The sequence below is a fragment of the Lathyrus oleraceus genome, chromosome 2 (assembly GCF_024323335.1).
Source record: "Lathyrus oleraceus cultivar Zhongwan6 chromosome 2, CAAS_Psat_ZW6_1.0, whole genome shotgun sequence".
In the NCBI taxonomy this organism is placed as follows: domain Eukaryota; kingdom Viridiplantae; phylum Streptophyta; class Magnoliopsida; order Fabales; family Fabaceae; genus Lathyrus; species Lathyrus oleraceus.
This window is the reverse complement of record NC_066580.1, coordinates 71834062-71906150: the sequence shown is the minus strand read 5'-3', so window position 1 is coordinate 71906150 and position 72089 is coordinate 71834062. Positions and strand designations below refer to the sequence as shown.

The 72089-nt window shown below is 35.6% G+C and overlaps 3 protein-coding genes, 1 non-coding gene and 2 pseudogenes across 5 annotated transcripts; 3 read left to right on the top strand and 3 right to left on the bottom strand.

Annotated features, from left to right (window-relative positions):
- Window positions 1–2689: 2689 nt before the first annotated feature.
- On the top strand, window positions 2690–2796 carry LOC127125016 (small nucleolar RNA R71). The gene has a single exon (XR_007804482.1). It is a non-coding gene; the product is annotated as a small nucleolar RNA R71 (small nucleolar RNA).
- Window positions 2797–22110: 19314 nt separating this feature from the next.
- On the top strand, window positions 22111–27184 carry LOC127118165 (cytochrome P450 90A1). Of its 2 annotated transcripts, XM_051048320.1 has the most exons (8): window positions 22117–23252; window positions 24032–24181; window positions 24596–24841; window positions 25878–25967; window positions 26062–26140; window positions 26238–26344; window positions 26726–26856; window positions 26959–27184. In XM_051048320.1, exons 1-8 carry the CDS (start codon window positions 22746–22748, stop codon window positions 27065–27067), a joined length of 1419 nt encoding a protein of 472 aa, XP_050904277.1. In that variant the 5' UTR covers window positions 22117–22745; the 3' UTR covers window positions 27068–27184. The 2 variants fall into 2 exon arrangements, with proteins under 2 accessions (XP_050904278.1, XP_050904277.1); XM_051048321.1 differs by lacking the exon at window positions 24596–24841 and having other exon boundaries at window positions 22111–23252.
- A 29-nt stretch (window positions 27185–27213) lies between these two features.
- LOC127118164 (uncharacterized) lies at window positions 27214–31259 on the bottom strand. Its single transcript, XM_051048318.1, has 16 exons — window positions 31074–31259; window positions 30344–30588; window positions 30150–30227; window positions 29798–30018; window positions 29607–29699; window positions 29436–29519; window positions 29031–29247; window positions 28881–28943; window positions 28744–28797; window positions 28604–28661; window positions 28414–28490; window positions 28232–28302; window positions 28094–28154; window positions 27949–28008; window positions 27802–27864; window positions 27214–27589 (listed from the first exon to the last, which is right to left on the bottom strand). The coding sequence occupies exons 2-16, from the start codon at window positions 30557–30559 to the stop codon at window positions 27467–27469; spliced, it is 1539 nt and encodes a 512-aa protein (XP_050904275.1). The 5' UTR covers window positions 30560–30588; window positions 31074–31259; the 3' UTR covers window positions 27214–27466.
- A 4256-nt stretch (window positions 31260–35515) lies between these two features.
- On the top strand, window positions 35516–40029 carry LOC127118163 (kinesin-like protein KIN-14I; annotated as a pseudogene).
- A 4928-nt stretch (window positions 40030–44957) lies between these two features.
- Window positions 44958–45057, bottom strand: LOC127124297 (uncharacterized; annotated as a pseudogene).
- Window positions 45058–63051: 17994 nt separating this feature from the next.
- LOC127118162 (ribonuclease 3-like protein 2) lies at window positions 63052–66233 on the bottom strand. Its single transcript, XM_051048317.1, has 3 exons — window positions 65638–66233; window positions 64486–64862; window positions 63052–63409 (listed from the first exon to the last, which is right to left on the bottom strand). The coding sequence occupies exons 1-3, from the start codon at window positions 66112–66114 to the stop codon at window positions 63235–63237; spliced, it is 1029 nt and encodes a 342-aa protein (XP_050904274.1). The 5' UTR covers window positions 66115–66233; the 3' UTR covers window positions 63052–63234.
- Window positions 66234–72089: the final 5856 nt, after the last annotated feature.

The following is a 72089-nucleotide window of genomic DNA, read 5'->3' as shown; positions in this document are numbered from 1 at the left end:
TAGTTTAAAACGAGGTTTACTTTTACGCATCTTTCGAGTACCATTTCAAGGTTTGATAGACATCCTTCAAAACTCTTCCCATAAATAGAAAAATCGTCCATAAAGATTTCCATGATGTCGTCTATAAAATCGGCGAAGATTGCCATCATGCATCTTTGAAATGTTACGGGAGCGTTGAATAATCCAAATGGCATTCGTCGGTAGGCAAATGTACCATAAGGGCATGTGAAGGTAGTCTTTTCTTGGTCGTCAGGATGGATTAGGATTTGAAAGAACCCTGAATAACCGTCTAGATAGCAGGAGTGAGAATGCTTAGCCAATCGTTCAAGCATTTGATCAATGAAGGGTAGAGGGAAATGATCTTTTTGAGTGGCTTTGTTTAGTTTTCTATAGTCGATGCACATTCTACTTCCGATCACAATTCTTTGTGCTATGGACTCTCCCTTCTCATTCTTAAAGACTATAACACCCCCTTTCTTGGGTACTACATGAACGGGGCTAACCCATTGACTATCAGAGATCGGTTATATGATTCCAGCATCTAGAAGTTTCTTTACTTCATCCTTGACTACCATACTTAGGATTGGGTTGATCCTTCTCTGGTGTTCTCTAGAGGTTTTACAATCTTCCTCCAGCATAATGCGATGCATACAGATAGAAGGACTTATTCCTTTTATATCAGCGATGTTATCTCCTAACGCAGTTGGGTATTTTCTTAGGACATCTAGTAACTTCTCAGTTTCCATCTGTCCCAAGTCAGCGTTGACTATTACTGGTCTTTTCATTTCAGTGTCTAGGAATTCGTATCTTAGGTTCTTTGGTAGTGCTTTTAATTCCAAGTCAGGTTTCTTTGGGCATGGCATGTGGTTGGGTGTAAGTGCTAAGCATTCGCTTAGACTTCCGTTTTGGTATGGTTCATGCAAATTATTGTCTTCAAAGATTGGAGGGATTTGGATTTTCATTATATCCGAATATGTGGTTTCTTGCATCTCCATCTCTCTCACGCACTCGTCTATGACATCAAGTAGATAACAGGTGTCGTCTATAGCTGGCACTTGTAAGAATTAGGTCAAGATGAATTCAACCTTTTCCTCTCCAACTTCGAATGTCAGCTTACCTCTCTTAACGTCTATTATGGCTCCAGCGGTAGCCAAGAATGGCCTTCCTAAAATGATAGGTGTATTGGCATCTTCTTTAATTTCCATGATTATGAAGTCTGTAGGAATGTAAAATTGTCCTACACGTATTGGGACATTCTCTAGTATACCGACAGGATATTTGATTGAGCGGTCATCTAATTGAACAGACATCTTGGTCGGTCTTAATTCTCTCATACTGAGTCTTTTATAGATGGTTAAGGGCATTACACTAATGATGGCTCCTAGATCGCATAGAGCTTTGTCTATGACGAATTTTCCAATGACACAGGGTATGGAAAAACTATCTGGGTCTTTTAGTTTGGGAGGCATGTTATTCTGGATTATTGCGCTACACTCGGTAGTAAGTGTAATTGTCTCGTTATCCTCAATCTTTTTCTTATTGGATAGGATTTCCTTAAGAAATTTGGCATAGGAGGGCATTTGTGTGATGGCTTGTGTAAAGGGTATTGTAATGTTTAGTTGCTTCAGAAGTTCAACAAATTTCCTAAATTGACTCGCAGTTTTGGAACTTTTGAATCTTTAGGGATACAGAATAGGTGGTTTATAAGGAGGCGGAGGCACATAAGGTTTTTCTTTCTCTTCGGCCTCTTGGGGTATCTTCTGTTTCCTTTGGTTCATTCACCTGCTCAATTGAGGTTTTATCTGGTTTTTGGTACATGGCAGGGTTTTGGAGTCTTGGATCTACGGGTCCGTCTACTTCTTTTCCACTCTTCAGTATAACGGCATTTGCATGTCCTATTGGATTAGGTTGCGGCTGTCCAGGAAATGTTCCAGCTGGAGCGGCTGTAGATGCTTGATGTTGAGCCACTTGTGAAATATGTGTTTCAAGCATTTTATTATGGGTGGCTAAGGCGTCTACTTTGCTCGCTAGTTGTTTAAGTTGCTCGCTAGTATGTATGTTTTGGTTCAAGAAGTCTTTGTTTGTTTGAACTTGGGTAGCTATGAATCTTTTCATCATCAATTCGAGATTTGACTTCCTAGGCATGTTAGGAGCATTATTAGCTGGCTTTTGGTATCCAGGCGGAACAAGTGGTGCTTGGTCAGGTGCATACAGGGCATTGTTATTCTTATACGAGAAATTAGGATGGTTTTTCCAACCTGGGTTGTAGGTATTCGAATAGGGATTTCCTTGTGTGTAATTCACTTGATCGGTTGGGACTCCTGCTAATATTTGACATTCTTGTGCAGTGTGTCCAGGATTTCCACATAACTCACAGTTTGGAGTTACAGCAGCCACGGTGGCTGCGGGTGGTATAGTCAAGTTATCTAATTTTTGAACAAGGGCATCTACCTTTGCATGAACATGGTCAAGGCTACTGATTTCGTACATTTCACCCTTAGTCTGGGACTTTTCCATTGGAGTTCTTTCACCTCCCCATTGGCAATGGTTTTGGGCCATGTTTTCAATGAGTTGATAGGCTTCGTTGTATGACTTATCCATAAGTGCACCGCCCGCGGCAGCGTCTATTGTCAGTCTTGTGTTATACAGAAGCCCATTGTAAAATGTGTGAATGATCACCCAGTCTTCGAGACCGTGATGTGGACATATCCTCATCATGTCCTTGTATCTCTCCCACGCTTCGTAGAGAGATTCCACATCTTTTTGCCTGAATCCGTTGATTTGAGCTCTCAGCATAGCAGTTTTGCTTGGCGGAAAATATCGGGATAAGAAAACGTTCTTCAGTGAGAAAGGAAAGAGGCGCAGTCTTATCGCATCTCGAGATACACCATTCTCCTTTACAATATCCGCCTACTGCATAAACTTGCTCAGGTGTTCATTAGGATCGTCTGTAGGATTTCCAGCAAATTGATGTTGTTAGACGACTGATAATAGTGAGGGTTTCAGCTCGAAATCGTTTCGATTGATAGCGGGGGCAACAATGCTGTTGTGAGGTTCTTGTTGAGACGGGGTAGCGTAGAATTTAAGAGGACGATTTTGTGGTCCCTCTTCAGCCATGGTTGATTTTTCTTCTAATTTAGGAGGAGATAAGATATCGGGAATATCGTACTTTTGTTGATATTCGTGTATTCGGCGTCTTACGTATAAGAAACGCTCTAATTCTGGGACTGGTGGTGCTAAGTTATCGCCTTGTGAGCGAGTACTTGGCATAGAATCAGGGAAATAAGGGAGAGTAAATTAGTTTTTATTTTTACCTTAGTCTATACCATGCAACGAAAGAATCACACTATTAGACTAAAACAGGTCCCCGGCAACGGCGCCAAAAACTTGATGCTTGTCTGACTATATACAAAATATAGTCTATCGGGTACTTGACTGCAAGTGCACAGTCCAGTCGCTTTAGTTTTAAAAGATATCGATCCCACATGGACCTATGGTCAAACTAGTGTTACTAACGTCACCAAGTTTAGCTAAGGGAATGATTAGTAAAAGTTTGGGGGCAGAACTAGTAAATCTAAGGGAAATTTGGTTTTAAGAAAGAATTGATGGAAGGAATCAGTATGCAACGCATTAAATGTCAGGGAATCGATAGGTCACCGGTGAATAGTTTAAATGCCAAATATCTCTCAGTAGAAAATATTTATTTAAAAAGCTTTATCTCACACTCTCGTGATTGTTGATTCGGCCTATAGCTTTAAGTCAGAATTTACGCTCTCGCTGTCCCATTTGAAGTTAAAATTACTTTTTGAAAATAAACAAGTTCTAATTGCTTTTAAAGTGCTCTCGCTGTTTTTAAAATCAATGCCTAATTTTTACTATCCAGCTCGAGCCTCACGCTCTCGCGATTGTTGGTTCTCACCTTAGTTAATTTCCCACTCTCGTGGCGAAACCGTATTAAATAGCTCCTCACGCTTTTGTGATAAAGTTAATTAAATTTAAATTAAAAACTTCAGCCTAAAAGATTGTTTGAGAAAAAGAGTTTTCACCGATTATTATTAAATCCCATCTAATTAAATTGCTACATACCGATACCGGTAATTTAGCCGGACATGTTAAATAAGGCAAACACAAAGCGCTCAAACAGATCAACACTGCGGCAAACATAATTATAATAATAACTGGATAGTAATAATAATAATTCAATAAAAACCTAGCAATCGAAGTAACAGAGTATAGCGAATCTCGAAGTACTTGAGCAGTCCTCCACAAGTCGGTAGGCTTCTGCTTCTTCAATACAAATTGCTTACTAAAATTAAATAAAGTGTAGTAGTTCCCCAGTGTAGGAAACTACTACTATGGCTAACTGGAAAACAGAAAGGAAAGGAGAAAAAAGGAATTCTAAAAAGAATGGCGAATGAATTAAGGCAACGGAAACAAAGTTGTTGAAAAGAAAAACACTAAAAAGCTAGAAAGCTGTAAAAATTAATTGCAGAGCGTAAAAATAAATGTAGGCGTTCCCAAATTTTCCCACTTTGGTCCTTTATATAGTGCTCCTTTAGGTCTTGGTGGTTGAGATATTTAAGGAAGACTTTGTTTGAATGAGGAATCCGTGGGAGTCAAGTTGTTGGAGGGAACTTAGGCACGTTTGGGTGCCTGTGATTGACTGTTTCAAAGCGCAAATTTTGGCCGCGTGACGCTCTTCATGGGCCTGTGACGGTCGTCACAGGCTGGGTCGTGACGGTCGTCATGAATCTGTGACGGTCGTCACATCCACAAATTCTGCATTCTGGTTTTCTGCTTTTTCCTGTGCTTTCTCATCTGTTTCTTCTTCTTTTTCTTCCTTTTCTTCATTTTGCTCATTAATGCATAGAGATTTAAATACCTGCCAAAACAACTCGAATACTTGCATAATAATCGGGATATTAATTAAAATGATATGATCTTTGAGTGTAAATCAAGGCAGTTATCTGATGTGTTTTCGCGTTATCACTTCTCTTACAGAATCTACCATCTTTGAACAGAGGAAAGATTATGAGAAATGGGATCGTCAAATGATGTTGAAAGATACATCTATGTTTGTGATGGCAAGTCGGTGGAGGTGGAAGCTATAGGGCATTTTAGATTATTATTGAGTACTGGGTTTTATTTGGATTTAAAAGACACTTTTCTATGTCGTCATTTAGACAGAATTTAATTTCAGTTTTTTATTTGAACAAATCAGGTTATTTCTATTCATTTGGGAATAATATGTTTAAGTTGTCTTTTAATTCAGATATTGTTGGAACTGGTTCACTTATGAGTCATGATAATATATATTTGCATGACATAATAGCTACCTATGATGAATCCTTAAATATGGAAACACATGATACTAAGTGTAAAATTGATAATAATAATTCAGGAGCATTATGGCACAAACGCATTGGTCACATCTCTAAAAATAGAGTTCAGCATTGGTCACATGATACCTTTGATGTTTGTGTTGAATGCGTTAAAGGCAAACATACCAAACCAATGAAATTTGGTGCATATAGAGCTACAAATGTCTTAGAATTGATACATATGGGCATTTGAATACCATTTTCGACACCTTATTAAATGATCAACGATATTTTATATCATTCATAGACGTTTTTTTATTCTAGATATGCATACATATTTCTCATACATGAAAAATATTAATCATTGGATGTGTTCAAATCCTTTAAGGTCAAAGTTGAGAATCAACTCAACAAAAGAATTAAGAAACTCAAATTTGATTGTGGTGGTGAATATTATGGTAGACATAACGGTTCAAGTGAACAATGTCCATAGCCTTTTGCCAAATACCTAAAGGAATATGGAATCGTCCGACATTACACCATGCCTAGATCACCTAGCATGAATGGTTTTGCTGAAAGACGGAACCAGACTCTTAAGGATATGGTAAGGAGTATGATTTTTCATTCTACCTTGCCATTATACTCTGGGGAGAGACACTAAAGACTGCAACTTATATTCTAAATAGAGTACCAACATAAGCAACTTCCAAAACACTTTATGAACTTTGGACTGGGCGAAAGCCTAGTCTGGAACATTTTCATGTGTGGGGATGTCCAATTGAGGGAAGGCCTTATAGGCCAAATAAAAAGGAATTGAACTCCTAAATAGTGAGCACTTACTTTATTGATTATTCTGAAAGATCTAGAGGCTACAAATTTTACGATAAATTCAACTTTTGAGAAGAGAACAACCACATTCTTTGAGGACATTGAGTTTGGGGGAAGATTAAGGTTAGACACTTTGTTTTAGAGTAAGAATCGATAACAATTCCAAAAACTGATTCATATAGTTGCTTTTGATCAAGCAAGTATGGAATATCCACAAGACATTGTTGTCTTTCCTCCTACTCAAGATGATTTTGTAATTCATGAAGAACAAACTCAAAATCCTCAAGAACAAGTGTTACAAGAACCAATACATTTGCGGAGATCCACTAGAGAAAGGAGAAATGCTACTTTGGATGATTGCATAGTATTTCTCCAAGAACATGAGGAAAATAATGTATGATGGAAGCTGATACAATCAACTTCCTTCAAGCCATGCAAGATTCCAACTCGAAAAAATGGATTAAATCATTAAAGGAGGAGTATAATTCCATGCAAGACAATAATGTTTTGGAACTTATTGGTTGCAACTGGATTTTTAAGACCAAGCGGGATTCTAACGGTAATATGGAGAGGTATAAAGCTCATCTTGTGGCTGAAGGTTATACTCAAAAGGAAGGGATTGATTTTAGGTTTCATTGAAATACTATTTTAGGATAATCATGGATCTTGTTGTGTATTATGATCTGGAACTCCATCAAATGGATGTCAACACGGCTTTTCTCAATGGCAACATTGATGAAACAATCTATATGGTGCAACTAGAAAACTTTATGTCTGGAGACTCAAAGAATATGGTTTACAAATTAAGAAAATCCATTTATGTACTAAAACAGGCATCTCGTCAATGGTACCATAAGTTTCATGAAGTAATTTTTTCATTTGGTTTTAAGGTGAATCTTGTTGAAGATTGTCCGTATCACAAATTCAGTGGGAGAAAATACATTTTCCTGGTCCTGTATGTTGATGGCATATTGCTTACCGACAATGATATAGGCATGATGAATAAAACCAAGAAATTTCTATCAAGAACATTCGAGATGGAAGATCTTGGTGACGCCTCCTTTGTATTAGGAATTCAAATAGATTGATATCGATCTCGAGGTATTCTAGGATTATCACAAAGGAGCTATATCAAAAAGGTACTTAAATGGTTTGACATGCAGGAATGTAAATTTGGAGATACTCCAATTGCTAAGGGAGATACGTTCAGTCTCAGTCAGTGTCCAAAAAGAAACTTAGAAATTCAAGAAATGCAAAAGATTCCTTACACGTCATTATAAGGAGTCTTATGTATGCCTAAGTATGTACGCGTCCGAATATTGCGTTCATACTTGGGATGTTAGGTAGATATTTGAGCAATCCAGGAATGGATCATTGGAAAGCAGCCAAAAAGGTTATGAGTTAGTTAAAGAGAACAAAAGACTATTGAAGCTAGCGAAAATATACCCGAACGTATTGCACGCTCAAACATACAACAAAGTCACCATAGAACTTTATTTATTCTAGAAGGGAAGGGAAAACATCGATAAAACCCGGGGGAAATAGATATGTTGGGTAAGGAAGTCGGTTATGCAAAGGGAAGGTATTAGCACCCCAAACATCCATGGTACTCCATGGTACCGTTTTGGTTGTTCTTGCTCAAATAGGTGTAATATCTAAAGATTACTCACAAAAGAATGAATGGAAAAGTTAAGAAATAGATAAAGTGCTCGGTGAGGATTAGGGCCCTCATGTCTACGTATCCTCATAGTGCAATGAGGAATTCAGAGCTTCGTAGTTCAAGGAACTAGAAATGGGAGATGAAAAGAAGAGTGATCAAAGGTATGGTCTGAACCAAAGGATAGTGTTTTTAACTCTAACGAGGGTGAAAAGGTGAACCCAGGAGTAAACTGGCGTTGACCAATATGTGGACTAGTCGGAAGCGTCTGCCACTATACGGTATAGTTGAAAAGACGAATAAATAGGTGTTTGGGCATAATCTCAAACATCTCTTGGTTCACAAGGTGATGCAAGAAGGAGCACAAATAGGTAGTGTATTTGGCTCAAATACCACTGGTATATCACGTGAAGTGAATGAAGGTAGAATATGAGTGCATCGTGGGGATGAACGGAGTGAAGTGACCGAAGTCACATAATTGAATATCTGGTGACAAGTGACTGAGGAAGTATTGTTTGAAACCGAAAGGTGAAAGTGTATTGGAATCCATAAGAGAAATAAGATTTGTACCATAGAGGGAAACAACTTTAACCGATACATGGACTAGCAGGACCGCCACTATAAGGTGATTAGCCAAAAAATAAGGAATTAAGTGTTTGGGCATAGTCCCAAACAACTCTAGGTAGAAATGCAGACTTTACGTTAGGCGTCCTAAAATGGTGTATATGGAATTCCAAAGAAAGTGTATTTCGATGTTAAAGGAATAATATGCCACTGGGTGAATGATTTATGACCGAAGGTAGATAGTGGGTAGTGAAAGACATGAGCGGCGCCCTAATGCGAAGGAGGAATAATTAGAAGTATTCTCGCCAAGGATTCGCATCCTCTTGCCTACGTATTCTTATCGTGCAATGAGAAAGACAGAGAAATCGTAGTTCGGAACCACGAGAAATAGAGAGAGATACACAGTGATGAAGAGTATAACTTGTACCAACAGAATGGTGTCAAAAGGTATTTGTCCCAGCAACGGGGACTCACAAGACAAACCCAATTTCAGAGGTTAACTACCATGAAACAATGAGAGAGAGAGAGAGAGAGAGAGAGAGAGAGAGAGATTTGTCTAAGAAATAGGGACTCATAAGATAAACACCACTTCAAGGAATGATTGCAGTATTGTAGTACAAGAAATAGTGTATCACTGGATGGGGAACAAACAGTTCAAGATCAAAGAAGAATAGTATGTTGGACCCAAGAAGGAGATAAACTCTGAATCGAAGATCGGGGTAGGCATTTACCAGTACGTGGGCTAGTAAGACCACCACTATAGGGTAAAGCCTAAAAAAGAGATTGAATTAAGTGTTAGGCGTAGTCCCAAACAACTCTCGATTGATGAGGTGGACGGTCGTTAGATCGTCCTAAAATGATAGACAATGAATCCAATGAGAAGTATAATTGATCTCAAAAAGATGGTATTGATTGAATGAATGGAGAATGATTGATTGATAAATAGGGTAGCTCGCGAAGAATCTGGATTCTCCTGCCTACGTATCCTTATAATACAATAAGGAAATCATAGCTTTCGAAGGTTAGCCCACTAGGGCTGAAAGCAAGAAGGATTGAAGACAAAAGAATGATCAAATGATTGAATAGAAATGATTAGAATGGAGAGATGAATTAAGAGAATTGATAGTCGATTTATAGGAATCACACTAAAGTCTATGAATAAGGGTGAACGCTTTGAATATTTGGGGCCTACGCCCCATACGCAAAGTCGCTCTAGACAAGGATGGGAGAAACTCCGTCTCATTATTCCCTATTACTTAAGGCTCGTAGCGCATGATTGATCCGCTGTCGCGCGCGGATCAAAAACGAGTATTTTTGACAAAATGTAGTTAACGACAAATTGACTCGGATTATCGTTCTCACAAGGATTCTTGAATGAATTAACCAATGATAGTAACGATTAATGGGGTTTTGGTTGGTTTAGGATTCAATTAAAAAATAGATTAAAATAAGTGATTATTGAAATAAGCTGTAGCAACAATTTACTGATTCGGTCTTTGCCTATCATCGACTATCGTAATTTCAACCGCAGATTAACTATTCCTATTCGATTATAATATCAACTGACAAGCGCAATTGATAGTATAAGTTGTATGTTCCTATTATCCGAATTAAGCAAACGGGATTAAGTTTCATGAATTAAACGGACTCGATAACGAATTAAGCAAACGAAATCGTGACTATAGTTAGGATCACACAATCAATCGGATTAAATCAATATAGCATATGTAAATCGGATTAAGCAAACAAAATACATATATTAATATTGAAAGGAATAAAAAACCTGAATAAGAATTAGTAAAATCTCAAGGTATCGGAACCCGAATACAACAAATTGTTTGGATTGATTAGTTCTTCATCAGAATTCTTGTCAAAGTTTTCAAGTATTTCGTGAATAGTTCATCCTAATGTTATGCGGCTACTAGGTATATGGAAAATAAGGAATTTGGTTTACAACCCCACTGGATCGAAAACATAACCCAAGCCCAAAACTAATGACCCAAAACTTAAATAAAACTAATGTTGCAACTTCAACGAATTTTCTGGCCCTGCTACAGTCTGATTCAGCTCTCTACTTCTGAGCAAAAGTTGTAGATCTTTTTCTTAGCTTTCCATCAACTGGTAGCACGTCTCAATCCGATACTCCTAGCTCAAGATATGATTTTTCTCGCGAAATCTGCTAATGCTGAAAATTAAATACGAAAAACAAATAAGTGTAAAAATAAGATAAATTATAAAAACACGTTAAAAGGGAAAAATCACCAAACTAAAACATGGAAATGCATAAGTATAAATATAGAAGAATGTGCATCAAAATGCACGGATCAAATTCCCCCACACTTGAACTTTTGCACTCTGAGCAAAATTTAAAATAAAACAAACAAAACACAAACACATCATTAGTTACTCATCCTAGACTACAAGTCTTCTTTGGTTAAGTTTGCATCGATAGGTACTAATCTTGCACACTAAGGATATCGTAGGAACATTAATCCACAATTGTGCAGTCATAAACCTCTTGAATACACAAATCAACTCGAATCATGTTATTATGTTAAAGCCTAACTTACTGATCCTTCTTTTTACTCTTTTTCATTCAGGCGCAATCACATTAAACCCGTTATCTCCACACACCCATAGCAAGGCGACCGGTTAGTGGCTCTGATCCTTTTTACACGGGATTCTAGTACCTACATGGCATAGCCCTTTGCTTATCCAGTTGTAGTTGCGGGGGATTGGACCGTAATCCGCCCTACCAAGTTCAGTACCAGAAACCGTTGAACCAACTGACAACTAGTCTTATTTTCAAAAAAAAATTTGAAGGTTCTACATCCGTTGGGTTAAGTGACCGGGTGAGGGTCACTAAACTTAGAAGGTGCATTCCTTGTTTTTTTTTCGGAGCACTCACTTATATTCATCGACTTCCCTGCGTAGAGTGCGTGTGAGATGGTGCTGACTGCTGAAATAAACTACTCAAGAGCTATAAAAATGAGAACTCAAGGCTATGTCATAATAAGTATTCAAAATGATTTTCATATTCAGGAGATTTAAGGTGTTAAAACGATACCGATCTTATGAACTTTTCCCAAGTCTCTACAAACCAACCTCAAATTATTCTATAGCCTAAAACTTTCAACAAAAATGCAATTTTTTTTTAGAAAGAAAACAAAAACAAAAACAAAACAAAGAACAAAAACAAAGAAAATAAAGTATTCCCTCCCCCACACTTAAAATATGCATTGTCCTCAATGGAAGAAACAAACATAAAATAAGAGAGAGGAGAGAGAGGAAAGAACACACCTGAGTAGTCAAGGAGGATAGGTGATCACATAAGCAGCCTTTCCCAAAGAGATATATTCTACATTTTCTTCTTCCAAAGTGGGGTTGTCATGGAATAGCTTTGGGTAATGTCCATTGAACTTGAAATTTTTATTAGTATCTTCGCCTTTTATTCCAGGATCAAAGAATCTTCTAAAAGTAAAAGTGTCAAATGGACACGTGAAGGTGATCTGATCTGGAATGTCAGCCAATGTCCAACCAAATGCCTTTTTATGCTTCCTTAAAACCTGCAAAAGCTTATTTTCTTGATCGAAATCAAGGTTAGAAGAAATTATAGACGGTAGTTTTTCATTCATCTCTAAATAAGCATATTTCATATTTTTAGGAAGTTGCTTCAGCTCGAGGGAAGGTGGCTGCTCAATAGAAGGAGTGTTTGGGGCAGCCGGGATGTCAAGAGCTTTATCTACATGAACAACTTTATTTGCAACCTCATCTGCAGTAAGAATATCAACTTGCAAGGCAACCTCAATTTCAGCACAAACATAGCAAATTTTAGTTTCAGTACAAATATCACAAGAATAAACATCATCAAAACCAGACAATGATGGAAAATCAGATGTAAACAAATCACTACAAGTATCATCAACAATTTCAGAAATCAAATCTATTTGAAAAACAGAATGTTCTTCCAAGGGTTGTTGGTTTGATCCTTGAGCTTGCTGCATGACATTCACCAAAGTGGCAAGCTGCCCAATCTGTGTTTGAAAAGTCTTTAAAGTAGAATCTACTTGTTGTTGAAACTGGAGATTATTTGGAGTCATTTGTTTGACAATATCTTCTAGTGAAAGTCCAGAAGGTGCAGAGCACACAACCTCAACTTCCTTCAGATGCTCATGCGGATCCTCACCTGCAAGACCACTAAACCTTGGAAACAAGTGTATTAAACCAGATTTCAATTCAAAAGGAGTATTTTTGACAAAACATAGTTAGCAACAAATTGACTCGGATTATCGTTCTCACAAGGATTCTTGAATGAATTAACCAATGATAGTAACGATTAATGGGGTTTTGGTTGGTTTAGGATTCAATTAAAAAAATAGATTAAAATAAGTGATTATTGAAATAAGTTGTAGCAACAATTTACTGATTCGGTCTTTGCCTATCATCGACTATCGTAATTCCAACCGCAGATTAACTATTCCTATTCGATTATAATATCAACTGACAAGCGCAATTGATAGTATAAGTTGTATGTTCCTATTATCCGAATTAAGCAAACGGGATTAAGTTTCATGAATTAAGCAAACATGAATTAAACGGACTCGATAACGAATTAAGCAAACGAAATCGCGACTATAGTTAGGATCACACAATCAATCGGATTAAATTAATATAGCATATGTAAATCGGATTAAGCAAACAAAATACATATATTAATATTGAAAGGAATAAAAAACCTGAATAAGAATTACTAAAATCTCAAGGTATCGGAACCCGAATACAGCAAATTGTTTGGATCGATTAGTTCTTCATCAGAATTCTTGCCAAAGTTTTCAAGTATTTCGTGAATAGTTCATCCTAATGTTATGCGGCTACTAGGTATATGGAAAACCAGGAATTTGGTTTACAACCCCACTGGATCGAAAACATAACCCAAGCCCAAAACTAATGACCCAAAACTTAAATAAAACTAATATTGCAACTTCAACGAATTTTCTGGCCCTGCTACAGTCTGATTCAGCTCTCGACTTCTGAACAAAAGTTGTAGATCTTTTTCTTATCTTTCCATCAACTGGTAGTACGTCTCAATCCGATACTCGTAGCTCAAGATATGATTTTTCTCGCGAAAGCTGCTAATGCTGAAAATTAAATACGAAAAACAAATAAGTGTAAAAATAAGATAAATTATAAAAACACGTTAAAAGGGAAAAATAACCAAACTAAAACATAGAAATGTATAAGTATAAATATAGAAGAATGTGCATCAAAATGCACTGATCAATGATACTTCTCTTAACTGACAAGTTGCTAGTGATGAATCTTCATTGTTGATCCTTGTATTGATGTTGCCTTGCATGGAGAAGACTTGGTAGTTTAATTGATTCATATTATACTAAAGTCTATGAATAAGGGAGAACGCTTTGAATATTTGGGGCCTACGCCCCATACGCAAATTCGCTCTAGACGAGGATAGGAGAGACTCCTTCTCATGATTCCTTATTACTTAAGGCTCGTTTCGTATAATTTAAATCGTGTTTACCAAGTGTTGACATTTGATTTATCTTGTATAATTTGCTGCTTGATGTGACTAAGGATATCTTGATTGAAGATCTTGACTTGAGGCTTTGAGCTATACAGCTTAGAATAAAAGTCTTATTAAGTGACCAATGGTCTTTTGGTCACTCAATTTAGACTGTGGGATTATACAAGTTCAAAGGTTTTAATTGATCAAAATTACTTTTGATCAATTTGAATCGGAGGGCTTGAAATGATTTGGAATTTTATGTTAGAACCTAATCTAATGGTTATAGTTAATCAAACTATCCTAAGGGTACATGTTATGGTTGATTAAAAATCTATATTAAAATCCTAGGGGGGCATGTTAATGTTAATCAAACTTTTGGATTAAAATTCTATATTAATTTTATTCCTAAAGGAGTGTACTCATGGTCAAAAAACCAAAATAAATCCTAAAAGGGTAAAATGGTCGAATTGAAAAAATCATTATTTAGCACCAACTAAAATTCTAATTAATGTCTAATAATAGTCTAAATTTGATTAAGTCCTAAAACATGATTTTAATCCAACTATTCAGAAGTTTACTAAGTTCTCAAGGACAATTAAAACCTAATTAATCATAATTTAATCTAATTCTAAATCATTCTAAGATTTTATTAAGGCTAAAATTCAATTAAACCCTAAATTGTGTTTTAATCCTAATTTCCTAATTAAAAGATAATAAAAAACAAAACAAACAAAATGATGAAAAAATCCCAAAAAAAGAGATTTGGGCCAGCAGGGGTGTCAACCAAAATTCAAGCATATGGGCCTAATTCTGGTGGCCCATTCAGAAGCAATGGTGTGTTGGTAATTCGCGTGTGGGCTCAATCACCAATCCCACACGGAATGAGTCTTCCAGGGGGTGCAATTAGGAAATGTGGGGTGTTCCAGTAGCTTTGGCCCATTCAGGCCCAATAGGGGATGAATCCAAATATTTGAACTGAGTAATACCTTCCCTCTTAAAAAACTCACCGAATGCCTCCATGAGCCACCGCACCGGACGTCGCTCCTGTAACAACCCAATTTTAGGATTTATTTCTTATATTATTATTATTATTATTATATTTTATTTTATTTATTTGGAGTGTTAATTAATTAATTGGTTGTTAGGTAGTATAATAATTGATTATATTAATTAACGTGGTGTGTATACTGTGTTGGTTTAATTTATTTGAATTAAATAGAGATATTATAATACTAGGTCTTATTGGGCCTAATAATTAAATTAGAGGTATGATTCTTTAAGCCCAAATATAATACTAGAATAGTAAGAGGTGAGGAGAGTGAGAAGTAGGATTCATTTGATCATTGACGGCAACAGAGAAAGAAAAGAGGAAAAGTAAGGACAAGAGAGAAGCTAAGGTTTCCAGAAAATTGAAGAGGTAATGGGGAGAATCCTTATTATTATGGGTTAGTATGATTGGGTCAATGGGTAGAAGTATGTTTACGTTGAAATCCCTAAATTTCATGGTTTTTGGAATCGTTAGGTTTTGATGAGTATTCTTGATTTGTGGTGATTTAATTGTGTTAAAACTGTAAGTTAACTTTATATACTTAGAGTATTGTATGAGTTATAATTTTCTGAGCGTTTGGCTTTTTTCGGAATCGAAATCGGGGGTCCGAAAGGCCTCCAACGATGAAAAACGCAGTAAATTCTGCATTCTGTTTTGTGTTAACCGGTTAACCAAAAGCGTTAACCAGTTACTTGTTAAAAATTTACTCAGAAATTCCATTATGTTTTGTGTTAACCGATTAACCAAAAGCGTTAACCGGTTACTTACTTAAAAATCTTCCAGGAATTGCATTCCGTTTCGCGTTAACCGGTTATCTAAAAGCGTTAACCGGTTAACACTGTTGAAAAATGACAAATTGAGACTTTAAAAGTTGTATTCATTTTGAAATGAAATATAAGTGTGCGTATTTGATAATTAGCCTATATTTGTGAATGATATATTGTTATGAATGTTTATATGTACCATTGGTGGATAATTCATATAGTGGAATTCTGGTGATATGTGGAATGTTAAGATGGTAGAGATGATCTTAATTGCATATAATGTTGGTATTTGTACATTCATTCATGGCATGGTCGGCTTTATGGTGAAAGCGGTGAAACTGGGGGTTCACATGGTAATAGACGTTGATCCTTGAATGGAAATAGGCGTAGCACACGTTGATCCTTAATTGGAAATAGACGTAGTGGCTTTGATCTTGTCCGGATCGGAAGCGTGGCTTGGATTCTAGATATTGAATCAGAAAGCGGTGAAACGTTGGGTTCACATTGCGGTACCACATGCATAGAGTCACATGTCTTGCATTGAGTCACATTAGAGTTATGTGATAATTGAATGTATGCATTGATGTGATTGTGAGGTGTGTATGAGATATGGTAATTGAATTTGGTGATGTTTGGATACATAACTTGGCAAAATATGTGATTATGTGATAATTGTAGTTACGTGTATATTTGGGAATATAGTATTGGATTTTAATATTGTACTCCTTGAGTTTTGATGGATGTTTGAAACATGTGAAATAAATGTTGGTCAATATTATTGACATGGTTATACAAGGTGTGATGAATTCCGTTAATTGTTGATTTAATCATTGTGCCTTATTATACTTCTTCATAATGATTTGAATTCTCACCCTTCTGTTTGAATGTTGCCTTTACATGGGCATCGTGCAAATATTCAAGAGTAGTATTGCTGAAGTAAGTGGACGGTAGCTCACTCGAGATTAGCCGGAGAGTTTCCGTGTTTTGGTTTTAGAGACTAGGTAGTGAGTCAATGCTCTGGTCATGTAACACGGGGTAGATTGGTAGTATTGAACTCATATCTTATTTGGATATGTATTATGTTATTATTTGTGAACATGTTCGTTTGCAATTGCTGTTTGAGAGGTCATGGTGCCAAGTAGTCTGGATATGGTTTTAGTTTATCTTGAGGAGATTATTGAGAGATGATCATGGTATGGGACATGAATCATTTTATGAAATACATGAGTATTCATTATTTTCCGTTGCGAATGCATATACTTGTATATTCATGATATTTGAAAGGTGTTATTTTAAATGACCAGGTGTATTGTATATTGATGATGAATGATGTTTGGGTTTTGAAAGCTGTTGGTTTTTGAAAACGTCGATGTGACGCCCTTTTGTTTACATGCGTGCTTATTCACTCTGATTAAATGTTAAGTATTTTGGGTAGAGAAAAGGGGTGTTACAGCTCCCGTTGGCGGTGTCCACCAAAACGTCAATTGGAGCTACCGTTAAGATCCACTCCTCACGCTCTATCAGCTCTCCCCTCTAATTCCAGAAATTAGCCACCTAACGCTCTAATCAGAGCTAAGCAAGCCAAGAACCCTAACATGAAAATTCCCAATTAAATCTCAATCTCAATGGTTTAAAGCCCCGAGGATGAGGGCTTTGAACCCTCTCACCACAACCTACATGTTGGTAACGAAAGAAGGAAAGAAGGAAAGAAGATTTCAAAATGCCTTACCGGAGAAGACGATGTCGGCGACGAACTTCCAGGTAAGTGATTCCAAATTTCCTTCTCGTGGCTTTCAAATCCTCCTCCTTCTTCTTCTTCTTCTTCCGGATTTGAGAGTGAGAGAGCTAGTGCAAGTTCATCACAAGCGGGATTGAAGTTCTAATGGTGAGCTTCAATTGCTTCTGAATAGTGTGTGCGATGAAGGTGAGAGAGATTTGAAGATGATTGCAGAGGGTTGAATGTGATAATTTCCAAGGCCTGAAAATGATGAAGGAGACGTGGTTTATAGTGTTTAGGCTTGGATTAAAATAGGTTTGGATTCAGGTCTGGAATTAGTTAGGAGTTGGTTTGGAGTTGGTTAAGATGAACTCAGTGAGTTCAATCTGTTAACTCACTGAGTTGGCAGTTAGTTGATGCAATTAGTTAGTTACTTGGTGAGTGTTAAGTGATTAATGATTGGTTGTGGCAGGTTGTGACTTAAGTGAATTTGGCTTATCCTGAATGGTGATCTGCTGAACAGGTCCATTCCTTTTAATTCCAACATGGTTAATGAATTGAATTTTGTAAATGAGTTTAGTTAACTTGGTTTTGTTGCAATGCCTTGGTGTTAAGCTGTTGTGTAGGTATTATGGTTATGTCATTGCAGGGTTTACATGGTTGGCTGTTGGTGTTGGCAATGTTAGGTTAGTTGATTGGAAGTTGATATAATTGTAATTATTGTAGGCACTAGCTCATGTTTCACTGAAGGTTGCACTGGATGATTTGCTCTGTTTGGCAGGTTTATGTATGTTGATGCAGGATCATCAAGTTTGGATGAATTGGCAGGTGAATCAATTGGTGTTAGATATTGCTATGTCCTTCTGACTAAACTGGCATGTGATGTCAACCTTCCAATGCTACAACTTGGATTCATTATGCAGACTGGTCCTGGCCTGGCTTGTATAATGCAAGGATCCTACAAGCCTGGATTGAGTTTAATACAGGTTTGTGGTGGTGTAGGTAAGCAAGTTCTGGCATTAGAACTCAATTAATTTCCAAATCTTAACCTTGGGTGATTTACTGTATGCCTTAATGCATTGCTGACTTGGTTTTGACATGCCTGTGGAGGCTTGGAATTGTTGTAGAATGTTGCACTAGGAAATTATTTCAAGGTTTTGGAACTTTGGTGATGCTTATTGTGTTGCTGCAAAACCATATTATGATGCAACTGTTACAAGAAGTTTGGAGTGTTGTTTGATTGATGATTGCAGGTTTTGTAGCATGGCATAGCAGGGTTGTATGTTTTTGCTGCAATGGGAATAAAAATGGTTGAGTGTGCTTGCAGACCAGTTCTTGCAACTCTGTTGTGCAGGCTGATGCAAGTTGGTGTAGGATACTTGCAAGGTTAAGTGTGCATTGCTGCTATGGAAGAGTAATGATGTTGACTGAGTGTTGATGAGGATGGTAGGTTTCAAAGGTTGCTTGGTTGGTCTTCTTGCAGGTAAACTGTTTGTTGCTGATTCATGCAATGGTCTTGGTTCACATCATGTATAATGTTGTGCATGGCTAGTTCTACTTATGGTTTGGCATGATTTATGGTGCAGAACTGCCTTGTTTAGCTTGTGGCGAGCTTTTGGATAATTGTTGGTTGTGTCTTTGCATTGTAGGATGATTTTTCAGCTAGGCAGTGTTGGTTGCAAGTTTGCATTAGGTCTTGCTTGCTCATGCTCACAGCAGATTCTGGCTTGGACATTGGCAACAAACTTATGGCTTTAGTTTCATGGTATGTCAGCAACACTTCATGGCTTGTGCATTGATGATGTTTCTTGCTGGTTTTGACTTTGGTTTTGCAGGGAGTTTGGTTCTGGCTGTTGCAGGATCATGATGGCAGGATGCTAATGTAAGGTGTGTCATGGTGAGTTCAAAGCCAAAATCCATGTGCATTGTTTGGTCAAATTAGTCATGTATGTTCAATGTTTGATCATGTGATTAGGGTGTTTGGTTATTGGTGAATGCAGGACCAGTTTAGCAAGGTAAAGTTGTGGTTGACAATGCGAAATGCCCAAGTCATGGCATGGTGGACATGATTTTAAATATGGACCAAGTTACTTGTAAATGAAGAAACAAAGCAAAAGCAAACCAAACATGACTTTTAGATGATGAATCAAGGCAAAGTGGATTATATTAGATCTTAGGTGGCCAAAAAGGATTGAGTTGACTTTGGTCAAAGTTGACCCAAAAGTCAACTATTGACCAAAGTCAACATTTGGTCAAAGTTGCCAAAAATTTGTAATTTTTCATGTAATGATTCATGCAATGGATTATAATGGATTGTAAATGGTTTTCAAATTGGTTTTTGTACATGTATATGCTTGAATTTGGATTGAAATGAACATGGACATTGATTTGTAACATGGAATAATCATATTACATGGCTTATGAATAAATCTAGGACTTGACAACATGGAGCTAAGGTTTTGAATGAAACACCAACCAAAGGACCAATAGGAATGACCTTGTACCAAGATCATGAATGCACCACAATCAATGGACAAAACCACAAGACAATGGGACCAAAGCCCAAATGAAACCATACCAAGATTGGACCATGTACCTTGATGCTAATGAGTTAAGAAAGGATGACATTAGGGTTATGGACATCACTAGATGAAAAGTCAAGCCATCAAGTTCACCAAGGTCGCTCCCTCCTTGGTTAAGGTTTCCATGGGGGCCTACCCCTTAAGCAAATCTTTTTGAATCCAACTAGATACTCCATAAACAAATCCTTCAATGTATGAGCCTTCATTATGGTTCATCACCAAATTAACAGGAATTAGGGTTTTAATAACTCTGGAGGTTGCTTAGATAGCCTTTTGTTGAATCCATACCTCCACCATCAAGAAATTAGGATTTTGACTTCTCATATGCTTCAATGGATGGTCATACCATGCTTTTGAAAATTGATCTTTACCCAAGCCCTAACTTCACAGGCCAAGGTCCCTAAGTTCATGGTGATCCACTAGTGTATGCATGATGCATGTGGATGAGCTGTGAGTGTATGCAAATGATCCTTAAGTCAAGTGGTTGGATGGGAAGATGAAAAAGCGAGGGCCAAATTTTGGGGTACAACAACTAGATGCTCACATATATGAGGCAAGACCAGTTAGAGATCATTGGATACTCTGACTCAGATTTTACTAGATACCAAGACAGTAAAAGATCCACTTCGGGCTATATCAACATCTTGGCTGGTGGTTCCATTTCTTGGCGCAATGCTAAGCAAACTCTTAAGACTTCATCCACCATGGCAACAAAGTTTATAGCATGTTATGAGGCATCCAACCATGGGATTTAATTGAGGAATCTTGTCAATTGGCTACAAATTATGGAAGAAATTGAAAGACCACTTAAGTTATATCGTGACAACAAATCAGTCATCCTGTATTCCAACAATAATAGGAGCTCGACCAAGTCAAAACATATTGACATCAAGTTCGTAGTTGTTAAGAAAAGGGTACAAAGTGTACAAATTTTCATAGAACACTTGAGGACAAACTCAATGATAGCAGATCCTCTTACAAAAGGTCTTCCATCCAAGGTCTTTCATGAGCACACTACTCGCATGAGTGTTTTATCGTTAGAGAAGTCTTTGGTTTAGTGAGAGTTAGTCGATTATGAATTTTATGTGTTGTGTTTAGTATTATGTATGCATACTATGATTTTGGATATTTTCTAATTAATAAAGTTTGATGTTCAGTAGTTTATATTTTGTACAATAAAGCTATTGAAGGATCTCACTAAAGTAAAGTAGGACTAGTTGAAAGTTGACATATATAGACCAACTTCATGTGATTTTCATGTTGTATATTTCATGATGGATCTATGTCATTTAGTTGTGTCACTATGGGTGATCATTGATGGGTTTAATTATGATCGATATAACAAAAATCACATTGATTATGTATATTGACATGACTAATGAACACGATAATTTGGATATGCTTAAGGAATATAATGGCGAATTTTGAGCTCATAAAGTCTAACATATTTGTATGATTACATATGTGACCAGTGAGAGATTGTTAGAATTGTTGGATCACAGTTGTAATATTATATGTGTTAGGGCTATTATGTAATTACCGAAAGTTGTAGTAGTCTACTTAATAATAAATTTGTGGCTAAAAGCATAAGTATCATGAAATGCCAAATTAAAATATTGAAAACTAAGAAATAACCCTAAAGTTATTTATAAGGGTTATGATCCCATATGTAGATAACACAAAACAACTTATAAGAAATTCTCTTTTCATCCCTATCAGAGGAGAATCAAAGAGTCATAGAAGAACTATACAAATCGAAATATCAAATTGTCGGAAACCTTCAGTGATTCTCAATGGCAAGCTAAGGTACGCTTCCATTTTTATTCTCTAATTAAATTCTGATATGAATTTAAGAGATACAAGTTGATGAGTTATCGACTAATAAACACGAGTTTAGAGTTTTGATTTCTATATCGATAAAAATTATAAGATTATTAACAAATTCTAACATTTCAAAGTTCAGAATTTTTTAACTCTATCTTTAAGCTGTTATAGAAATGTTTTGTTGTAACTAACTGCATTCGTATTTTAGAATTCAAATTTAAAAAATATTTTTAAAATTTTGTGAGATTGTGAGTAACTCATAAGGTGCCTTGGGCAAACTCTCGTTTTCTAATCTCATTACATGCCAACTTTCTTACACGTCATTACACTTAATTTCATCAAACTTTTTTTTCCTAATGAAAATCAACTCAATGAGATTTTCAACCTACCTTAGTTGGCCTACCTCATTTTGAAAAAATAATTGTGTAGCTAGGTACAAGAACATACCATTAGAATTCATCTTGTGCACTCACTTTCGGTCGAGATCAAGCCAAGACTCATTAACATGAATTGATGATGACAACACATTACAAAATCTGATTACTTATATCGCATATTTATAAAATGGACTCAAACATTAAGTGTCACTAATACTTTATAGACATTAATTTATATATATATTTTCATAGACATTACAGTAATTTAAAAAAAATAAAGCTAAAATTGGTGTCAGATATATATACGAAAATATCCAACATTAACTTTTTCTGCTAAATCCTTCTTCTCTTTTAGATTCTCCCCCCGTGTGCTCTTTTCACTTCTCCCCCTCCATTAATTCCCCTTCTTTGAAACCATCTCTCTCTCTCTCTCTCTCTAACTTTATATATATATATATATATATATATATATATATATATAAAAATAACATTAACATACAAAACACAAGTTACTGCAACTTTCTCTGCTCATCGTTTCCATGGCAATTATACTCTTCTTTGTTATAATCCTCACCGTCATTTTTTTAATCCACCGGAGCACTTACCGGCGAAGATACAAGCTCCCGCCGGGAAGTCTAGGACTACCCTTTATCGGAGAGACTATACAGCTGATATCAGCTTACAAAACCGACAACCCAGAGCCTTTCATCGACAAGCGAATGAACCGGTACGGTCCAATCTTCACGACCCATGTATTCGGCGAACCGACAGTGTTTTCAGCTGACCCGGAAACGAACCGGTTTATTTTGATGAACGAAGGGAAGCTTTTTGAATGTAGTTACCCCGGTTCAATATCGAACCTTTTGGGAAAACACTCTCTGCTTCTCATGAAAGGTGCTCTTCATAAGAGAATGCATTCACTCACTATGAGTTTCGCTAACTCTTCCATTATTAAAGATCATCTTCTTCTTGATATTGATCGGCTTATTCGGCTCAACTTGGATTCTTGGTCCGACCGGGTTTTACTCATGGAGGAAGCCAAGAAGGTTAGCAACCTATCCATCTCTTAAACTTCATAACCATGTTTTATAAAACATGTTAAAATCTTAATTAGAAGATTTTATTCTCTTTCAATTTAATCAGAGATTTTGAGTTTGATTATTATTTTAAAAATATTTGTATAAAAATATAGATACATGTTCTATAACAATACTCACAAATATTAATTTCTTAAGCTAGATCCTCATGGTTTAAAAATTAAAATACATCTTTTATTTTATTTTTATTTTATATTTATTTTATATTTATTTTATATTTATGCATGTGACAATAAAATAAAACTAATAAATATAACATGAATTTTTTATGAATTTAAAGTATAAAAAAAACATAAAATGTTTTCTCTATATAGAAATATTTTCACTGACCATCATCATATTATATATAGCACAAAATTGGTGGAAGAGGTGATGTACCAATTTTCTGCAGCTCACAAATTTATTTGAATTTTGTTTGCTTTATTTATTTGGTTAAAAGTTCATCCAATTTTTTTTATACATTTTATCTAATTTTGGATTGATTAGTACTGGTAATGTTGATTAGTTAATTTTTGATCTTATTATGTTAGCATGTGACGTTAATGACTCAGATTCCATGTGTGTGACTAATTCTATGTATAAATATGAGGCCCCACATTAGCTAATTTATTAATGCCTAGATAGAATATAATCATTCCCTATAGTTATACATTAATATTATTAATTAAATTAAGTTATGCTAACAAGTGATTTAAGATAAAATATATATTTTTTTGATTAATTTGCAGATAACGTTTGAGTTGACAGTGAAGCAGCTTATGAGTTTTGATCCAGGTGAATGGAGTGAGAGTCTTAGGAAAGAATATGTTCTTGTCATTGAAGGATTTTTCACACTTCCCTTACCAATACTCTCTGGTACCTATAGCAGAGCAATCAAGGTACACACGTGCAACTTCTTTTTTTTTCTTTCCATTATTGATATATTACCTCATAGATCTACAAAAAATTTGGTAAATTTGTCTATATTCAATTATTTTTCTTTGAATTGGGCCCCACTTAATTAGGTGTGGAAATAAAAGAATTAGGTTTTACCTCGAAAGGGCCATTTGGTCAAAGTCGGGGTGAGTTTGATCGGATACATATGCAAGTTATTTATTTTTAAAAATAAATGTATCGAGGTGTCTGATATGCGTTGGTGTACGACATTTGTATGATATTCGTATTTGTTGAAAAAGTCAAACAAATATTAAAAAAAGTTAAACTAATATTCCATAAAATTGAATTATATTATGTTTTACTCTTGTCAATGCCTTATGAAGTAGTAATTGACTAAGGTTATGTTTATTATATAGGCAAGAACAAAGGTGGCTGAGGCATTAACATTGATTGTGAGGCAGAGAAGAAAAGAAAGTGTAATGGTGGAGAAAAAGAATGACATGCTAGGTGCATTGTTGGCCTCCGGCGACCACTTTTCCGACGAACAAATAGTCGATTTTATGTTGGCATTGCTCGTTGCCGGCTACGAAACCACCTCTACTATAATGACTTTCGCCGTCAAGTTTCTCACCGAAAATCCTCTAGCATTGGCCCAACTCAAGGTACACAAAACAAACTTAACTAGTGATTTGGTGATGTTTTACTACTAATTTAACTAGTTAGTTGTGCAAAACAATAATGTCAATACATATGTGGTGCTCTTATAATTATAGTTGTTTTGTTTCTATATTTAGTTAGGGTAGTGGAAGATATAGATATAGGACCATCCTTAGAATTACCCCACCAGTGTCCATGTCCATCCCTATCGTTCATGTGGTGTGTTTTCCTTTGTAAGTTGTAACCTCATTTTCATTACCTGCTTCTCTCCACTTTACCAACCCTAGCTACTAGGTATATTATTGGCCCAATCTTGATTTCTGATTTTTCTCATTTAACTCGCAAGTTAAAAAACCACGAGTCTTAACACCCTCTTTACGTGTAAGTCTGAACATCTGAAGCGTGAAATTAAATGATGGGTGGTCTGATAGCGGAAACCTGATTGAAGATGGTCCACCAAATCTTAAATTGAACTCTTAAACCTGATACCAAGTAATTAATGAGCTTCGTTAAAGACAAATGGTTGGAGAATTCAAATTCAAATTTCTGACTATAATAATTACCGATAGACTTTTACTTTAAAGTAATGTTTACAGTTTTGAATCAGTAATATTGAAACTTGGAGTTAAAGACTGTCTCAAACTTTAGAGTACAGTGAATACAGTTAAAAAACTTGAAACTCATGCTTAGTACTGTGCTCCCTCACAAAGTCAAAACTTGTGGACCTGTCTTAACTACAAGCTTAGTAATTTTGGTGTCAGTAGTAAAAAATTCACAGAACTTGTTCAGGGACTTACGCGTAATTTCATAAAGACAACTTGGTTTGTGTCTGTCTTTTTATGGAGAACTAGCTAGTTCTGTTTTGTTGTAGTGCAGTGCAAATTAATGTATTGGGTCCCTACTCTACTGTTCCATTAGAATTCGTGATTTGCTCATTTCAAGAACCTTTTGTTGACTTAAATCGATGCAAATGCAATCAAAGATTATGAGTATCATTAAGAATTATGATAAGAGATTTGGTCTGTGTTTTGTTTTTGGCAGGAAGAACATGATCAAATCATAGCAAAGAAGAGTTGTCGAGAGGAACCATTGGAGTGGACAGATTATAAGTCAATGGCATTTACTCAATGTGTAAGAACATTTAAACTTTGTTGATTCAAAACTTCCAAAGTAAAACCCATTTTAGATACAAAAAACTCAAACATATGTTGTTTTTTGTTTATAGGTTGTGAATGAGACTTTAAGGATGGCAAACATAATTGGTGGGATATTTAGGAGAGCAATGACAGACATCAATATCAAAGGTATTAATATATCGAATATTATATATTGTCATGGACAAAACATAATTTAAATTAAAACATATATTTAAAATTTTAATTTTTTTTACTTGTGATGTAGGTTACACTATTCCAAAGGGTTGGAAGGTCTTTGCATCGTTTCGTGCGGTACATCTAAATCCTGATCATTTCAAGGATGCACGCACCTTCAATCCATGGAGATGGCAGGTAGCTCGCACTCTCATTTTATCTTGATAGTGTTTCACCATGATAGATCAAGTCTCTGGAGTTGTGCGAAGAGCAGAGATGCTCGGTTTACACGAATATCCTTAAAAACTATAGCTCAATGAGACTTCATAGCTCATAATTGATTATCTCTCCCTTCAAAAACAGAGGTTTTAAATCTCGGCCGTGACCACAATTCCTCACTCTTTTCTAGTACGGAAGATTGTGGTCAAATGCAGTTAATACGAACAATATTAACATCACTGGCAGAGACAAAAACTCATTATGTGGCAGTATATCTTATTTTTTGAACCCTTATCATCATACCCTTAGATTGCTATGTGTCAAGTTGTCAAGTTTCTTACTTAATAATGACAATTGCAGAGAAAACCAGAAGCAACGAGTCCTCCAAATGTATATACACCGTTTGGAGGAGGGCCGCGGCTGTGCCCGGGATACGAGCTAGCCAGAGTTGTGCTCTCGGTCTTTCTTCACCGCTTTGTCACTCGTTACAGGTACAACGCAACCACAACATTTTGCTTATTCTCATGTTTACTAAGATGCGGGAACTTTTCTATTTTTGTACGCTAATGTTTTATTTCATTTGTATGCCTCAGTTGGTTTCCTGCAGAAGAAGATAAGTTGGTGTTTTTTCCAACCACTAGGACTCAGAAGAGGTATCCTATCATAGTGAAGCCTAGAGTGGAACCGAAATCGTGTAATTAAAGCGCGGGGAGAGAACAACACAGAGAAGAAAGATTGTAGATGAGTTTAATCGGTTTTAATTAATGTCGAATATAAGTAATAATACAGTTATATCTACTAGTTTAGCAGTTCATGTTATTTTTTCCTTTTATGGTTATAAAATAAGATGTCTCGTTAAACCAGTCGGGAATAATAATAATAATAATAGTAATAACCAGTGTCTCAGTGTATAAACCGAATAAATTCTGTAAATGCCATTTCTGTCACTGGCATTCAAGTGAAGTATATCCAACAAAACAAAAATCTAATAAGCATCAACATTTTACCCTCGTAATAGAGTTCGAACCCTCGTGCACCGACTTTACGTACAACAGATATCGAGAGTCGAGGGGAAATAAACCAGATAGATAGTTGAAGAGCTCAGCTTTCCAAAATGCCATATTCGTGTTGCATAAAATCTTCACTAGGTCTATAGTATTTGTCCGGAGAAAACATGCCCAAGTTAGATACTTTGCTTGTATAAAGGCAGGCGAATCTCTTAACCTGCATCATGCACATTACACACGGTCATAAACTTAATGACAGTTCATTCCTTGAGATCAGTTTTATTTATTTGTTATGATTTCGACAAAAAAAACCATTCATTTTTACTTTTTAGAAGTTTCTAAATGGAGAAAAAGATATAGTTTGTACAATGACATAATGGAATGGCCATAAAAACGTGAAAATAAACACCGACGACTGTTGATCTTTACCTGTTGAGCAAAGCGAGAGTTCTGGTAACCAGTCCTCATCAGTTGTCCCCATGGCTGGTGAAACTGCAATGGTTTATTTTACATGATTGTTATCTCGTGTACAACGTAAATTGAACACAATGTGTGCACTCTATAGGTAATTTCTACCTGTTGGTGTAACTCTCTTAGGGCTTCTTGATGATCTAATCTCACAGTCTTTCTTTCAACCTGATAAAAAAAAACTATTAGCTACTTGGATTTGACTTCTAAGCATATAATGAAAGAAACAGACAATGGACCTAAGAGACCTAACCTCTAACTGATCAATTTCCGAATTTAACTCCTGCTTGGTATCATCATCTGGATTCTTCAGTCTGAAAAATTGCAGTCTACTGCTAAGAATGTAATCAGAAAATAAGACATGACTAACAAGGTCTGGAGTTATACTTACTTGAGAGACCGATTCAAATGATGTATTTTATCCTCAATGTCAGCGCAACGGCTCCTCAGAGATCTAAGTTCCTACAAACAAGACTACTTATATAAGAAACAAAATCTTATAACCTGAAATGTCTACTTAGCTTTTTAGGGCGGTATTGATTGAGAGATGAACATACGAACGGAGAAACACACCTTGCGATCATCCCTCAATTTCTGGAGGAGTTGAACCTCGGTCTCAAGCTCTGGGATTACCAACATTGTTCTCCAACCTGCTCATGAATATATTGACCATGACGAAGTTCAGATCATTTGAAAAAGAACCAACAAATGTGCATTGTCTTTCAGTAGTTCAGATCATCAACAAATGCAGATTCTAATATACCAAGAGTTTTTTTGCTGCTCAGTATATCTCCATATATATGATCCCCAACATACAGAATCTGCAAGTATTACCAGGTTCACAAAAAGTTTATGTAAACATCGCAACTTATGTATATATTTTCATAAAAGAAAAATTAATACCTGTGAACTCGATCCTATATCGAGTAGAGGATACAGATGACTGACATTGCCTCCCTAAAATGGAATCACTATGTATTATGATAAAATACAGAGGTATAAATTTTAATCCGATGAGCTACAAGTAAATATTAATATACCTGGAAAACCTTATGACCACTGTTCTTATCTTCGGTTGATACCCTTGCTGCGAAACTACCCACCTTTAACAAGACGCGCAAAAAAAAAGAGGAATTTCAGAGAAATATCACTTGAGAAATTAATACAACGAATTGAAGTGTTGATGTGACCTGAGGCAGAGGAGAGCCGTTGTTTGTATTAAGGAGCACTCCACTCTCAGGCTCAACTTCAAACAGGTTAGCATGATTATCTTCCTGAAAATAATTCGGCTTTGCGCTGCCAGTGATGACAACATCAAAGTATTGAAGCCAGTCGAATTTGGAACCGTCATTCATCTCATTGGATCCACAGATAAAATTCATGACAACACATGTATAGTCCCATAAACTGTAAGAGATAGAGAAGAGTCTTTAAAATATCAGATAATTTCTTGTAGAGAAAGAAACCTTAGTACAAGTATCTATATATTTCTTTATAAGAACAATGTATATTTTCTTATCATGAAATGACTTTTCCAAAAGCTTAAACTGTAGGGCGGAGGCGCATGAATGATCTGTAACATTAATCGTCATTACCTGTTTGTCACCAAAAATGTAACTCGTCCGGACTCTTTAAGCATTTCAAGCATGGGGACTATAGACTTGTCGTCATTGATATACCTAATAATGTTTTAAATTTCAGAAAGAAAAACGACAAGTCAGATAATTTCATCGCGAACTCATACACTAGCGATTTTACATCTATACCTCTCGGGATTCTCTGCAACCTTTTGCTTCAACGTTCCATCTCGGTGGCACATATCTACAGCATTTCGAACATCTTTGTAGAGACAGGCATAACTGGAATGACAACTCATAAACAAGATGCAGTTGATCTTAAGAATTCAGGCATATAAACTCGATAAAAGAAGACTCGCGCAAACAATTACAAGACTTACTCAACAGACTGTGGAATCTTCTCAGGATTGCAGTCCTTAAAATCAACCAGTTGCGCAAACAAGTAGGCTTCGGCTAGCGAAAAGAGTGTGTCTACTAGAGCGTATTCCGGCTCATCAAAAGAATTAGACACAAAAAACTTTCCATAGGCCTGAACTTTGTCTTCTTTCGACAACTCTTCAAATCCATGATAAGCTACTTTCACATATTTGTGGCAATCCATCTAAATACATGAAGTTGTAAAACAACCGGTACAAAGACAAAAAAGGATATTAGAAAAAATCCATGCAATTCTCTTATATCGTTTTTCTGTGGTAAATATCGACAGGTATAAAACATTTGTTTGATCTTGACCTTCAAAATGTTGCCTCTCTTTTTGTCAAGAACCAAACCTCTAACCATGTAGTTTGAATTAAAAGACAGATTCAGTATCTGCAGGGAAAAAAGCGAGAAAATCAACCCTAAAGAAAATATAACTCCGCTTCTATCATCACTGACACGAAAAAAATTTAATACTGTAGAATTAGTTCAAGACAAACTGGACAAACCTCACTAGGATATTTAAAGTTATCTACGAGCTTTCGGACTGTGTGTTCATAAGCAAGGGATTCGAAAGTTTCAGCCTTGTATTGCGCCAAGGTATAATCCATGTCAAATCCCACAGCATTAACGTTCTTCATATTCAAGGGCCGGTTACAGAAGATCTGCTTTCTTGTATTAGTTTCAGTTCCATTATCAAGAGATTCCATTGAGCTTTTCTCCATTCAAAGTTCTTAATGCGACTAGTTAGGTCCTGTTAAATTTCATCGTCAACAAAACAAAAACCATAAAAGAATTATATTTCAGAAATAATTAACTACATAGCAGAGACACCTCTGAAAAAAGGCGTGTCTGTGTCTGTGTTCGTGTTAGACACCTACATTGATATTTGTATATCATAAGATGGTTATGGTTAGAGGTTTGGTTGTTGACAAAAAGAGAGGCAACATCTTGAAGGTCTGCAAGATATACAAGATGGAAGAGTTGTGATTCTAATGGTAATAAAAACAGCATCTTGTATATCATGCAGGCCTATACATTTATTCAGGAATTAAGAGGCAAGATAACTGTTCCATCGAGAGAGGTTACAACATGAAAACATACACAATCACAAGGTCTTGATTAATCATGAAGGCACAAATTTCACGTTAAAAGAAACCAGATATTAGATGAGCGCATAAAAAACAGGAAATCACAAAAGAAAAAAATATATATCTAACAAGATTTTTGAAACCTTACCTTGAGCGTGAAGGAATTATTATAAGGCAGAAACAGAAACGCAACATATTAATTTTGAAACAAACACGTGAGCTGAAATATCAAGTTCTCAATTGAATAAGTATATACTATATCTAAAGCCATGATTTAAATTGCAGATCCGGTTGCACTTGTGGCCATTGTGCTTGCGGTGGTGATTGCAGTTGTTGCCATATGTACATAAATTATTTTTATTAACATAAAATATTATACTATTATTTATTTTATACTATTTATTATTATTTATTATTATTATTATTATTATTTTGTTGAATGTAAAACTATTATTATTTGGTTGAATTTAGTATAAAGAAAAAATAAAATAAATGTGATTTATTTTTGTTATTATGGTTTAAAATTAAGAATCAAATGTTCGATCGAGAGAACCGAATTCAAATTATGAACCTACTTTAACTTGGGATTATGCCCCTTCCCCGAAAATTAGAAGAGTTAACTCAAAATAAAAACCCATAAAAACCAATGCTTGTTTGGGCTGGGTAATTTGATTTGGGTTTCGGGGAATGTGAAACGTTAGTGGGAAAATGAAAGTAAAGAAGCAAAAGAGTGATGGAAGGAACACAGTGACACGTAGACGAGAATCAGCTACACGTATTGAGTCTATTCACACACTTTTTGCCTTTTGAATATTTTTTAAATAACCCTTTTTAAAATTCCATTTCAAACCATTTTCTAAAATATACTGTTTTTAACAATACGCTTTCTAAATACAATGTGAAACACAATGTAGCTACTCTCTATCACCGACAAACTAGTAGACATGTTGAAGCATCCAACGGACAATTGAAGCAGATCCTAGAAATGAATGTTAACATATTTAGAAAAGATTGGTCAAAGAACTAGAATGACACATCATGGGAATATCATATAATATATAGGACATGTCTCGGATTGTAACATAATCAACTGTCATAGGGAAAAGTTTGGCATCTTCCAGGTGAACTAGGGTGTAAAGCATTTTGAAAATAAAATTTTCAAATACTGATATGACATTAGTTGGAAAGAAAAGATTATTACAATTAAACGAGCAGGAAGAAATGAAATTACAAGAATATGAGAATGCATTTATTTACTAAATGAAGAACAAGAATATCATGATAAGAAGTTGGTAAAGAGAGATTTCTACGACAACATGTCTTGTTGTTCAACTCTAAACTAAGGATGTTTTTTTGGGAAACTCACATCAAAGTAGTTCGGTCCGTTTGTTGTGATTGAGGTATCACCATATGGGGAAGCTGGATTACAAGATCTAAGAAACAATATCACCTTCAAAGGAAGTGTCTAGAGGTTAAAGCCTAACCACAAAGACGGAATTGTAGATAAAAACTAGATTTTATACCTAAGTGCTTGTTAATGGTCAACCAGATGTTAAGTTAATGATGTTAAATAAGTGATTATTAGGAGACAACCCAAAAAGAAAGTTTTTGACATAAATGAATTTACTTTGACCCCTCTTTCATTTAACTTTTGTTTTATGTTATTTATTTTTTTAATTTTTGAGAAATTTCATGATATTCCTGTACTAGTTAAGTCGATAGCATTAGTTCAGCGAGTAGTACTCACAATATTATTTTTTTTCATTTTTATTTGTTTTTTAATGAGCTTGTTTATTTTATGAGTTTATACAATTGAATATCACTATTTCCTTATTGTTGATAATCAAAAGTTTCATTGTGAATGTTATGAGATGCACTCATGTGATTGTCCAAGTGTTTATGGAAGTTCAAAATCAGTGAATGAATGATAAGAACATAGATGAATTTCATCTCAAGATTTGTCCAACTTCCAAATATCTTTGCTAGTGATATTTTAGTCAAATTTTTCACTTTTTTACTAATTCGTTGTATAAGAGGGTATACATACATTTATCAATTTTTTAAAGTATACTTTACAAAAAATTTAAGAACTTTTACTTATAATAGTTTATATTTTTGTAACTTTATAATAAGATTTCATAGAATTATAGAAAATATTGATCGGTGTCGGAATCATCCTAATTAGACAAATTCTACAATATTTTTAATGTAGAAGTTACGATGATTAAAATGGAGAAGACTCGGACATAAGAATTGGAAGAAAAGAATAAGTATGAACAAATTAGTAACTCACAGGAAAAAAGGTGTTGTATACTATAAGGAAGTGCAAAGTGTTATATTGAAATATTAATGGGCACATCAATACTTTTAATGTAAAAGTTATGATGATAAAAATGGAGAAGACTCGGACACAAGAATTGGAAGAAAAGAATAAGTATGAACAAATTAGTAACTCACAGGAAAAAAGGTGTTGTATACTATAAGGGAGTGCAAAGTGTTATATTGAAATATTAATGAGCACGTCAATATAACTTTCCAAACTCGACATATTGTTAGGGTACCGCAACATGTTTTCATTAGATCCAAAAGTTGTTTATAAATACGAAGACTTATGTTGCAAGGTTCAAAAGCTTATAACCAAGAAGGCCAATTTCAAGAGTTTGGAGTAAGGAGTTGAAGATCATTCAGCAAGACTTGGCATTGTAAGCTTGATTAATGTTTTGCATAAGTCAAATCAATATGCTTGCAAGTATTGTCAAAGTATTCCAATGCGCCAGAGTTTGTTGATAGCAAAGTTGCAACCAATTGACTATTAGCTTTTGATGATGATAACACCTGATATCAAACGATATTTAGTGAAATCATTATCTATTGAAGATAACTCAAGCGATCAAAAATGCTTAAGATGTGTTCATCAAGCTATTCTTTGGAAAATGTCATTGAAGATAAAATCATCTCTTTGTTTTCTCAGCTTGAATAAATAACATATATGACTCTTATTCCACTGACTCATGCAATTGATTAAAAGCATCATGATCAAGTTCAAACCTAACTAATGATTTATGCATGCTAAAAAGGCATTTAACCTTCCATGAGGGACTTCCACCAAGCCCTCTTGCAAGATTTGACACCAAGTCTCCGGGGTTTGATATTTGTTGTGCCCCTTTGACGTGATCTTTGGAAGCAATCTCGTCCGAGGAGATACTGAGTCCCTCAGGTGAGAGCTTTATCAATTCTGGAGATTCTAAGTCCTGCAGATGTTATATCATGTAGCCTGGTTAGGGAGATGTTGAGTCCTTCATGTTGGGCATTTACCATTCAGGTGAGACTTTTGTCGAGCCTTCTAAAAAGACTTGACACCAAATCTCAGGGACTTGATATAGGTCGTTCCCCTTAGGCATGAATTTTTGAAGTTATCCCACCCGAGGAGATACTAAGTCTTCTAGATAGGAGTTTGTCTTGGCTAACTTTGGCATAACCCGGGAGGGTGACAAGGATCCTCCAACGAGGGTCTAGTGTTATAGTTGCCTCGAGAGGCGGCAAGGATCTTTCAGTGAAGATCCAACATGTAATTACCTCGAGGGACGGCGAAGATCCTCCCGTGGAAGTCTAGAATGTGTTCAACTCCCATTGAGTACAACATTTTGAATTATTCATCTTTTAAAGTTCTAAAATAAATTTAAAAAATTGTAAAAAAATTGAAAATCTAACTTGGCACATGAAGATTGTTTTAGACCTTATAGATAACTGGCCCAGCAAAACCGCATGTGTGACATGCTAACCGAGCTTTTTTTATATTTAATTTTTATTTTTATTAATGATAATATGATGATATGGATTTATTGTTATTATTTTTCATTTTTTTAGTTTCATGTGACTTTTTTTTTTGTTTTTTCAAACTTTATAACTATAAAAGATGAAAATTTCGATAAAATATAATTAATGAGTTGAAGCCACAACCTTTTCCCATAATGGGGGCATTTTACCAATATATATATATATATATATATATATATATATATATATATATATATATATATATATATATATATATATATATATATATATATATATATAAAAGTATTATTTTAAAATAAGTTATTTTAAAGTTAATTAATTTAATAATAATTTATAAAAAATGTATATATTATGTTTTCAAAAATTAAAAAGTTTCAGTCTATTATTAAAAAAATTATTTTAGTTTTTTATTAAAAGTTTATTATTAAATAAAAATATGTTTAATAAATTATTTATTTTTGAATTTAAATGCAACATTATTTAAACGTATAAATTTTTTCTAATGTTAATAAAAGATAATATTAATTTGTTATTAATTTTGTTTAAACATGAATTTATGTTATTCAAAAAAATGAAAATGAAAGTTATTAAATATGAATATGAATTTAAATATGTTCTAAAACCATTTCTAATTAATGTGTTTAAAATAAAACATATTAATGTTACATGTTTTAATAGACAGGAACAGGTTGGTTGGTTTGTTAATATCACTGTAATTTGCATGAGAAACATTCCAAGTTTTCCAATTTTTATGGTATACTTAAGGCTGGACAAACACCCGCAACCCAATCCAACCCGCAAAAACCGAAAGAAAAAAAAGGAATTGGGCGGGTTCAAACGGTCCAACGGGTTCATCGGGTGATGAAACCGGGTTCAGTCGGATTTAAATGGGCGGGCCCGGGTGGTAAAGATCGGACCGCAGGTACCCTGACCCGCCCAAATGACACACATGCTAAACAATACTTGGATTTTGTACTTGGGTTACTACTCCCTCAACCCTCCTCTCTCATTCACTCTCGCTCAGTATTTCTCTCACCACAACTTGGAGAAACCCTAGCAGCTCCTCTCCACTCACCGCTCATCGTCACTCATCGCCACCACAACTCCACCCAAAAGAACATCGGCCCACCACCATTAAGTCCACCTCGGCGAACACCACCACCACCACTCTCATCTCTTTTTTTCACTGACTTTCACGACGAGCAACAACATATGAACTTGTGGTCTGATCTTCTTTCTTCTATTGTTTGACTTTCGGTTGCAAGGTTTGTGAATTTTATTCAATTTCAGAGTTTTTTACTTTTAGGTTTTTCTATTTAGGTTTTATCTACTATTGTTCTACTTTCAAATTTCAAATAATCTATGGTGACTCTATTTTCTTTTTGTCTACAAGGTAAAGATTAAGGTTATTTGGACAAATGGTTATTTCAACAAAAGTAAATGGTTATTTGTGACACTGATGTGTTTATTTGGGTATATGGAGCATGGAAACAGTAGCAGTCAAAGAACTCAAAGAACCATAGAGCAAGATCCACTAAACTGTAAGTGTATTCAACTTGTTTTATATTGTGTTTGAAATTTATAAGTTGTCCTAAAAACCATGTACTTATCTCATTGATGGCAACAATATGTATTACCTAATGATGTTATTGATGTTTGATTTGGATAGATGGATCAACGTCAAAGTAGCATGGAAAGAGTCTTAGAGCAAGAGCAATGGAATTGTAAGTGTATTTGACTTCGTGTCTTTGAAATGTATGCTAATTGGGACTGTATGTGTTGTATGCATATGAATTTTGACTTCATCTTCACCTCGTCACTCACCCAGATCTCTCTTTTAGTCTCTGGAACAATACATAATTGGTTTTCCAATTACTGCTGCAAAGGTTTTTTATTTCATTTCCTTCATGTTTTCTTGTTTTAGATTCTCATTCTGTAGTTCCTTGGTTTTTGTTTGTCTTTTTCCTTCATAGTTTGTGTTTTTATGCTAAATTTCATGACTAGGTTAAGTTTTGGTTTTTTGGTTTCTGTTTTGTTTATTGATATGGTTTTTGAATTTAGACTAGACTTGTTTTTTATGCTGCAATTCAGATACTGGCATTTTTATTTAAGTCAACATAGCTCAAATTGTGTACTATGTGTGTATTGTTTTTACTTATGTTTATGTTTTTTTTTTGTTGGTTGTATGCAGTTGAGGAGATTGAAGAAGAACAAGCTTTGTTGCTTTGATTAGTTTCATTTTTGTTTGGTTTGCTAACAAAATGATCTTTGATACGCCTCTGTCCGGCGCCCAAAGTGTGAGAACAAACAGATTTTCATTTGGTTCTAGCATTGCCAATGAGGGTACTCCTCTACACATCTATGGTTCTATTACAAATGGCGATGGCTATGACAGCGATGGCTCCAATTTCGCACCACTGTGAGCATTATCTTTTCTTTTGAATATATTTTAGAATTTGCTGGAATGAATTTTGTGTCTTCATATATGCATTCTTCTTTAGTTTGTAACTGTATTTTATTTGTGTGTTGCAGCACACCGTCAACTCTACCTATGGCTATTCCAGCAGAACTCGCTGGAGCTGCACCCTTGATTGAAAGATTCCAGGTGAGGAACTATATATGTTAGTGTTGCTATCGATATAATTTTCTTCGAAAAATTCTGCACTCACTCAATGGTTTTTGTCAAAGATCCTGCATGAAAATTAGTTTCGTACTTAGTTCTATATTGATATGTCTATGATGCCATTATCTTTTGTTTCCCCTAGTTTTCTCAATTGTTGTTTGTTATATAGGTGGAAGTTTTTTTTAAATTGATGCAAAAACAAATTCAATCTGCGGGGAAGCGGGGATTTTTTTCTAAGCGATCCGTGGGCCCCCAAGTTCGAGAGAAACTTACAATTGAAGACATGTTTTGCTTCCAAAAGGTAATCAAATACTACTAAATTTTCCATAAAATTGTTTTTTTTGTCTCCGAGCACATGAAAATCTAACTCAAGTATTCGTGCAGGATTCGAACCAACGTCATTGCTTAAGCTGAATGGCGATTCGACAAGCAGAGCAATAAAGTTGTTCCAGATGGTTTTGAAATATATGGGCATTGATTCGTCTTCAATAAACTTAGAGGATCGAGTTGAGCTTGTAGGTAAACTATACAAGCAAAGTTTGAAGCACTCTGAACTGAGACGAACTTTTTATCCAGATATCAAAACAAACAAGAAACAATCCTGAGAGGTATGTAAATTTTCTAATATGGAGTAGCATGCTTCATGTTTTCTTAGCCTTTGCGTTCTATTGATTAATGGTTAATTTAATACATTTCTTGTATCAAAATCAGGGAATACTTGATCAAAGTGTGGCAGTTAATGTATTTATGCGCGTCGTGCATGCCTCCTAGCAAAGACATTGGAGGATATCTGTCAGAATATATTCACAATGTATCTGTTTGTTTTATGTTTGAAGTAGCTTGATGTAGTTTTGATTTGTAGTTATAACATATATTTTCTTTTGAAATGAAGCTTTTCTTTTTATGAGATGAAACCCTAAATTTTAGGAATCAACTGAAAATGTGCCTGATAGTATGCTTTTATGGTGAGAATGGCATGCTTCGCTTCGGTTTGTCTTCGATGCAGGGTTGGCGTGCTTCTATGGAAGATGCTGTAACTATTCTTTTCTTATAAGCACCTAATAAACTTATAAGATATTTTCTATATGCTAGGTATTAAATACACATCTCAATATAACTGCTCTCATAAGTTATAAACTAATCTAAACAAAACTGGGTTTCTATTTTGTTAGATTAATTTAGAATGGGATAGAAATGTCGTTTTGATCTTCTTCACATATAGAATGCTGTTTTATCCCATTAATTTTTTGTTTGCAATATCTGTATTTTGTTCTGCTGGCCTTGTTAAAGGAAAATGGGTAAAATATTTTCCGTTTTGGTCTGTGTACTTTGACTGTATTTTGCATCTGTACTATGGCCCTTTCAAGACTTGGTATTGATTCCAATTTTCCAGAGGACTTTGAATTTGAAATTTCAAAAAACTTATATTATTTCAAAATATAGTTATGGGGCTGACATATATAGCATATTTAGCATCTAGTTCTATAATTCTCAATACGGCTTCACTGATTTGTAGGTAAAGCTGTTTCAAAATTCTGTGCCAAGTTTCTACACCAGCAGGTGCTTAGGCATGAAGTTTACTTAGCTGGAGATATAGCCACATCTTTACAGAAATCTTTCCTCAGGTAATTTTCTTTCTTTCCAGCAGGTGCTTAGGCATGAAGCTTATCTAATAAAAAATGATTTAAAAAATTGTATTTCAGAGATTCTTATTTTAGACCCCCAATACCAGACCTATTTCCAGGAGTATTCTTCCTTGATTTAGAAATGGAAATCATGTTGTACCCCAAGACCAGGACCCTCTAGTTTCACTGATCAATATTGCGGACAAACGAGAATATTGCAAGTTCAGAACTGGTGACCAGAGGTGTGTAGGAACTAATGGCTGATGATGAAGTAAACTAGCAAGTCTGGCCTAGATTGTACTAGTCTACTCAAGTCTATCTAAATTTTAGGAATCAACTGAAAATGTGGTATTCTGTATTGTAGGAATCAATACCATTGAAGAGTAGCGAATCTGATGTTCTCAGGTGAAGGAAGCTCTGGAGAGTAGCGAATCTGATGTTGTTGTGAAGCTGAACCCTGACAAGGTTTGTTTATATTTTGTTTAGTTTGCTCACTTAGCTGCAGTTTATTATGTCTTCTTTTTCAATGTGTTTATAAGGGGTTTTATTGTTTATTCTGCCATTGATTAGGGTAGACCGTTACATCATGTGAAAATGTATCTGAATGAAAAGATTAGTCAATCATGTAAGGTTTGCTTAAGATCTTCATCAACAATTTTCACAAGTTATGTTGAATAGTTGTAAGTAAGTCAACGGCAGTTACTGCATATGCTAAAATAATTTCTTTCAGTCGTTTTCTACTATCACTTGTCAATGGTAATTATTGTTAGTCATGGTCATTTAGTGACTTCATAATTATTGAATTCATATGATGTTATCTATGTTTTTATTTACTGTTCTATTCTATTGGTTTCATTTGTGTTCAGGATGAATCTTTGAAGACAAAGCATTGAATCATTCAAAGTAAAGCTCATTAATTAGTTATAGTTAGACTATTAGTGGATATTACTTTGAATTTGTCATAGTTGTAGTAATTTGTATATCGTAAGTTTTGAATATGTCATAGTTGTACTATATATTGTATTATCTTTAAAATGTATGATCTGAGTTTTGGCCTATTATTAATTTTAATATGATAAGAATAATTTTAGTTTCTGAACAAATACTCAAAATGTGTCATTGGGCTTAAAATGAATCAACCTAATAACCCGAATAAACCGCTTAAACTAACCCGCAATCCGCACAAACCGAGCCCGTCCAAACCGTGTTGATATTGGACGGAAATGGGCCTTCATATATGAACCGTGGGTTGGACTGGGTGAGGGTTTTGGGCCCGAAACCGCCCGGCCCGGCCCGTTGTCCAGCCCTAGGTATACCTATTACAATCATAAAGTAACTTAGCTAATACAAGTATATTTTGTTTTATTGTTTTGTGAGATTCCAAGTTTAAAGGGAATTCATGTTCTTGTTTGTTTAGTTAGTCTTAAATTTTAGAACCTTTCTAAGGCGAGTGTCCACAATATAGCGATTCATGGTGATATGTGTGTGTCTTTCTTCTCAAGGTGAGGATTGAAATTCTAGAGTCACATGCTCACTCCTTCTTACGGTGTTTAACTTTAGTAATAGACTCTTTTGGAGTTGGGAAGTCATCTTGCGAGAGATCATCATTGCATATATGAAATTAACATTTGCAAGTGTAGTTTACAAGAGAAAAAGTAGAAATTCTAACCCCTGATGACAGTTCATCATGGCATATATTTAATCGAAGAATTAGAGCAAAACAAGTGAAATTCGAGCAAAAATGAAGAAATGGCCAAAGAATGAAAGAAAAATAGCTAAGGTCTGAATTATGGACTTAACGAAAAAGGAGAAAAAATGATGCAGCTTCGGAAATAATCACATGCACCAATGCGTAGGATCGCGGGTGATAGGGTCATTAAAGCCGCATCACGCGCGATGCAAGGTATCACGCACGCAATGGTCACTTTTTTGGGCTTTTTCTGACACTTTCTAGTCTATTCTGACGCCTTTAAAAGAGGATTTTTTGCACTTTCACAAGGGTTACGATTTTGGGAGATTGAAGCATGAATTTAAGAGTATAAGTGGAGATTTTTAAAGCATTTGAAGCCATTGGAGGTCATCACTTCAAGGGACTTCTTATGTTATTTTCATCTATCAATTGTGGTATTTTTAATTGCACAATGAATAGCTAAACTCCTCTAGGTTAGGCTGTGTTATGATGAACTTATTTTTAATTGAACCATTGTATGAACCTATTGATCTATAATCTTATTCAATTGCTTCTTGTTCGCGGTGCTTTTCATGTGAGATACTCTTTTAAGATGATTTTGAGCATATAGGGAATATTGATCATTAGTCTATGTGTTAGACCTAGGGAAATTGTTTATGTTGGTTGAATAGGGATAGGAGACCCCGAGTAGTGGTATAGAGAATTAACATTCTATACATCGCTTAACCCTGCTTACGCTGGAGGACTAGGGATAGAAAGCTCTGAGTAGTGGTTAGTGAGTTATTTCGTGAGGGATCGGCTATAACGGTTTTGTTAATTTGTCATGGGATTATAGTGACTAGATAATTTATACAGGGCATCAAACATCAACATTGGAGGAATAGGAGATTTTACTACACAACCTGACCACTTTCGTGACATTGTTTACTTGTTTATATGCTTTTCACACTGAAACATGAAAATCCCCCATTTTTTACTAGTTTTGGATTAGGTGGCTATGATAGGGTGATGTGTTGGGTGCAAAGCGATGTTGGATGTCTTGATGATAATCTAGTTGTTAGTGGTGGTACGGGGTATGCTCTTGGTATTGTGGTTGGGTGTTTGACATGTTAGGATTGTAGGTTTGTGTGTTTGTGGATCGAAAATTTTGATGGATTGGGGGTTGTGAGTAACAAGTCTAGAAATGTTGTTGGGGGTTTGATGTTGAGCCTTCTGGTATGTAAGTTGTTTGGCGTGGGTCGTATAGGTACATATCCTCGGCGATGAACTCAAATCCAACCGATATGTACCAAGCCATATAATTACGACTTGGTTTTTCTTCAGTTGGCATCACAGCGTTAGTTAAGACATGGTCATGGTGATGCTTCCATTTGCGACACTCGGATCTAGCGAAGCTTTGCCATGGGTTAAAGTTCCATTGGTCGTTAACTTTACGTAGATGCCATTCTCCTAGGTTTGTCGGGGGATCTGGGATGTGTTGAAGCATACCTAACTGCAATTTAACAAGATCACTATTGTGCATCTCCACAATGGTGAATCTTATGATCGGTGTGCATGTAGTCCAAACGGTTGCGTCTTGTTCGTTGATTTCATGGTCATGATCCAAATTTAGATATGGACGCAAAATGAACTAAAATGTGAACATATGTTAGATTATAAATTTGGTAGAAGAATCTAACAAATTATTACGAAATCATTAGGTTAATGTCTATACATCTGTCGATCGAAGGTGATCCAAGAGATTGCGATACTAGGTAATACAGTGCCTAGGACATTTGTTATAACTCATGCCACGTGCCGACCATTTGCACCATAAAAGAAAAAATATTATTTAGAGATAATAATCGGTAAAGTAAGTAAATATAGTTCATTTTTAAGAACTTACTTTTGTGCATACGTGATAACACGAAATTATATCACATTTTAAGACTTAACTTAATTAGATTATATTATCATTTACTTTAATTTATCCCATTTTATCAGATATTATGCAGTATTTCTTTTCTATTTACATCAGGTACCCATTTTGAAGCAAAAGTGAAAAAGGGAAGAAAAGGAGGTGTAAAAAGCAATAAAAAGGAAACAAATAACCAAGACCAAGCCCAGCCCAAAAGAAAGCGCACGTTGCCCCTGTGACGGGCGTCACAAGGAGTGTGACGAGCGTCACACTAAGAGCACTCCTGTGACGAGCGTCACACCAGTCCTCTATATTTTTGGCGCAAGGAACTCAACTGACCACGTTGAAGCCTACTTCCACGCACGCTTAACCCTCGGAACGAGACCACGCACACGGAAACCCTTGAAAAGTAGTTACACCAGCAGCTGTATAAATAGCAGCTAATTGGGAACTTTCAACGGGACAGTTTTTGCACGCTCAGTTTTGCGGAAGCTCTGCCAAATTTATTTTTCACGCCCTTGCTTATTTTTCTTCCTTTCCAACATTGTTCATTTTATTTATTTCTTTTGCAAGTTTTACTTTCTCTTTTTCCCCTTGCAATTTATCTTCCCCGTTTTTAGCTTTTAGATATTTTTCGCGTAGTAGTTTCTACACCGGAAACTACTGTGCAACTTTATACCGGATTTAACCTTACGTTATATTCCAGTTTTATTTCCTTGATTTAATTTACTGTTTAATTGAAGAATCCAAGAACAAATCCTACCGGCTTGTGGTGGAGTGTTCAAGACCATTGTATTACGCATTCAGGTTCTTTAATCGTTATTTAATTTTTAATGTTTTATTCTATTGTTTATTCATATTGCCTGCCTGGAATGAGTCTGTTTATGCATGATATAAATTCTTATTTATTTAGCATGTCTGGCTAATTTGCCTAGGTATCGGTATGTAAAGTAAGCAGAAAAAGGGGTCGAGACTGAGTCGGTCTATCTAAACTTAAAATTAGAATCAATCTTTTTACGGTCTCAACTTACAGGTTTAATAACAAGATTTTTTACAAAAAGTAAAGAACATAAAGAAGTTAAAACCAACAGAGCGAGAGTTTGAGGTTTTGACTGGACAGTGTGAGTTAGGCATTAATTCTAGATCAGGGCGAGAGCAAGTTTTAGAGTCAATTAAATTCTGACCTTTTCCAAAAAGTATTTTTAAAGATCGAATGTGAGGACGAGAGTTAAGCATTTGGATTTAATCATATAACCTAAGTCAACAGAGCGAGAGTTTGAGATAAGGGTGTTTAAAACGGTCAGTATTTTCTTAAAAAGAGTTTCTGCAACTTTATTGCTTTCAAAATATGGTTTTTGACTTAATTATAAGTGACAGCAACATTAATATAAAATCATGGTTTATTCAACAGATCGAGAGTTTGAGATAAAACCTTTAACCAATAAAGTTAACTGAAACGATTTATTTTAAAAACCTGGAAACCGACAAAGACTTGATTCCCTAGTTTTGACGAACTACATACCGATATCCGTTTTATTGATATTTAATCTAGATATTAGTTTAGCTCTTAGTTTTTCCCCCAAACAATCAAACATTTTCACCTTAGATTTACGTAGTAACTTTAGATAACGGTATATCGATTCATAAGTCCCTGTGGGATCGATATCTTTTAAAACTACGCGATAGAACTGTGCACTTGCAGTTTGTATCCCATTCTCGACTCACACAGTCGAGCGATCAAGTTTTTGGCGCCGTTGCCGGGGACTTTTATTCAATCGATATCGTAACTCTTCCGTTACGCTGTAGAGACTAAGGTTTCTTTTTCCTTCTATTCTTTCTTTCGTTGATTTGTATGCCACGCACTCGCTCTCAAGGCGAACCGCTCTATTTACGAATCAACGATATCGAACTATATCTCCGAGTCTTACGACGAATTCGGGAATATCGTGCTGAAAACAATCTCCCTCCTATAAACCTTCCTGATATCAAAAACGTTTTTCCTTCTTTAACCGAGATGGCAGAACCAGCTCGTGCTCTTAGAGATTACGCCGCTCCATCGCAAGATGAACCGCATTCAAGTATTGCTCCGCCCGCAATCGAAGCAAACAACTTTGAACTTAAACCTTCGTTGTTGCAGGCTGTGCAACAGAACCAATTCTCTGGAAATCTTACCGAAGATCCAAACCTTCATTTATCCGTATTTGTTCAATACGCTGATACTGTTAAAGCTAATGGTGTCACTTCAGAGGCAATTCGACTTCGTCTTTTTCCTTTCTCATTAAGAGATAGCGCTAGAAGATGGCTTCAATCTCTCCCTTCCAACTCAGTCACCACATGGAACGAGTTGAAGAAAGTTTTTCTTGCCCGATATTTTCCACCAAGCAAAACAGCTATGTTAAGAGCCCAGATAAACGGATTTAAACAGAAAGACAACGAGTCTCTTTTCGAAGCATGGGAAAGATACAAAGACATGATGAGACTTTGCCCACACCATGGTTTGGAAGACTGGTTAGTAATTCACACATTTTATAATGGTCTCTTATACAATACAAGGTTAACAATAGACGCCGCTGCAGGTGGTGCACTAATGAACAAACCTTATGCTGATGCTTACCAGCTTATCGAGAGCATGGCCCAAAACCACTATCAGTGGGGAACCGAACGAACAACAGTGGAAAAACCTCAACCGAAAACTGGCATGTACGAGATAAGTAACCTTGATCACGTTAATGCAAAAGTGGATGCTTTGGTCCAGAAGATTGAAAGTTTAAACGTATCACCTCCAACCGTCGTGGTTGCTATAACTCAGAATTGCGAGGTCTGTGGAATCCAAGGCCACACTCCTGCGGAATGTCAACTCTTGACTGGAATCCAAACAGAGCAAGTAAACTATGCTCAAGGAAGCCCCTATTCGAATACCTATAACCCAAATTGGAAGAACCATCCAAACTTTTCATATAAGAGTAATAATGCTCTATACGCACCTGGACAGTCTCCGAATCAAACCCCATCTGTACCTCCGGGATATCAGAAACCGAATCCTAACAATAATAACCCTAGAAAATCCAACTTGGAAATCATGATGGAAAACTTTATAGCTTCCCAACAACAAACCAATAAAGATTTCTTAAACCAGAACATACACACTGGCGAACAACTTAAACAACTAGCAAGCAAAGTAGATGCCTTGGCTACCCATAACAAAATGTTAGAAACACAAATATCTCAAGTAGCTCAACAACAAGCACCTACTGCTGCACCAACTGGTACATTCCCTGGACAGCCCCAACCTAATCCGAGAAGCCAAGCTCATGCAATTATATTAAGAAGTGGAACGGAAGTGGAAGGACCGTCTGATCCAAGGATAGAAAACCAAAACCCTAAGAAATCTACTGAGGAAAGTGAACCTAAGGAAAAGGAAGAGAGTAATAAGGATACCCTAGAAAAGAAGGAACCTTATGTACCTCCACCACCTTACAAACCACCTATACCTTACCCTCAAAGGCTTGTTAAAACCAAAGATGTAGGCCAATTTAGAAAATTTGTCGATCTCCTTAAACAATTAAACGTTACAATTCCGTTTACCGAAGCTATTACGCAGATGCCCTCATATGCTAAATTCTTAAAAGAAATTCTTTCTAATAAAAGGAAACTTGAGGATAGCGAAACCGTTACACTCCCTGCCGAATGTAGCGCTATAATCCAAAACATGCCCCCTAAACTCAAGGATCCGGGTAGCTTCTCTATACCCTGTCACATAGGAAAATTTGTCATCGACAAAGCCTTATGCGATTTAGGAGCCGGAATTAGCGTTATGCCTTTATCCATATGTAAGAGACTGGAAATGGGAGAATTAAGACCGACCAAAATGTCTGTGCAATTAGCAGATCGTTCCATCAAATATCCTGTAGGAATCCTTGAAAACGTTCCCGTACGCATAGGTCAGTTTTACATTCCCACTGACTTCACAATTATGGACATTAGAGAAGATGATACTACACCTATTATACTAGGAAGACCATTCTTAGCAACTGCCGGTGCAATCATAGACGTAAAACGAGGAAGACTCACCTTCGAAGTAGGTGAAGAGAAAATTGAATTCATTCTTTCCCAATTCTTGAAAGCACCTGCAATAGAAGATACATGTTACTTCATGGATATCATCGATGAATGCATAAAAGAAGCAGAGTCAGGAGAAGACAAATCATCAGACTATCTTTTAGAAGACAAATCTAAACAATGCTTAGCAATAACACCGGACCCTACGCAGTGTCTTAACAAACCAACCCCTGATTTGAAAACACTTCCCAAAAATCTGAGATATGAATTCCTAGACTTAGAACTTGAACGACCTGTGATAGTCAATGCAGATCTAGGAAGACTCGAAACAGAAAAACTCCTACATATCTTAAGAAAATATCCAACCGCACTAGGATACCACATAACCGATCTTAAAGGAATAAGCCCTTCTATTTGTATGCACCGCATCATGTTAGAAGAAGACGGTAAAACCTCTAGGGAACACCAGAGAAGACTAAATCCGATCCTAAGTGAGGTAGTAAAGAAAGAAATAACCAAGTTATTGGAAGCAGGTATTATATATCCTATATCTGATAGCAAATGGGTCAGTCCTGTACACGTTGTACCAAAGAAAGGAGGCATAACCGTTATTGAAAACGAAAAAGGAGAAACTATAACTAAACGAATCGAATCGGGATGGAGAATGTGCATTGATTATAGAAAACTAAACAAAGCAACCCGAAAAGATCATTTCCCTTTACCATTCATTGACCAAATGTTAGAACGATTAGCTAAACATTCACATTTCTGTTATTTAGACGGTTATTCAGGCTTCTTTCAAATACCAATTCACCCTGATGACCAAGAAAAGACAACATTCACATGCCCTTTTGGTACCTTCGCTTATAGACGAATGCCGTTTGGTCTGTGTAATGCCCCTGCAACTTTTCAAAGATGCATGATGGCAATTTTCGCCGACTTTCTCGAAAACATCATGGAAGTATTTATGGATGACTTTTCTGTATACGGACAAAGTTTCGAAGAATGCCTTGAAAACCTGGAAAGAGTTCTTGAGCGATGTGTAAAAGTAAACTTAGTACTTAATTGGGAAAAGTGCCACTTTATGGTACAAGAAGGCATTGTTTTGGGACACATCATCTCGAACAGAGGAATTGAAGTAGACAAAGCCAAAATAGAGGTAATCGAAAATCTTCAACCCCCAAGAACCGTGAGAGAAGTACGAAGCTTTTTAGGACACGCCGGTTTTTACCGACGATTCATCAAAGACTTCTCTAAGATAACTAAACCCTTAACCGGACTATTAATGAAAGATGCTGAATTCATATTCGACGATAACTGTTTAAAAGCATTTCAAACTCTTAAACAAGCATTGATCTCCGCACCCATTATGTAGACACCAGACTGGAATGAACCATTCGAAATAATGTGTGATGCCAGTGATTATGCTGTAGGTGCTGTTTTAGGACAAAGAAAGGATAAAAAGCTTCATGTTATATATTACGCTAGCAGAACCCTGGATGAAGCGCAGATGAATTATGCCACAACCGAGAAAGAACTCCTAGCAGTGGTATTTGCGCTAGATAAATTTCGTTCTTACTTGGTAGGAGCCAAAATAATAGTTTACACTGATCACGCTGCTATCAGGTACCTTCTAACAAAAAAGGATGCTAAACCTAGACTCCTAAGATGGATCTTGCTACTACAAGAATTCGACTTAGAAATCAAGGACAAGAAAGGAACTGAAAACGTAGTAGCAGACCACCTCTCTAGACTTGAGAACCTTGAACCAGAAAGAACATCCATTAATGATGATTTCTCGTATGACAAACTCATAGCTACTTTGGAAGAGAACAACTCCGACATGCAAGTAGAAACCACCTTAGCTATATCTGTCATACCATGGTACGCTGATCTAGTCAATTATTTAGCTGCCGGAATAATTCCACCTACTTTATCTTACCAGCAGAAGAAAAGATTCTTCCACGACATAAAACACTATTACTGGGATGATCCCTTACTTTTCAAAAGAGGCCCCGATGGTATTTTCCGTCGATGTGTACCCGAAGAAGAGGTAGAAAATATAATCCAACACTGTCACTCTGCGCCTTATGGTGGACACACAAGTACATCCAAGACCTGCTCTAAAATCCTACAAGCTGGCTTTTATTGGCCAACTATATGGAAGGACGTACATGCGGCTATTAAGGAGTGTGACAGATGTCAACGCACGGGAAACATATCTAGACGTGACGAGATGCCACAAAAAGGTATTTTGGAAGTAGAGATTTTTGACGTGTGGGGGATAGACTTCATGGGACTATTTCCACCCTCCTTCGGTAACAAATACATACTCGTGGCGGTTGACTACGTATCAAAGTGGATCGAAGCTATAGCTTCTCCAACTAATGACACCCGAGTAGTAACTAGACTCTTTAAAAATATAATATTTCCGAGATTTGGCATCCCAAGGATAGTAGTCAGTGATGGTGGATCGCACTTTATATCCAAGGTACTCGAAAAACTACTACTTAAATATGGAGTGAGACATAGGATAGCAACACCTTACCACCCTCAAACCAGTGGACAAGTGGAAGTATCTAACAGAGAAATCAAGCAAATACTAGAAAAAACGGTCGCCACTTCAAGGAAAGATTGGTCATTGAAACTACCAGAAGCTTTATGGGCATACCGAACTGCTTATAAAACCCCCATAGGGACGACCCCATTTAAGCTCATTTATGGAAAATCCTGTCACCTCCCGGTAGAATTAGAACATAAAGCCTATTGGGCTATTAGAAATTTAAATCTGAATTACAAAGCCGCCGGTGAAAAGAGAATCCTTGACATAAACGAATTAGAGGAACTCAGAAGAGACGCCTATGAAAATGCCAAAATCTATAAAGAAAGAACAAAACAATGGCATGACAAGCGTATATCAAGGAAAATCTTCAAGCAAGGCGACGCAGTACTTTTATTTAACTCCAGACTAAAATTATTCCCGGGAAAACTACGATCCAGATGGTCAGGACCTTTCCATATCACTAAAATCTTTCCCAGTGGAGCGGTAGAAATAAAAGGACAATCTACAGAACCGTTCACCGTAAACGGGCAACGTCTGAAACATTATCACTATGCGGAAACCAACGAAGATTCGCAAATTCTACACTTAGACGAAACGCCCCCAGGACTCATAGACTATATTTAACAGTTTCTTTGTCGAGCTTGCGACATTTAAACAAAGCGCTTAGTGGGAGACAACCCACAAATTAATTTGCTATTTTATTATTTTGTTATTATTATCATTTCTCTATTTTTCTCTTAATTATTCTTTTAATTTCTATTTAGTATTCATTATTGATTTATTCAAAAAGAAAAAAATATATCCATATAATAATAATAATTCTTTTTCTTCTTTCGGCATTTGGCCAAATCCTGACTTAAACTCATGTTTTCTTTTCTCTAGTTAACACTAACCAGATGGGACATTTTGACCGTATGGGTATCAAGTTCAGAGGAATGGCTCAGAAACGAAGGTTTGAAGAACTAGCCACTAGAGAGATGCTACCTAGTTTATATGCTGATGATTGGGCTATGACTGCCCTTGGACTGAGACAGAGTGTCCTGTTTTTGCTGAATCAGATAGGATGGGAGACCTCCCCTATCCTGAGACATTTCACCACCTACCGGAGACTCACACTAGAATTCCTTAGTTCATTAATCTATCTACCTAGCCATGGAAAAGGAATTACCAGAGGATTTATCCAGTTCAGAATGTTCAACATGGAGTACCAATTTAATGTTAGAGACTTCACCAACCTTTTGGGTTTTCCTACCTCCTTTGATACATTCACTATAAGCCAGGAAGAACTTTTTGAATATAGAGAGCTGGAACACTTTTGGGGTAAGCTGACTGGAAATGATGAGCCCGAAGAACATGAGTTTCTCTCTGGAAACATACATAACCCGGCTTTTCGCTATTTCCATAAGATCCTGACCCACACTTTATTTGGGAAGAAGCCAAATAGTACTTCAGTTTCACGTGATGAACTCTTCATCATATTTTGTGCTTCCCAGAACCGTCCAGTAAACGGTGCTACTTTTATGTTAGCTAATTTGGACCACCTTATCCAGGATGAGCGAGCACCCATTAGAATAGGTGGCCTGATAACTATGATAGGTAATGCTATTGGATTACGTCAGCCTATGCTTGACCTGAACCCTTTTTGTGGCATTACTACTCTGAGTATACCTTTCCTCTTCAACACTATGTTTATAGCAAACATAGGGTCTGATGAGTTCGAGCTTATTATTGATAACCAGGTTCTCTGCCTATTCACCATGCCCGATCCTAGAACTAGTGTTCATAACCAAAGGAACTGGCTCTATAACCTGAATGAAACCCCAACTCCTGCTGGATCCACTGAATCCATCCAGGATTATGAGATTTGTGATGACTATGAGCACTATGTTGACCATATCTCTCTTGCTGAATCTGACCCTCAGACTCCATCCGACTACTATGATATTGATCCTCCTCCTCAGCCTGTCCTGACCGAAGAATCAGCCATGCCTGATCTCCGACATCATATGCCAGGAACAGATATTAAAACCGTCATTGAAGCTTTGATGTCAGAACAAAACGCCCTCAGGGAAGATTTCCACAGCTTGAGACTTGCAGTCCTAGAACACATGAGCAGCACGGCAAGTCAGTTACGTATGTTACGGCATCATGTTAACTCTTTTGCTCCTCCGGCCAGAGATCCGAAAATAGATGGAATTTAGTTATTTTTCTTTCTAAGTTTTTTAGTTTTAGGCTAGATTTTTTTTCATTAATATTGTTTGAATTCATGTTTATTTCTATTTCATTTCATTATTTTCCCTTCCTGTAATACATTATGGTCCTTTTTATTGAAGCTGTTTAGTTAATTTTATTATGCAATGCCTGTTACGCTCTACTGTTGTTACCCATTATTATTATACAAAGCAAGTAAGCATGCACAATGCATTAAAATTGCATACTAAAAAATGATCATAAGCAAAATGAAACATTTAAATACCTACCAAAGTGATTCTGTGAAGCGCTACTAAGCCTTGCCAAAAAGGAGGTGTGACGAGCGTCACACACTCCATGACGAACGGCACGCAAAATGCCTGTTACGAGCGTCACACCCCTGTGACGAGCGTAACACCCTTCAGACAAGTGAACGTTAAGGAGCCGTTGGAGACGAACGTTACACTTTAATTCTTTACATTCCCCATTCATTTTTCATTTACCACACTTAATTACTTTTCAACCACTTTTTCTTTCAATCTTCCAATCCTTCTCCTATAAATACCTACCAAAACTTCCTTCATTCACCACAAAACAATTCTCTCATATCAAATACATTTCTTTTTCTTTCCAAATCATCCCTTCAAAAATTCATCAAAATGGCGGGAAATCAAAATTTCGGAAATATCATCTTCCGATCCGGAGATGACGACTATCAGCAAGAGCAATTCGAGCGCTTCCAGCAGCGAGGCGTCGCTCCCACCAGGTACCCCGATTTAACTTGCTTGCAACAATTAGGCTTACTCCAAGGTATCGAGTGGATGCTCCGTAAAGCCGATTTAACCTTCCTTTGCACTCATAACCAACCCACCTACCCTTCCCTAACCTTAGAATTCCTAAGTTCTTACGACTACACCACTCCCGCCGGTGAAGGTGAATTTCTAACCGGTACGGCAACCTTCCGTATGTTTAACACCGAGTACTCTCTAACCCAACGCGAATTGAGTGCCATGCTACAATTTTCCACAGAAGGTCTGCTGCATGCCAGAATCCCTCCAACCTCAAACTGGAACACAGTTCTAGTTTTCGACCTTTTTAAGAAAATTTCCGGTATAAATACCTACAACTGGGAAGAACTCCTTCTCTCCCACATCCATAACCCCACCATCCGTTATTTTCTCCGTATCCTGCAAAACACACTTTTTGGAAGACCAAACAACAGTAAGGTTAACTCGAAGGAGTTATTTTTCCTCCAGTGCGTTTTCGAACCGGATACTAAGGTAAACGCCGCCTCTTTTCTCTTTCATCATATCCGCACCTTATGTGCTAGAGGCCGGCAACCCTTTATAATTGGTGGATTAATAACCTCCATAGCACTTGGCCTGAACCTAGGGGATAAACTCCAAACTTTAGAATCCTTACCTCCCCTGTCTATGGATATCAGCTATTGCCGCTCCAGCCGCCTGATTAAAAACAGAGTAGGCGGAGGCTATTATCTTATGGTGAACAACCAAGCAGTCCCAAGTGTTGTGCTACCCAATACCACCCTAACCGATGTCACAAACCCGGACCGCCACCTCTACGATCTTAGCGCTCCTGAAACAACCGAGCCTTCACAAACAAACCAGCAAACAGATGAGTTTGCAGAAATGGAACAAGGTGATCATCCGCCAACACAACAATCAGTCCCGCTAAACCCTTCCAGTAATGCAGCCGGCCCATCCTCCCAACATCGTCGACGAAGACGACCTGCGACCAACGACGACATTATGGATGCTATCGATGGTATGCAGGCACAGAATGCAGATATGATGCAGATGATGCGTCAAATGCAACAGCAACAGGATGCTCGGAATGCCATAACCGACCAGCGGTTTACTGAGTTGTTCAACAGGTTCGACAACTTAGACATCCGTCAAAGATCACCAGGTCCAAGAACCAGAGGCGGAAGGCAGCCTTAGTTGTTATTTTCTTTTTCCTCTCCATCTTGTATTTCATTTCCTTAAAACATTGAGGACAATGTTTAGTTTAAGTATGGGGGGGAAACAATATTCTTTCCATTCTCATTTTTTTCAAGTATGCTATTTTCCCTTTCATTGTTATTTCCCTTTCTTATTATGAAAAAAAAAAAAAAAAAAAAATTATTATAATATATATTTAGTTTAAGTTAAGTTCCTAAGTGTGAAAATTTTCTATTATCTATTCCCCTCAATTTCCTGAGCCATAACAAAAATTTTAACACACCCAATAAATATAAAGGTCGCCTACTCTATAAAATTTGAGTGAAATCAAAACAAAATCATTACCATAACAACGCTCTGAGAACCTCAATATGTTAGATCAGGATAAGTACCTATTATACCGATTCCTTGAACTTTTAGTTCTATGGCAACCCCAAGTAGTTTATACAGAAGTCAACACCATCTTAATAGCAAACTACGTGGAGAGCCGATGAATATAAGTGAATGATCCCCAAAGTAACCTAAGATACATAAATATATCAAGAAATGCACTAATTAAATTAGGTGATCTTTACCAGATCATTTAATCTAAAGGTTGCAGATCATGCAAAAGCACAATACGAAAGACCCATTACGAGTTGGTTCAGTAGGAATCTGGTACTGAACTTGGTAGGGCGGACTACGGTTCGATCCCCCGCAATTTGCAATGGACTGAATAATGAAGTTATCCGACTTATGTACCAGAACTTCTAGCTAAAAGCGGATCATAATCACTAACCGGTTACTCCACTATGTGCGCGAAAAGATAAAGGGCTTAATGTGATTTCGCTAGAATGAAAACGGGTAAAATAAGACTAAAGGAACCAGGATAGCTATCATAGTGTACTTGAAACTGATTGGCATAAGGTAGGGTTATCTAAGTTGTAACGGTAGTTGTTGATGTCAAGATTAAACTCAAGTCCTCCTAAACAAAAATCCATTGGCAACCTAGTACGAATTGATGTGTGCTTTAAAATTTCATCTGGCTAAAACTTTTACTATACTGAATTTTGCTTGAGGACAAGCAAAGATTTAAGTATGGGGGAGTTTGATAACACGAAATTATATCACATTTTAAGACTTAACTTAATTAGATTATATTATCATTTACTTTAATTTATCCCATTTTATCAGATATTATGCAGTATTTCTTTTCTATTTACATCAGGTACCCATTTTGAAGCAAAAGTGAAAAAGGGAAGAAAAGGAGGTGTAAAAAGCAATAAAAAGGAAACAAATAACCAAGACCAAGCCCAGCCCAAAAGAAAGCGCACGTTGCCCCTGTGACGGGCGTCACAAGGAGTGTGACGAGCGTCACACTAAGAGCACTCCTGTGACGAGCGTCACACATGGTGTGACGAACGTCACACCAGTCCTCTATATTTTTGGCGCAAGGAACTCAACTGACCACGTTGAAGCCTACTTCCACGCACGCTTAACCCTCGGAACGAGACCACGCACACGGAAACCCTTGAAAAGTAGTTACACCAGCAGCTGTATAAATAGCAGCTAATTGGGAACTTTCAACGGGACAGTTTTTGCACGCTCAGTTTTGCGGAAGCTCTGCCAAATTTATTTTTCACGCCCTTGCTTATTTTTCTTCCTTTCCAACATTGTTCATTTTATTTATTTCTTTTGCAAGTTTTACTTTCTCTTTTTCCCCTTGCAATTTATCTTCCCCGTTTTTAGCTTTTAGATATTTTTCGCGTAGTAGTTTCTACACCGGAAACTACTGTGCAACTTTGTACCGGATTTAACCTTACGTTATATTCCAGTTTTATTTCCTTGATTTAATTTACTGTTTAATTGAAGAATCCAAGAACAAATCCTACCGGCTTGTGGTGGAGTGTTCAAGACCATTGTATTACGCATTCAGGTTCTTTAATCGTTATTTAATTTTTAATGTTTTATTCTATTGTTTATTCATATTGCCTGCCTGGAATGAGTCTGTTTATGCATGATATAAATTCTTATTTATTTAGCATGTCTGGCTAATTTGCCTAGGTATCGGTATGTAAAGTAAGCAGAAAAAGGGGTCGAGACTGAGTCGGTCTATCTAAACTTAAAATTAGAATCAATCTTTTTACGGTCTCAACTTACAGGTTTAATAACAAGATTTTTTACAAAAAGTAAAGAACATAAAGAAGTTAAAACCAACAGAGCGAGAGTTTGAGGTTTTGACTGGACAGTGTGAGTTAGGCATTAATTCTAGATCAGGGCGAGAGCAAGTTTTAGAGTCAATTAAATTCTGACTTTTTCCAAAAAGTATTTTTAAAGATCGAATGTGAGGACGAGAGTTAAGCATTTGGATTTAATCATATAACCTAAGTCAACAGAGCGAGAGTTTGAGATAAGGGTGTTTAAAACGGTCAGTATTTTCTTAAAAAGAGTTTCTGCAACTTTATTGCTTTCAAAATATGGTTTTTGACTTAATTATAAGTGACAGCAACATTAATATAAAATCATGGTTGATTCAACAGAGCGAGAGTTTGAGATAAAACCTTTAACCAATAAAGTTAACTGAAACGATTTATTTTAAAAACCTGGAAACCGACAAAGACTTGATTCCCTAGTTTTGACGAACTACATACCGATATCCGTTTTATTGATATTTAATCTAGATATTAGTTTAGCTCTTAGTTTTTCCCCCAAACAATCAAACATTTTCACCTTAGATTTACGTAGTAACTTTAGATAACGGTATATCGATTCATAAGTCCCTGTGGGATCGATATCTTTTAAAACTACGCGATAGAACTGTGCACTTGCAGTTTGTATCCCATTCTCGACTCACACAGTCGAGCGATCAATACGGGAATGTGAATGGGTTGTTGTTGACGGGCGCTAGGGACGGTAGTCTGGACCAACCCCATGCTTGAAGCAAAACAACACATCCAGAAAATGTAGATGTGTCTTTGTGTGAATTTTTACACAAAGACCTATAAAGATAAACCAAACAAGCGGATCCCCAACTGTAACTTCCTATTCTATCTACATGTCTTAGTAAAGGTAAATACATAACATGCATACTGGAACCACTACCTTCGAGAAATAAAAATGAACCAATTAAAAGCATAATGTGTAGATGTTTTTGATTGGCTGTATTTTATGTTAAAACACTTACTGTACTTAGATGTCTTGACTGATGTCATGACATGCTTAAGTAGTATGCTGCAGGATTAGCTAATACAGAATTTACTGGATGTCAAACTGAATGTTATGACATTCATTCATGACAGCATTTTCTGGATGTCAAACTGAATGTTATGACATTCATCCCTGACAGCAGATGTTAAAGTATAGGCTAATTTTTCTGTTATGGTTCAGTATTTATCTCAGGCTTTTCAGGAAACTAACAGCTGTGCTAAAATTAAGATACCTAGCATATAGCCTATTTGTTAGCACCCTAATGTGTGGAAATTAGGTTAACTTGCTTAACCCTAATTTTATGAAATTCAAGTTCAAGGCCCAAGTACTGCATTATAAAAGGATGGCAATCCTACTTTTAGTTTTTGAGGGATTTGAAGCGTGAAGAATTCAATATATCATTATATATCATTGTTGTACTTTCATTGTGTCTTAAATTAGGTTTTACTTGTGAGCCAAGCAATTATCACCTAGATGATTGCATTGGACTAGGGTGTTTATTGAGTTGTAATTGTTGTGTCACTCTAAGCTTTTAAGCGTGAGTGTTGTGTTTCTTGATTAAAGCTTTTAAGCACAATCTAGAGTTGTTTGAAATATATCTTCACCACTGACTTTAAAATTCTTAATGGTTGTAATCACTGTTGTGATTGAGGGGGAGTGAGTAGGTACTCAGGTCTTAGTTTAGATTGAAATTGCATTGGGTAGGTCTTAAGTGATAGGATTAAACTGGTGGTTTAAGTCCTGAATTAATACATCTTATAGTGGATTTCCTCCCTGGCATGGTAGGCCCCCAGAGTAGGTGTGTTTGTCACCGAACTGGGTAAACAATTCTCTGTGTCATTTACTGCTTTTTACATTTACTTTCTGCATACATTACCTGTCTGCACAAAATTGGATGTCATAACATCCAGTGTGACATCGATAGTCTGTTACTAGAATTTCATAATGTAACACCTAGTTTTTATTATTAGAGTCTCTTTGATAGAATTCTCATCTAACTGTAAGTTTTTATAATATGTCTTAAGGCGTGAAAGGAGTATACCTTGACCTCTCGAGTTATCATCTAACAAATCAGCATCCAAGAGGTTCATGCAAATTGAATTCGCATAATTGATTTTACCATTTACCGCCTTACCTTCAATATGCAGTCCCAATAACATGTAGACGTCTTTTAACGTCACAGTACATTCACTGGTTGAAAACTAGAATGTGTGTGTCTCGGGACGCCATCTTTCACATAACGCAAGAATACATTTATTATCCATCGACCAAGACATTATTTTGCTTATATGCCTAAAACCGGCGAGTTCGACATACGGTTGAATCATCGGGTCCATGTGTACAAATTCGTGGACCCGAGTTCGAAACCTAGAAACATATTATAAAAGAACAAAAAAAAATACGTTACTTTATAAAAGATAAACAACAAATTAAGTATCGTTATTAAAAATTATTCTAGACAAATAATAGAATAATTAAACGCTTACATAAGTCGTTATGTTTGCAACTATGCCTCTGTGCGATTCATCCATTGTGAGGAGAGACATATTGTCAGAGTAAATATTTGAAATAGTGGTTGTTGTAGATGAAAGAGTTGTTGTTATTTAGGAAGAAATGTTTGTTGGTGAGGAAACAATGTGAGACTTGCTTGGCTATTTATAAGGTGTGACATGCAAAAGTATGAATGCATGGATAATGGTGATTGCATGCTCATGCCAAATGGTTTGGCGCCCATGTGCAATTGTCACATGCTAGTGCCAATTAAAGTGGCGCCTCCTAGGCTTGCATGCATGCCTCATCTTAACCTAGTCTGGCGCATGCATGGCTCTGCATGCTTAGTTATGTGGTCTGCATGGAAGAAAAGGTAGCGCCAATTGGCGCCCATGTACAAGGAATACAAGCTAGCGCCAATTGAACCGGTGTTAGGGCTTGCATGTTTGACACATGAATTCCCTCTATCTTGCATGTTTGACACATCACTTCCCTCTTGCTTGGATGCTTAACAAATCACTTCCCTCTAGCTTTGCATGTTTGACAAATCACTTACCTATTTAAGTGTCTTTTTATCTACATCCAACAATCAACACAAGTTGATCTACACCAAAAAATTACTTCTCATCTGCACAAGAAATATTACAATGTCATATGCACCAAAATATACTATCAATGCTAGCTGCAATGGTGAGACATATGAGTCTGATTTATACGGGTTTTATTTTCGAAACACCGATACTATCCGACTTACGATCAAGATAAATTCAAATTTCTTGCATTTGAAAAAACAAATTGAATCCTGCATAGGATCTGGTCTTGTGTCACAGATCGCGTATCAAAATCCAATTTTTTTTTAGAACAGTCAATGCAAATTTTTCCCGCTGAAGGTACGGGATGATGAAGATGTTGAATATATGTTTGTTAGTCACAGACATTCTGGTTGCAACTCTATTGAGTTATATATTACTCTTCAACTAAGTATCCCATCTCAGCAATCTCAAATAACTAATCAAGTTGAATCTGATGAATTTGATTCAGAAAACTCAGATGACGCTGACCTAGAAGCAGAAGCAGAAGTCAACGTCGTTGATGAAGAAGAAGAAGAGACTGAGACGCAGGTCGATCATATGTTGAACAACAACATTGAAGATGACGATCATCCAGCGCCATTACCTCCAAGTCATGTATATAATCCGCCTCAACATATGATAAATATAGATCTGCATGACGATGAAACATCCAACGGTGTTTTTTATAACCCGTATCCACGATCAGAGGGTGAGTTAAAAGTGGGAGACATATTCCGCACTAAAGAAGAATGTGTGCGAGCTATCAAAAAATTTCACATGAATAACTCTGTTGATTTCACTGTGAAACGCACTGATTCGAGAAAGTATGTCATTGAATGTCGTAACATCCTTTGCAAGTTTTGGTTGGTTGCATCTCACAAAAAGAGAAGCGAATCTTGGGAGATAGCTACTATAGACCCACCTCATAGTTGGGTTGCAACTAATATTGAACAAGATCACCGTAAATTAAGTGTTGCATTGATATGTCAAAACATTTTGTCGCTTGTTGACAAAGACCCATTAGTGAAGGTGAGTATAATAATATCTCATATCGTCACAAGATATAATTATACTCCATCTTACGAGAAAGCGTGGATTGCAAGGACAAAGGTTGTTGAACAGGTATTCGGCAACTGGAAGGATTCATATAAAGAATTGCCAAAATTTTTATGGGCCCTAAAAACATACGTACCAGGAACAGTTACAATTATGGAGACATTGCTAACATTTACGCCAGACGGAACCTATGTTGCTGGAAATAGAATCTTTCTCCGCCTCTTTTGGGCGTTTGAACCGTGCATCAAAGGTTTTACATTCTGCAAACCTATTATTCAAATTGATGGAACATGGTTATACAGCAAATACAAGGGTACTTTGCTTATGGATGTTGCACAAGACGACAACAACAATGTCTTTCCCATTGCTTTTGCTCTTGTTGAAGGTGAAACCGCTGGTGGTTGGGGTTTCTTTCTTCGACATCTCAGAACACATGTCGCTCTACAAGACAATCTCTGTTTGATTTCAGATAGACATGTTGCCATTGAGAGTGCTTACAATAACCATGATAATGGATGACATGATCCCCCTTCTACCCATGTCTATTGCATTAGACATATCACACAAAACTTCATGCGTGCAATCAAAGATAAGAACCTTCGTAAAAAATTGGCGAATGTTGGGTATGCTCTAACTCAGCCGTCATTCCAACATTACCGTGATGAAATTAGATTGTCTAATGCAGATGTAGGAAGATAGGTGGATAACATACCAGTAGAGCAGTGGACAAGGGCATTTGACGGAGGCTGTCGATGGAGCCACATGACAACAAACCTTGTGGAATGCATGAACGGCGTATTCAAAGGCATTAGAAATCTACCAATAACCGCTTTGGTCAGAACAACCTATTATAGGTTGACTTCTACCTTCGCAACCAAAGGTGAAAGATGGAGTGTAGTGTTAATGTCGGGTCAAATATTCAGTGAATGTTGTATGAAAGTGATGAAAGAGGAAACTATCAAAGCTAGCATACACGCGGTTACAGTCTTTGACCGTCATAGGCAAAATTTCAGTGTACAGAAAATAATGGATCATAATGAGGGGAGGCCAAATTTATCATATGTTGTCAAACTAAACAGAAGTTGGTGCGATTGTGGAAAGTTCCAGGTCTTCCGTATTCCTTGCCCCCATGTCATTGCGGCATACGCACATACTCGTCAGGACGCTTACAACCATCTATCTGATGTTTACAAGGCCATTACCGTCATGAATGTGTATAACAAAAGCTTCTCAGTGCTACCAATGGAGGAATACTAGTCTCCATATGAAGGTGACATAGTTTGACACAACGATGAGATGCGAAGAAAGAAAAAAGGACGGCCAAACAGCACGCGTATTAGAACAGAAATGGATACAACTGATAAAATGATAAGACTATGTAGTATATGTCGTCAACCAGGACACAATAAGAACAATTGTCTCAATCTAGGAGCAACATCTGCATCATAAGATAATATCTCCTTTTAATTTTTGTAACCTTGGAATTTTATATATCATTATCTTTTTGTTACAACATTGTTAACAACAAACATCACTACAACATAAGCAAACTTAAAACAGAACATTTCTAACTGATTACAACAATCAAACTGATGTCATCTCGTCCGAACATCATTTCTCTAGCATTCTTATCAGATTTGACTCGCACCCAACCAAATATACTATTGAGTCTTTCAATACTTCTAAAATTTTCCCCTTTTGGTATTTTTCCATCTAACCTACGAATCAGCCCCCTCTTCAGTTGATCAAAACTACAGATGTTCCAGAAGAGCATCAACATCGGATGTTTGTCTCTCAAATAAATCATTTTTCCATAGCGACGACGAACACCAAACATGTTCCAGAAGAGCATCAACATCGGATGTTTGTCTCTCAAATAAATCATTTTTCCATAGCGACGACGAACACCAAACATGTTTGCAATATGACAAAATGAGATGTGGAAAAATGAATCACACAACACATTTATTTATAACCAAAAAATTTCAAATTACACTGAGGCGTCAGACTAATTGGCGCCTCCTCTTACAAATAGCACATGGGCGCCAATTGGATTGGCAACACCATGTGTTGTAGCCAATCCAATTGGCGTCTCCACTTACTCCCTCTGTTCTTTTTTAAGTGTCATTTTTTTACTTTTTACACATACCAAAAAAATTAATCATTATTGTTACTTTTTCAACCATAATTCTCCTTTTACCTATAATATCCCTAACTATTTATTACATTCATTTTATTTTCTCTCTCTTTGTAATGATTACCTAGGGATAATTTTGATAAAATACAACTAATACTGTATTGAACTTTGTAAGTAACAGTTAAAAAGAAACAAAAACTTTTCAAAAAATAGACACTTAAAAAGGAACAGAGGAAATGATACTTAAGGGTAGACGCCAATTGATCTGACGCCTATGCTCTACATATTTTATTTTATTTTGAAACTGGGGTAGTTTGAAAAAAAAATTAAAAACTGGATTATTTTGAAATTTTATTTTAAAAACTGGGGTATTTGAGTGAAAATTTCGAAGATCACTTCTATAAATTCAATCTCTACCCAAAATTATATAATTAGAACATTTTTCATCTATAGCTAGTAAGACTAGCATTACCTCTTTTTGAACAAACCACAACATCATCAGAGCTATGAGAACTCAAAATTAGCAATACTCACTTGTAATTGGGCAATAATTAATTGTGACATCAACATTCGACGAGAATATTTATAATTATGACACTATCCATAGGGAGTCATTACAGAATTAAAGAAGTTATAGCTAAAACAAATTAATAGACCAAATTAACCACAATAAAGATTATTGTCTATGTTTAGGAAGTTGTCAAACTGTAATTATGCATAGTCATTCTATGAAATAAAAAAATATCCTTAGTATTTTCTAGCTAGATACTGCTAATAACATTAAAGTTGGAATGATAAAACCACACTTCTACTAACAGCTAATATTTATAATTTAAAAGTGACAAGTAATTCTTGTTAGACTAATTTCAATGAGAGTTTTTCAAATGGGAAACTAGGCTAAAAAATAAGTAACTAAGCAACAGTTTTTTTTTAATATTAATAATAATGAATATAATGTTTTGCTGCTTCTACTTCAGTTTTTTTTTATTTGAAAATTTCACACTTAAATATTCTCAAAACATTATTTACTTTTAAATTTTATAAATCTATATACTATAGGAGGAAGAATAGCTCTCATCAGTATACTATAGCTGAACTGATAGAACTTAGAGTTGGAGGCAACAATTGAAGGAGTTACACCATTACTTAAAAATTCACCAGTAGTTAGATTTATTTTTTTTATATCGTTAGAGTAGTTAGAATTCATTACGAATATTTAAACCTGATTTTAACGTGTTTACAGTTATTTTTCCACATAACTTTATTGTTCAAAGTAACTGGATCCAAACACAAAAAATTATATTCATTTCTTATAAATAAAATCAATTTTATAAAATTAAATAATTCAAAATCAAATTTTACTATACATAGACTACAATTACAACTACACTCAGGTATCTATTTCTCACAAATCAAAAACTAACATAGACTTACAACCAGTACTTCGGGAGGCCACAATTGTCACACATACTTGTGTTGTTGTAAGGCCCGAATCATCAAAGAAGCTGCAGAGTTCTCTGCATCCTTCACCCGAGATTTCTCGTCTCCAGACATTTGGAGTGTGGCAGATGGAGTAGCTATTTGTACAGCAGTGACAAATTTCTTATCTTGAGGAGTACCTTCATCTTTCACAATGCTGTAAAACATCATAGAGAAGCAAGAAATCAGTTTACAAGCTCGACACAAGCAAATCAACTTAAATAACAAGGAAGATTAATTAGATAGTAGAAAATTTCAACTCCCAAAAACAATTATTGTTGAGTTTCTCTTTGTAGATGTATAAAACTAATAGCCCAAAAGAGGGCAGAGGCATAACTAAATCTCTCAGTCATGGATAAGGATGTAGAGAACCAAACACCCAGCCACCAGGATCCAATTAGGATTACACCTAATAAAGGCGTTATGTAGGCCAGGCCAGGAGCATCAGAGTACAAATTGTTTAGGAGAACCTCCTGTATATAACATTTAAGGTAAAGAATAATTGAATCTTGTTTATATAGCTTACAAATACTTTGATTCAGATTAAAAAGGAGTACAGACTTTTCTTATGAATGAGTTCAAAATATTAGGTTGATTGGTACTCAAGTTATATATCGGGCATGACTAAAGTAATTTCTCTCACAGTGTTGAGCAATATACTCAGTAAAGAACAATGTAGCATTGATCATCTATTACAGTTAAGAACTGAAGAAGGAAAAAAAATAGCATCAGTTATATACATTATTGTTGCATATCAAGTTTCTTATTTACTTTTGAATACTTAGAAATCAACCAAATTTATGAAGAATTCACTATTGATCCTATGATTTGAAGTTTGTCTCCTTTTGATTAGATGAAATAATATCTGATTTTTCTTATAATTAAGGCAGATTTTATAAATGGATGTGAACCATTCACCGGAAGGGATCAATAATATTTCAATTTGAGTTGTATGCCACAGGCAGGTTTCTACTGTGTCCTAGACCTTGTGACTAGGTATATGAAGGCAATCTTCAAATGCAAGCAATAACTTATCTGTCCCAGCTAACAAAAACACTATTTTAAAAAAAATAATACACTCTTCATCCTCGTCATTTTTTGGTTTCTCAAACCTGCCATATAATTTCAAGTTATTCTAGCAAGGAAACCAGAAGACAGGTAGACACACTTTTATACACAGAGAATGAAATCAAGACTATAAATGAATTATAGTGCCAGGCTAGCCGTGTTTACCTGTATACTGGTTTAGGCCACTTTTTTATCCCACAAATTGCATATAACTTCTGCTTTGCAGCTTCAACTTCAAAGGTACCATCAATGCCGACATAACAGTCACGTATCATGGTAGTGGCAGGCAGTAAGCGTTCTAGTTTATGCAAGGCAGCCTTGGCAGCTTCAAGCCTTGCAATATCCTTTTGATCTGAGGAAGCGGATGCAACCAACTCTCCGTCAACATAGACATTGGCCGTGCTTTTGGCACCATTTCTCTGTTGTTCTATGTCAACTTTTTTACCATTCTTTTGGCAGATCTCGTAAAGCATTGTCACCGGTTGCGGTTTTTGTTCCAGATCTTGCAATGTAACTATCGGCTCCAAAACACCTCGTATTATCTGCCAACAAAAATTACAAGCATTTATCAGGCAGTGACAAAGTTGTTGGGTCAAACCAACTACACGATTTCATATTGAATGCACAATATTAAGCAAGAATAGGTTCAAGTTTAAACAACAGGAATAATGCATAAACTCATCATGTACAAATCATCTAACATATTTACAAAATGTGCCTAAAAAACATGGTCATTAACTCAAATGCACCAAACATATTTACCAAACAGTGCCTAAAAAACATCAGTTGCATACTTGCAATGGTCATGATAATATGTCATCGTTGACTCAACCAAAGACAGAATATGTTCATGCACACATTCAACTCCCACATCATGAACTCCAAAGCCACAGCTTTGGGGGAGCAACAATACACCCCAATCCAACCAACCAAACCCAATGTACAAGCTATAACAAACATCTGTAAATCTAATCATCATAATCAATTAATTAGGTCTAAATGTATCTTAGTTTTAGGAATTCCTAGTCATTCCCTTTTCTAATAGAGTAAATCTGGTCCAAAAATTAATGTTACTATCCAGGTAAACTTGGATTGCAAGTTTGAACAATGCCATTGAAATTTCACAAACTGAGATAACAGAAGCTTTTCTTGCCAAAATTTCACATAATTTTAAAAATGCTAATAAATCTTTCATATCATCATGCTCATTTTAATTGCTATGATCCTTTCTACTATCATCAACAGTTCAACACAGTGAAAAAAACAACAATTGAAATGCTAACAAAAAAAATCTAAAAAGTTCAGAAATAGCCCTACCACCCATAATTTTTTAAGATCAAAACCAACATCAACATAAACAGCAGCAGCAATAGACTCGACAATATCAGCAAGAATCTTCGGAGCTTTCACCGATCCACCATACTTAACAACAACACAGTCATCCTCACAATCAACCGCTTCAACAAACTCGTTAATCATATCAACAATTGAAAATGTATTGTGACGTACGTAACGGTGCAGACCATTACGAACGGCAGCGCGAGCGAGTTTCTCGGTGCTAACATTAGCGGCACGGAGGAGGGAGAGTGTACCAGGATCAACGGAGGAGTAAGCGAGGAAGAGGTGATTGCTGATCGCGAGACCTAATACGGCGTCGCCGACGAACTCGAGACGCTCGTATGAAACGGCTTCAGGGTAAGAAGTATGGGTTAGGGCTTGTTCTAGAAGCTTCTTGTTTTGAAAAGTGTAACCGATTATTTTCTCCACTGCTGAAACTGAAGCTTCCATCTTCATCTTCTCTTTACGTCTTGTGTGTGAGATTCAGAGATTGAAATAAGCAGAAAACAAAAGTGAAAACGCCAAATATTTTACAACTGTTTTAATTTGTACTCAGGTGTAGATTATTAGAATCCAAAGCAAAAATAATCTAAGAAATTAAATGTCATAAAATAAAATTCATTGAGAAAAAGGACTATGCCAATAAAATATTTTTATAATTTCAACCAATAAAATTCGTCTATCCCGCATATCACATCTTTATTTTTAATATATTTTGATTGATATTAATGTAATATTTCTTTACACGGAGAGTATACTATCTTTAAGTTTAAATTCTACGTTTATTAAATATTTTAATATATAAAAAATTCGAGGGAAAATTTAGGAAACAATACTATTGTAATGTATTTAATATAAAAAAAATAAAGGGTGATTATTTATTTCTCTAATAAAATGAAATAGAAATTGGAATTAAAATGCATTATATAATACTAAGCCTTTAAGAATTTTCAATTAAAAATTTAGAGGATGTAAAAATGAGAAATAAATGAAATAAAAGAAATTATAAAATATTAATGTCAGAAGTTTAAATAAGCACAAACAAAAGTGAAAACGTCAATTATTTTTACCGCTATGTTAGTTGAAAAGTGACGAAGTTTTTTTTCTTCATATAAATGGAATGCTTGGCAAAAGAGAATATTAGAATCCACTGCATAAATAAGCTAAGAAATGAAATTGGTGCGTACAAGAGAATCAACTTTTTTTTTTAGTATGCCTGCGTGGCAATCTTATCAAATCTTTTAAATAGAGAAATTAAATGTCAATAAAATTCATTACATAATATGCCTTTTAAACATTTTGAAATATAAAAAATTTATTAAAAAACAATACCAACATAATTTATTTCTTAATAAAATAAAATTTATGTGAGTTGGATTCCGAGACTCATTAATATTTGAATTGACTTTAAGATTTATAAAAATATTTATATATCAATTTATAAATAGATCCAGCTATTGATAGTGAAATTTGAACTCACTATGAAATTCATTAACAATACCAATCTAACTTATTTAATTTTAAAAAAAAATTGATTATTAATTTCTCGAGTAAAAAGAATTAAAATGAAAATTAAATGAAATAAAAGGTATTATATAATGTATAGTAAATTAAATAACTATCATAACCAAAAATAAAATAATTTATAAATCAATTTAAGTCGTTATTTATACATTAGTTTATAATTAGTTTATAGTGTAAACATTTTAAAGAAATAAACAAAACTCTGTTTTAATAAAAGATATTATTTTAAAATAATTAAAACTATTCTAAAAACCATACAAATTTATATATATATATATATATATATATATATATATATATATTATATATATATATATATATATATATATATATATATATATATATATATATATATATATATATGTGTGTGTGAATTCATTGAGTGAAATGATTTATTTTAAAATTTTATTATTGGTACTATTTTAGCGACAAGCATACGATCCTGTAATAAACAAGGTCCAACATATTTATAACTTCAAATACCAAGAAAAGATTGTAAATAAAACACTTCAGAGAAATAGGTTATGGAGCCTCGAAAACATGTAAAGGTTTTGCCCTAGAGAAACACTTAATTAATGTAATTAAATGAAATAAGACAGTTTGATCACATAACGAGTCAAACATTTACACTTGTCTCATCGCACAACTATCTTACAATGGAAGGTTCTAGACTTGTAAAACCCTAAAATTGCCCTCTATAATGGAAGGTAAAACACCCAATCCAAATACATACTTTTTTTGCCTCATACAATTATTAACTTGGGCGTCAAAGTATTTACAGATATCACCCCTAGACGTCATACGAAACACCAAATATCAGCTAGCTACTGAATTTTACCATCTAACTAAGACAACCAATTCTGAGATGAAGTACTCTAGGTACACATCATATAATTGGCGTCTTCTGTGGGAAATCTCTTTAAGCGATATTCCATTTTTCTTTATTTTACACCAAGATAGTGTATAATGGTAGAAATACTTCTAATATTACCCTTTCAAATAAAATCTTGACGACTATGGGAAAGGACCCAAGTTCGGCTCCCCTCAAATCCTTCGTCAACAAATCAAGAGATAATTTAACCGGTGGGACAAGGTCTCCATTGTGACCTTCCTCAACGAGTAGTCGTGTGTTAGTTGAGAAAGTTTACCCGTAAAGTTACCTCTTGGAGGCAGGGTGGGAAATTATGTTCGATCTCTCGTCGTCCTCAATAAACCACTACCTTATGACAAAATTTGTTGTTTTCTCCTAAGGAAAGATCCTCATCAAAATTTTCTACTTGAGAATTTGTTAGCCGAAGAGAGGTCTTTGTTGACCAAATGACTTCAAACATAAGTGGGGATGAATTGTGTTCTTTGAAATTCAAAAATAATTAATAAAATACTTTTGTCTTTAAAACAATTATATTAGATTTGATAAACAATCAGAGATATGGCAGTGGAAAGATAGAATGAAGATAGAGATGAAGAGAGATATGTAGCAAACATATAATAAAAAAACGGAAAATAAAGAGAGAAGAGATAGAGAGATTGCATCAAATGTTTAAATTTTTTCGGTCTAACCACTTGACTTACTCTCATCTCAAGAGTTTCCTCTTGAGAATTCTATTAAAATCATACTTTAGCTTTTTGCAAGATCGTCCCAAACAACTTTCAATAACAAATAGAGTTTTCACACAGGTTTAGCTCACGAACCAATAAATATAACTTTTATAGAGGCTTTGCTCAAGAACCTACAACTATAGCTTTAATATAGTTTTAGCTCAAGAATCTACAATTTGAGGTTTTATAGAAGCTTAGCTCAAGAACCTATAACCATAACTTTTATACATGCTTAGCTAAAAAACCTACAACTAGAGATTTTATATAAGTTTAACTCAAGAACCTACAACGAGAACTTTTGTATAGGATTAACTAAAGAAACATCACCTAAGCATTTATATAGGTTTATCTTGCAAACTTCAAATTATTTTCAAAGATATTATACAATATAATGACAATTTTGAATAAAATAAATTAAGAACAACGTCAGTTACAAAACAACTCTCATAAGAGTTTTTCATGCTTTCAACACTACTATCATTCTTGTGAAAAAGCAACTTTTAAAACAAAGAGAGTAGAAGAAAAATAGAGAGGTTTCTATTGAGAAATCTTGTATATTATAAAATTAGGAAAACCCCTTGTTTTATATAGAAAAACTTAGACCTAAAAAGGAAATAATCCATGGGATAAAATAAGTGATTCAATCTATGTAATGGTGCTTTAATCGATTAAAACACTTCAAAAGACGGTAACCCTAATCTAGAAAAGGAAACCCTAAAACGACTATATGAATTAATTGAATAATAGTTTTTCAAATCGATTAGAAGGTATTTCTCCTTACTTTAATTGATTGGACCAAGTCCTTAATTGATTAGGTAGTGAGTTGTATTTCCTAACTGAATTGAAACACTTAATCAATTACACCCATGTCTTGATAGGTTTTAAGAAGTTTGATTGAAATCGGAGATGGTTTGAAAATATTTGTGTGTGTGTGTGTGTGTGTGTGTGTGTGTGTGTGTGTGTGTGTGTGTGTGTGTGTGTGTGTGTGTGTGTGTGTGTGTGTGTGTGTGTGTGTGTGTGTGTATGTGTGTTTAAATTGGCCACTCAAAGACGTTAACCACAATGTTAGATGAGCTTTCACATTTTCTCTCTTTCATACTTCAAGATACTCTCCTAGATTCGATTATTGATTATCACGTCAATTGTATATTTAAATCATTTGACTTATAATGCTTGAGATATCTTCATTTTAATAAGATGTTATCATCATGAAATACTTGATAATTGATATCAACTCCCCATTTGACACGTGTCACAAATAACTATCGAAATGAGCTTGGAAGTTTATAGCTCTTTAAAGGTTTCTTGACATTTGTCATAAATTGTCATTAGTAATCATCATCAAAACCAGTTAACGATTATACATGCACTTCACATAGATCCACATTCTCCCACTTTTTTAATGGTGACAATGCATATCTCAAGGAGGTGGTAAAAATATAAAAAGATAGATAAATATTTAGAGTGGTTCACCCAATCGATTAAACAATAACTATAAATAGAGGTAAGTTATCACTTATTTCTCATCTCATCCTACCTAACTTGTACATTGCATTAGAAACATCTAAGTGTCTCATTCTCTCTTTATCGTCTCAAAATGGCACCAAAGAGAACCTGGTCATCTCAAGCTTCTCCGTCACACTTCTCGGAAAACTTCTCTACTAAAGAAAAAGAGAACAAATTCAATCGGTACTTTGTCAAAAGAGAATTATACACCTCTCGTTACTTGGATGAGGAGCTTTTCAAGGATTTCCTCTTTGTAGAAGTCTTAAAAAATGTGGATTTAAGAAACTTAATTTTTGAAGTACCTAAGGAAAGATATCTCGAGTTAGTAAGAAATTTCTATGCAAACCTCGAATAATCAAATATTATTGTAATCTTAGAAGTAAAGAAGCAACCCATTGCTCTAACTCTTGAAGAATTTGCACAAAATTGCAACCCATCATTCATCAATCAAGAATACATTATATATGATGAAGAAGTTAATAAGTTTAATTTTGATGTTTGTGTCATGTCTCTCTTATCTGATCCATATTGTAACATTCATTACCCTCTCACTGCCAATGTTATACGTCTATACAGTATGATGATTCACTATACCATGAATCATGTAGAAGTTAAAGTGTGAAAGAGAGGAAGTGTGAAAGTTTTCTTTGTCACGTCTGAGTAAACTGTGTTTTGTAAAAAAATATAAGAACTTTTTTGTAAAGTTATACGGATAAATCACACACACTAAAAAGAAATTTAAGCCTTTATTTCTTAAGAAAATATCCCTAAAAATGTTTTGGAGTAGTGCAAGGTGAATCAAGAATTGTCAAAATAGTTGTGGACAAGATACTGTATTATCCAATTGATTGGACTCATACCCAATCAATTGGGTTACTGAAAAATCTATCCTTAAATATTTGTGACAACGTCTTAATGAATGGCAACATCTCTGTATATTTTCTTTCCCTTTTAAACATTCATAATCATTTATTTTTGGGCTCTCAATTGATTGGGGCAAGATGACAATCGATTGACACATTAATTTTGGCTCATAAATCTTTTCTTTTTTATGTCAACCTCTAGCCTATAAATAGAGGTCTCTCCTTTCACATTTTCATATCCAAAAAAGTGAGTCTTCTATCTCACTCCTCACTCTATCTATTTCTTTAAAATATTTTTAACTTTGTTTCACATAAATTTAGACATAGCGTTTCGAGAAAGACTTTTTGTTAAGTGGGGAATTTTTGTATATTGGAAAGGACATTATTGTAAATTCACCAAGGAGTATATTTATCTTTTTTGAATAATTTATCCTTAAGGGAGTGTTTGTTTGGGTTAAAAGCTAAATCGTTTAAAAGGTTTAGTTTGGAGATTTAGTTTCTAAGTCGTCGGTTCAGTTGGTAAGCTTAAATTGGTTAAAATCTTACTTCAGTTGAAGATCAACCCGATTCAAAATCTCATATTGGTTCGAGGTCAGCCTTCTCAAAACCCCAGTTTAGTTCATGAGTTCATCCTAGTTAAAAGCTCACCTTGGATCGAAATAATTCTTGTTTAAAATCTCATCTTGGTTCACGGTCAGTTGGTTAAAACTCCAGTTCGGATCGTGAACTCAGCCCGGTCAAAATCTCACATTAGTTCGAGATAAGTCCATAGAAAATACCGGTTTATCTTTAGGACTAACTACTTCAAGTTCGTGTTTGGAAGGAAGACTAACTGCCTCTCTTTGTTGTTCGTTGTTTGGTTAGAAGTTTGCAGAAACCTTCATTTTTCCTTATATACGGGGGGTTTGAGAGTTTAACCTACTAAAATCTCTTAAGTAT

Coding starts and splice junctions, on each gene's coding strand:
- LOC127118165 (XM_051048320.1), top strand. CDS start 22,746: ATGGCAATTATACTCTTCTTTGTTATAATCCTCACCGTCATTTTTTTA. Junction 24,842..25,877: donor TAGCATTGGCCCAACTCAAG/GTACACAAAACA, acceptor TGTTTTTGGCAG/GAAGAACATGATCAAATCAT. Junction 26,345..26,725: donor TCAATCCATGGAGATGGCAG/GTAGCTCGCACT, acceptor TGACAATTGCAG/AGAAAACCAGAAGCAACGAG.
- LOC127118164 (XM_051048318.1), bottom strand. CDS start 30,559: ATGGAGAAAAGCTCAATGGAATCTCTTGATAATGGAACTGAAACTAAT. Junction 30,019..30,149: donor AGAGAGGCAACATTTTGAAG/GTCAAGATCAAA, acceptor TCATGTATTTAG/ATGGATTGCCACAAATATGT. Junction 28,491..28,603: donor GAGCAGCAAAAAAACTCTTG/GTATATTAGAAT, acceptor ATTCATGAGCAG/GTTGGAGAACAATGTTGGTA.
- LOC127118162 (XM_051048317.1), bottom strand. CDS start 66,114: ATGAAGATGGAAGCTTCAGTTTCAGCAGTGGAGAAAATAATCGGTTAC. Junction 64,863..65,637: donor ATCTTAAAAAATTATGGGTG/GTAGGGCTATTT, acceptor TTTTGTTGGCAG/ATAATACGAGGTGTTTTGGA. Junction 63,410..64,485: donor TGGCCTAAACCAGTATACAG/GTAAACACGGCT, acceptor GATGTTTTACAG/CATTGTGAAAGATGAAGGTA.